General features: G+C 35.2%; 4 protein-coding genes and 3 long non-coding RNA genes across 7 annotated transcripts in view; 2 read left to right on the top strand and 5 right to left on the bottom strand.

The window, feature by feature from the left end:
* LOC113349086 overlaps positions 1 to 1,699 on the bottom strand; it is a 2,982-nt gene extending 1,283 nt beyond the window's left edge. The window contains exon 1 of the long non-coding RNA XR_003359940.1: positions 1,311 to 1,699. This is a non-coding gene — a long non-coding RNA (uncharacterized LOC113349086). The remainder of the gene's footprint in view (positions 1 to 1,310) is intronic.
* A 30,399-nt stretch (positions 1,700 to 32,098) lies between these two features.
* Positions 32,099 to 32,956, bottom strand: LOC113353931 (dynein light chain LC6, flagellar outer arm-like). Its single transcript, XM_026597405.1, has 2 exons — positions 32,685 to 32,956; positions 32,099 to 32,590 (listed from the first exon to the last, which is right to left on the bottom strand). The coding sequence occupies exons 1-2, from the start codon at positions 32,820 to 32,822 to the stop codon at positions 32,450 to 32,452; spliced, it is 279 nt and encodes a 92-aa protein (XP_026453190.1). The 5' UTR covers positions 32,823 to 32,956; the 3' UTR covers positions 32,099 to 32,449.
* Positions 32,957 to 33,648: 692 nt separating this feature from the next.
* On the bottom strand, positions 33,649 to 38,635 carry LOC113349085 (la protein 1-like). The gene is made up of 10 exons (XM_026593004.1): positions 38,452 to 38,635; positions 38,273 to 38,351; positions 38,029 to 38,181; positions 37,800 to 37,942; positions 37,318 to 37,466; positions 36,715 to 36,813; positions 36,273 to 36,591; positions 36,009 to 36,156; positions 34,966 to 35,044; positions 33,649 to 33,992 (listed from the first exon to the last, which is right to left on the bottom strand). The coding sequence occupies exons 1-10, from the start codon at positions 38,500 to 38,502 to the stop codon at positions 33,887 to 33,889; spliced, it is 1,326 nt and encodes a 441-aa protein (XP_026448789.1). The 5' UTR covers positions 38,503 to 38,635; the 3' UTR covers positions 33,649 to 33,886.
* Positions 38,636 to 41,024: 2,389 nt separating this feature from the next.
* LOC113353930 lies at positions 41,025 to 41,971 on the top strand. Its single transcript, XR_003361614.1, has 3 exons — positions 41,025 to 41,084; positions 41,428 to 41,545; positions 41,918 to 41,971. It is a non-coding gene; the product is annotated as an uncharacterized LOC113353930 (long non-coding RNA).
* Positions 41,972 to 43,469: 1,498 nt separating this feature from the next.
* On the top strand, positions 43,470 to 45,112 carry LOC113353929. Its single transcript, XR_003361613.1, has 3 exons — positions 43,470 to 43,577; positions 44,569 to 44,820; positions 45,007 to 45,112. It is a non-coding gene; the product is annotated as an uncharacterized LOC113353929 (long non-coding RNA).
* A 16,909-nt stretch (positions 45,113 to 62,021) lies between these two features.
* LOC113349083 (probable 6-phosphogluconolactonase 4, chloroplastic) lies at positions 62,022 to 66,397 on the bottom strand. The gene is made up of 3 exons (XM_026593002.1): positions 65,994 to 66,397; positions 64,431 to 64,566; positions 62,022 to 62,742 (listed from the first exon to the last, which is right to left on the bottom strand). Exons 1-3 carry the CDS (start codon positions 66,371 to 66,373, stop codon positions 62,278 to 62,280), a joined length of 981 nt encoding a protein of 326 aa, XP_026448787.1. The 5' UTR covers positions 66,374 to 66,397; the 3' UTR covers positions 62,022 to 62,277.
* A 269-nt stretch (positions 66,398 to 66,666) lies between these two features.
* LOC113349084 (coiled-coil domain-containing protein 25-like) lies at positions 66,667 to 71,248 on the bottom strand. The gene is made up of 6 exons (XM_026593003.1): positions 70,988 to 71,248; positions 69,555 to 69,682; positions 68,542 to 68,645; positions 68,090 to 68,177; positions 67,750 to 67,811; positions 66,667 to 67,125 (listed from the first exon to the last, which is right to left on the bottom strand). Exons 1-6 carry the CDS (start codon positions 71,098 to 71,100, stop codon positions 66,973 to 66,975), a joined length of 648 nt encoding a protein of 215 aa, XP_026448788.1. The 5' UTR covers positions 71,101 to 71,248; the 3' UTR covers positions 66,667 to 66,972.
* Positions 71,249 to 72,089: the final 841 nt, after the last annotated feature.

The following is a 72,089-nucleotide window of genomic DNA, read 5'->3' as shown; positions in this document are numbered from 1 at the left end:
AAGTTGAGAATGACAGCTTAACTAATTTGGAGTTCGAGTGTCATGAAAGTCTGGATGGTATCTTGCATTCAGCCTACTTAATCAGCTGCTAATCACTTTAAATATTTATAGGGTTATCATAAAGCCAAATAAGAATTTCCAAAAGACGTGACTTGTTAGCATCTAAGAATCGACAAAATTAGTTCTCAAATACTTGGATAGCAGACAACAAAGAATTTACATTGAAATGCACCTTCAGATCTTGTATGTGGCTTGGGTTGGATCTCAATTTTTTTGTGCGAATTTTATTTATTGTCTAGTGTCTTTTTACATATTTCTTCAGTTTAGGCTTCTCACGGATACCGAAGGAAGTTCAGCCAGGACATACTATAGTCTGAGAAGCAAAGTACACCAGCATAGTTTAATTTTATACTATAATATAAAGTTACGATTCTCAAGCCTACATGCACTTAAGAACCAAAGTTAGGGCACATTCACACTATTCATACTTAGTCATTCTGGTGGGACACAGTTCAGGCTTGCACCATTCCAGCGCAAGGCTCAACCTAAAATCTCAATGTAATACCATAACAGTGCCACAACCTAATTACAGTTCTATTTCTGCATCAATAGACTACTACCATACTTTTGAAACTTTCTTGCCATATGTTGATCTCAACTTCATCCACTATGCAACAACCTCCACCACTATACCTAAATTATAAGTTCACTAACACAATCTGCATCAACCACCATTTATCCATTCTCTACACATCAGCTTCAACATGAATTACACTATAACTACACTTCAACATTAGCTGAGTTAAGCTCAACGGAGCACACCCATCATTATAGTATCTGTAAACACCACAATGCACAATCTATTTTACTTCTTTAGAGATTCTTCCCTGTAATAGCCTAACATTCATCTAAACTGAATCCACTTTAAGATTCAACAATAATTTCCATCTTTTCCCCCTCCATGTGATTAAACACAAACCTAAACTACAATCACAGCTTCCTTCTATACCCAATTAATCACAGTTTCATTCACAAACAAACAAACTCAACAATTCAAGAATTTCAACTATAAATACTGAAAATTAAACAACATAGGGACTTACCCAAACATTAACCTTCTCTGAATTTTCATTCACAATCATATAAACTCAACAGTTCAAGAATTTTAACTTCAAATACTGAAAATTAAACAACATAGGGACTTACCCAAACATTAAGCTTCTCTGAATTGTTAATTCACAAACATATAAACTCAACAGTTCAAGAATTTCAACTTCAAATACTGAAAATTAAACAACATAGGGGCTTACCCAAACATTAAGCTTCTCTGAATTGTTAATTCACCAACCGCTGCTGCTGAAACTCTAATTCAATTTCCAAATCAATATTCATGCGTCTCGCTTCATGTTGTTCTTCGAGAAACCCAAAATTTAAAACCTAGGTTTTTTTCAAGTTGCAGGAGAACATTTGTATATGGCCTTTTCAAGTTGCAAAGAATAAAGAGGGTGAGGAGAAAAATTGTTGGAGATTCTTTGATCACAAATCACAATTTTTTCTAGTATAGGATTTTTTTTCAGAATTCAAGCTTAGGTTTCCATTGCTTTCTACGAAAAGAAACAGTGAACGAAGAGGATGAGAAGTTGGGAACTAAAGTCGAAGGAGAGAGAAGAAAAAAAGAAAATTGAAATCGCAGAATTGCGTTCAGTGGGGTTCGATGCTGGATCCTTTAGTTGCCTATTTTCCAGATATAGCCTTCATAACCTTTACATGCTAGTATAACTATTTGAGGGACAATTTAGATATTTCCACGGTATGACACCAAACCCACCCAAAAAAGAATCTTTTCTTTATATTAGTAAGATGATACATACTAAACTAAAGCAACTTGGACATCTATATTAGGCCGAATAGACTTGGCCAACTTAACTTCCTATCCATAGAATTTCAAACAGAACTTCAAAATAACGAAGCTTTGAGCATTTCCAGCTATATATTATCTCTTTCAATTCTGCTTTACTCATATATCTATATTATAAAAAGAAGTGGTGTGTGTAGTCTTACAAATCCGACCATCGATTTCGTCATCCAACGGCTCAGATCGATTCGTTATATGTTCTATATAGAAGTTCGTCCAATCTCGTCTTTAACATATAATTTTGAACGGCGCGGATCATGCCCGGCCCAACCAAAATTCCCTAATTTTACTTTGACCAACTTTTAGGTTTCATGAACCGCACCCTAACCTTACCGTGACCAATTAAATTCGTGGTCTACTCGATTTGATTAGCCAGGATGCATGCATACACATTTGAGAACCCATTACTAAATGTTGTAATGGGCTAGACAGCTATTACTAATATCTATGTACATGGGCTCCACAACTCTCCCAAATTTTGTATGGACGCATGTATAGGGGTGAGCATTTGACCCATAATCCGTGGATTTAACCGGGACCAACCGTTCATTTGCGGATGGGTGTCCGGACCGTTCGTTAATGGGTTGGATGCGGATGGAATTTTTGAAATCCAACGGATAAAGGATCGGGCCCGGATGCAACCTTGAAAATCCGTTGGACATCCATATCCGTTAAATTAAGGACATTTATATAGTTCTAGAAAATGTTATGGATCATTTAGGAATTTTTAAGATGTTTGCTTGGGGTGACGTACATCGCATTTTTATATTTGCATACATATATAAGATATATAGGTTTTATAAGGAGTCATTTGTGTTAGTTTTATTTTCTTTACTATAAATTTTAACTAAAACAAATCTATTGGATTATCCGCATCCAATCCGTCCATCCGTGCATCCATTGGATATAGATTGGATGCAGATGCAAAATTTGAAATCCGTAGTGCAATGGATTGGATGCGGATGAGGTGAAAATCAGTCCATACCGGCCCATGCTCACCCCAGCATGCATACAGAGTTGCTAGACCTGCTTGCTAAAAGAACATCTGCTTATCAAGTCAATAACTTCATTCCTCATGTCGGTATTGGTGCATGCGGAGGACGACACGTTAATCATATTTAATATTAGTAAAGGAGATTCAATAAGCTAAGGTTCACGACAAACTTAGAGTATTACTACCCCATTACGGCAGTATCCTGTGCTAGATTTAATTAGCTGATTTACCTCAGTTATATTTTTCGTATAAGATATGTATTAGAATTCTATTTACATAATGGTTTCTAAATTAACTACGTTTAGAATATAGGAAACACGAAAAGAAAAAGAAAAGGAAAAAAAATATAAATTTTAGGAAGTTAGGAATATAGGAAATCAGTAAATCAAATCTTAATTTTCAATCCACGGCCCCGGCTGTTATGGCCCGACTGACTAAACACGACCCGATCATTATATGTTGACTAAATTTTAATGTGGGGATTATATTTGACTCTAGATTTTCTAATCCACGGCCGGGATCGTAGGCCCCGGCTGCTATGACCCGACTGATCAAACACGAAACGATCATTACATGCTGACTAAAATTTTATGTGAGGATATTGACCGGACGGCCGAACAGTAAACAAAACTCGAAAAAGGTTGAACCCCGGCCATAGGCCGGGGTGATACCTAGTATATATATAAAACTTAGCTTGATAATAATAAGATGAAGACTACTAAGGTCAATGTCAGTCATTTCTTATCAGCATTGTCATTCTCATCTCTACTCTTATCAGTTTCTGTTGGAACAGTTACCGATCCGGAAAATGGGTCATTTGTCCAAATATTTTTAAAACATGGTTTAAATGGACGACTAAAAATTATTACGGGTGGAATGGACACCAGAAAAATACCAAGGATGAAACTGGATTCATCCTGACTTAAACTTAGAAAATAGCAAAGATGAAAATGAAACTGGATGCATCCTGATGTAAATTAAAAATAAGAAAAATTATTTGAAAATGGGTAAGATGAAACTGTTTACATCCTGACTATTTTTACATTTTTGTCCATTTAAACAGTATCAAAATCTAAATGTCCTTTTCACCCAGGAATTGTTGATTTTGGTCTTTTTAACCAATTTTGTGTTACCGATTTCACACCTGCAAAACAAGGGTTAAACAAAAAAATAAGTTACCGGCTGAGTCACGACCAGGTCGCTCTCTTTAAGACGTTTCGTGGCTCTGCCTTGAGTTTTGTGCAAGCAGTTCTTTCTTCGTCACAACGCCCCCAGGATAAAACAGCCGAGATAAAAACTCTCTTCAATCCCTCACGCACAGAATAAGAGATTGATCAGTTTCACTCTTTCTAATCTTGCTCAGAAAACTGGTCTCTTGATTCTCAGAAAAACAATGGTAAAAACTTATATTTTTATGTTCTCAAAAACTGCCTTATAGAGCCCAAATATATAACACGAAATTAATAGAGAATAAATTAAATTTATTGCTGCCATAAAAATTCCATTCAAAAACGGACAAATAAATTATGTCATAATTATCACAATTTAAAACGTAATTAAGGACAGAAAACGTTTCGAATTTTTTTTCTTCAAAAAACAGCAAAAAAAATATTTTCCAAATTCAAGAGACCTCTCAAGACCCCCAAGGCCCCGCTCCCGGACTAATGTTATATATATACTACCTCCGTCCCTAATTAGATGACCTAGTTAAAATTTACTAGTAAATTTAGAAATGATTTATCTCTCAAAGTATACAACGGATTTTCGTAAACTTTGTATCATCGGAAAGCATTTTAAAACACCTATCTAATGAATATAAATATGACTATCAAATTTTATATATTTCTTATAATAATACTAATCTATCACTCCACTTATTTATGGTATAGGTCATCTAATAAGAGACGGAGGGAGTATAATATATATGCACAATCAGTAAGGGGAAGGATTTGATCCTAAGACCTAACCCTCCGGACCCAAAATGCTTAACCACTGGGCCAAGCTCGAATTATTGATACAAATGTACAAAAGAATTATTTTAAAACATATATCCCAACAGTTTGGGCACTAACGAATGCAAATGATGGTATGACTTTTGAATCTCATATTAGTTACTAGCTTCTTGTATCGCCTTCGAGTTACGGTTTGTTTTTTTTTTTAATCTGGTTCCTATTTCATTGTGGATGGCATCTCTTTTAAGTTCTTTTCAAGCTTTTAATTGTCATTAGGTTTGCTACAAACAACTTTTCCTACGCTAGGAGCAGTGACAAAAACTTCCCCAGGAATACGACGAACACTGGGAGTAGTAATAAGAGCTGCACCGGGAACAGGAATAAGAACTTCCCAAGGATTAACTGGTTTTACTCAAACTCCAAGCTCAACAGAAAATTTTAAGAAAATTCTAACAATTGAACTGGCAATTGGAATTTCAATTTTTGTAATATTCTGGGCTATTGTTCTAACTCACGATCATAAAAATAGAAAGGCAGCAGCAGCATCAGGTTTGACGCTCACAACTTTAATCTATATATTATTAGTCTAATTGTTTTCTAATTCAAAATGTTATCTCAAGTTAAGTCTAACATGCCGCATGTTACATGCGTGTAGGGCATACAAATGAGATCTCTGGGGTGGCAATGCCCGTGAACGGAGGGCATACAAATGAGATCTCTGGGTTGGCAGTTCCCGTTAACATGTAGGTACCGAGGAACAGATGCACCCTACAAAAATTATGCTGGATATTTTCAGGATTAAGAAATCCATTTCTTATATTTTTTATGACCATTTCTTAAGTACTTTTTACGATTTGGATTTTGTTATCTTGTGCATCCATGCACAAAATAACACCCAATCATTACATCGGGAAGGTGCAAAAACAAATGAAAAAATAAGAAAGATGTTGTAAACTTACATTGGAGAATGCAAGTTAACATAGATTTATTAAATGTGCATTTATTAAGAGTGAAGTTTTGCAATCACCAATGCAAGATAACACATCTCTCTTTATTTTTTATTTGTTTTTGCACCTTCCCGGTGCAATGATTGGGTGTTATCTTGTGCATGGATGCACAAGATAACAAAACCCTTATGATTTTGATGAGTAGAAATCACATTGATAGGTAATAAAATTTGAGCCGTCTGACGCTCATATTAAATTAATGTGCATTCATCATGTTGGTGAAAAAATTATTGCACTCTTTCTTTATCTCTCCTACAAAAGAAAAGGAAAAAAATTCCTAGCTATTTTTCCTGCTTAGACCGTATCTTGTGGTGATATCCAACCTTTTCCCAATTGCCTTTCCACGTAAGCTTGGGAAGAGCCTAGCCTTTATGGTTATTCCCAGTTTTAAGAGAAAAATGGAGTATGATTATCCGTTTTCTAATTAGTTGGTCCACCAAATCTTAAAACCCCACTTATTTCTCTGTTGGTCCTACAAAATTTCTCCCACAACAGATGATGATTATCCGGTTTATATAAGTTACTCGGTTTCTAAGCTAAAATTTCTCTTAGTCCCACCAAGTTGCGATGGTTTTAAGACTGAAACCATTGATGGCTATCCGTTTTTCACTTTTTGAGAACGGCTAATCATTGTCCGTCTTCGGAGTCTTCCCGCTGGGATTTCCAAACACCAGGGAAGGCTAGCGGGAAGAGGGGTTTTAGCCACGGTTTTTTTCTTTGGGAAGAGCTTGGGCATCTCCATAAGACCTAGTATTCGGATTTGATCTCGAGCTATTACTTTAGTGACTTTCCATCGTAATTCTATTTTTAAACCATAGTCGATTTAGAGATCTGAATCTCATAGCAGCTTGAAATGTTGCAATGGGATTTCTTTTTCTTTGATCATTAATCCATCTGTTTCATCAATATGTGTATCTGATGCCATTCAATACAATCGGTTGGTGGCGACAGCGACTCATGTTTAGGTTTTATTATATAAACAAATATAATTGCGGAAAACAAAGTAAATCACAAAGCAAGATTTTGTTAACGAGGAAACTGCAAATGCAGAAAAACCCCCGGGACCTAGTCCAGAATTGAATACTCTCAGAATTAAACCGATATACAAATTTACACCAACTTCGTATAGTTGACACCAAGAAACTACCCCTAGTTCACTTAATTTCCTAAGTATCCATGCGCTTCCGACTTCGATGAGTCACGCACTGGTACAATTCCTTTTGATCGTATTCCAAACAGCAAAGGAACACGAATCTGTTTGGTAACAACTCTATTGATTCTTTAAGATGAAGATATCTTAAGTCATACGCAAAGGCTCTTCCGTTTAATCTAATACACTCATTTGCGTGGTTAGATCAATCTATCCAATAGCTACCCAATGAATCATTATAGATCTCAAAAAGAAGCTATAAAGCGATGTCGATCTCACGCAACTAATCAATCGAATAAATCTGATTCTAGTTGGATCCCAGCCGATCAAGATTTGTTCACAACACCACTTTAATCACACACAGAATGGAGTCTGTTAACAATGGATTATCACAAGATGTCTTTAGGTCTAACAGCAGTTCTAAATATCCCGTCGATATTTCGATCTAGTTTGAATGAATCTTATATCAGAGGAGAAGATTCTCAAGAATAAAAAACTAGGTGCAATCAAAGTTTCAACAACCATTAGTCAATCAAATCAATTTAAAACTAGTAACACTAAAATTATCTAGTTTAACCATTAGTCAATCAAATCAATTTAAAACTAATAACACTAAAATTATCTAGTTTCCCACCAACGGTACTCGTAGAGCTTCTTGATCCCACAGAAGTCTTTAAACTAATGGTTGTAAGAGATTTCACCTAATTAGGATACTTTCCTCTAAGAATAGACGGCTCCACAAGAAACAACAAGAAATGAAGTTTCCCTGGCTCTTAGAATAGTTTGCTAAAAATGCAAACTTAGGTATTTATAGACCAAGGATGTTTGGACATCAAGGAATTTCCAAAACCGGAAATATTCTCAAGAAATGCAATGAATGGCAAAATTCGGTTTTCTTGATTCCAATAAATGCTTGTCCAATATTTTCGAAATCTCCTAATATAAAATCTTCAATTAGTAAATGCACATTACTAATTTTTATTCTCTAGAGATAAGCATTTAATTGCTGGTAACTAAAGCATATAAAACCAAAAACCTTAATTAAAAGATTTTTATCTCGGCACAGGATCTCCTTGAGTACTAAGGAATATCTTTGAGCAATAAATGATAAGAGTTATTGTACGTGTTCTAAGTATGTTGATATTTCTTCACTGTAAGTCCTTATTCATATTCATATGGATTTACATTCTTGGAATCGTTTAAACCACACTTCCAAACAAGTTTAGAATTGGTTGACCTGTATTCCAAGATAACTATGTGATTGATCAAATACCAAATCACATACATGGGTTAAATCGGTTCTACCAATCACTATTGGTTATACCTTATTATGGAAATACTTGTGATCAGTCACACCAGTCACTAGGATCGGTTTCATATTCCCATGGTATTGCTTGTGATCGGTTATGAAAAAGTGGGGGGTCTACCAACCACACTCAATATTACGCTTAGTAATGTATATGGACTAACTCCAATATACTTTCAAGACAATCAACTAGACAGTCAGACTCAATCTTAAGAAAAATATATCAAAGTGTTATATCTCTATTTCTCAATTCAATCCGCAATCAAACAAATAGGAATTCACGAGCCCGATTGAATATAAAAAATAACTTGGAGGGTATCAAAAACCAATATCCAAGTGTCAATCAATTTAATCAACAACAAAAGGTTGGATTCACAATTATTGAACTTACACACAACCTGTGATATTTCAATTATATAAACAAATATAATGAGGAAAAGAAATAACACAAACACCAGAAGTTTTGTTAACAAGGAAACTGCAAATGCAAAGAAAACTCGGGACCTAGTCCATATTTGAACACCACACTGCATTAAGCCGCCACAGACACTGGCCTACTCCAAGTTAACTTCGGACTGGAATGTAGTTGAGCCCTAACCAATCTCACACTGATCAAGGTACAGCTGCGCTCCTTACGTCTCTGAATCCCAGCAGGACTCTACGCACTTGATTCCCTTAGCTGATCTTACCCACAACTAAGAGTTTCTACGAACCAAAGTTGAAGACTTGATAAACCAATCTGTCTCACACAGAAAAGTCTACTAAATAGATAAATCTGTCTCCCACAGATATACCTATGAGTTTTGTTCCGTCGTTTGATAAGTCAAGGTGAACAGGAACCAATTGATATACCTGACTTATATTCCCGAAGAACATCCTATAAATATCAATCACCTCACAATAATCTTAATCGTATGGTAGCGAAACAAGATATTGTGGAATCACAAACGAAGATACGAAGATGTTTGTGACTACTTTTTATCTTTCCTATCGGAGATTAAATCTCAAGAAAATCTTAGAGAAGATAGTAATCAATCACGATAGAAAACAGAAAGATCGGAACACGCAACTACAGAGAAAATAGTTGGGTCTGACTTCACAATCCCAATGAAGTCTTTAAGTCGTTAACCTACAGGGTTTTGGGGAAACCTAAGGTAAAGGAGAATCGACTCTAGTCACAACTAGTATCACACATGAGGTGTGGGGATTAGGTTTCCCAGTTGCTAGAGTTCTCCCTTATATAGTCTTCAAATCAGGGTTTGCAATCAATGTTACCTTGGTAACAAAGCATTCAATATTGACCGTTAGATGAAAACCTGATTAGATTCAAGCTAATATTTTTCAACCGTTAGATCGAACTTATCTTGTTACGCACAAATGAAAATTGACTTCATTTAGATATGAGTAACTATACCTACACGTGTGCACCTTTGTTGGCTCAAAAATAGTTAACCGAAGTTAGCAATATGAACACTTTCATATCAACCTTATTCATCTTAACCATAACTAGTTCAAATGACTCAAATGAAACTAGTTCTAGAGTTGTTCAATTGTTTATATTCTCATAGAAGTATATAAGACACAATTGAAGCAAAATCGATTTTGATTCACTAGAATCAATTCATGAATATTATAGCCACGGTTTTCAAAAGATTGCATTCCTTATTATATAAAAGTATTAGTTCATGAATAAACCGATTTTAGAACATAACCCACTCAAGTATGCAAACGGGTACGCATACCTAAGTGGTCGGACTAAGTTTGGATTCACGGGTACGTGAACGGGTACACATACCACCAAACTCAGTAAAGTCCCGGAACTTGAACCTCACGCCAGTACGCGTACCGGTATGCGTACTTAGTTCTCGGACCTCTACTAAACCAATCAGTACGCATACGGGTATGCATATCATGGTTCCCAAACTTGGAATAACTTGCAACAGTTAGCATATAAGTACGCGTACTGTGTTATATCCAATCATGGTTATTTGTTCTAAACTCTCATTTCAATCATTGAAACATTCTCGGAAGACGACAATAGCTTTCTCACACAAACTATTAGCTTCAAAGAAATTTTCAAGTGATCGAATGATCAATACGAAACATTCCGAGTCTACATCAAATGACTGTCTCACACAAATCATGTAAGATGTTACCAGGTGATTTTCACATGATCATCTTTTGACTTTCGTCAAGAATATAATATGAACTTGGTTAAAGCAAAATCTTACCAACACATATTTCAAGAAATATGTAAGCGAGTTAAACTCAGCTCGAAATATCAAATGTGTATAATCGAAGTCTATGTAGCTATACAACTTTTGTCTCAAATAGGAGATAGATTAGATAGACTTTTGAGTTATAGATGAGTTCAAGTATCCGCATACCTTTTGTTGATGAAGTTCCACAAGATCCCCTTAGTAGTTCTTCGTCTTTGATCGATGAACGCCGTGAAGTATAAAGCTCAACTATAGTTTCTATCCTAATCTGAGACTTATCTATAAGTAGACTAGAAATCAAGACTTATAGTTTTGGAAACTAAACTTGACAATAATCTTGAGATAACAAATCTTCGGAATTCGACTGAGCAGTGCTCTGACAGGTTACACCAGTTACCAGGGCCGGTTAACAATTACAAGGATCGATTACACAACACTTGTGATCGGTCACACCAATTACTAGGATCGATCACACCAATTACAAAGATCGATCATACCATCACATGGTGATTACTTAGGATCGGTTACACCAATTAATAAAAAACAGTCATACCAAATCATAAGTCCGGAATTGTGATTAGTTATACTAAGATACATAACCAAGGTTAAGATCGGTTCTACCATCTCACACATATTGGTCATCCAAATATTTGCAATGAATAGCAGAACCAATAAGCCTAATGATTTCCCTTTTGGTTCACGAAACAAGTTCATGAATGTACTTCCTTTAAAAAAATGTAAAACATTATTTCCTAGGATGAAATCTTCACCATAACCCATTCACATAATCATAAAAGTATATACAAGATTATGTTGATGTCATATCTACGAAGTTCAAAAGATAAGCGTTATACTTCGTAGTATAATTCCCTAACTCTATGATCATGCAATTATGACCATGCCACATTACTAGAGTATTATACACTATGTACAATATATACAGCTTCGCAGTTATATTTTCAATATAGCACGACTTGAAACATACGTTAGGAATGAAACAGTTCTTACTAACCTTAAGAGGAAGGATGATGTCGCCGTTGTAGTTCGCTACTTCTTCATATTCTTCAGGTCTTCAGAGTAATATACCTGTATGTCTCAACATTCCTAGACTTTCTAGTCTAACCTAAACGAAGTTGACTCTAGTATATAATCAAGCGACTTTAGATGAGTTTTGACACACTAAAATATGATAACAAACTTGACATATGTCATGTACCTAGATGTACATAACAGGATTGGATAGATAAATTGAGGATAAACCTCTTTTAATTCTCACGAATCAAGCCTATTGGTTCCGAAGAACACAACCTTAATCGAATAAACTATTCATTTTATTGATAATTTTCATCAGCGTTCCATTACAGACTCACCAGCATATAAATCTTTACTCAGGACCTAGAATCGACGGCTAGTATTCACCCAGATAGTAACATCTAAACCACTCATTACAACTCAATTAAACATTAATTAACTAATTATTAATACTAATGATAGTTAATAACTACTAACAAGGTTATGATGTGGGACACCCTCTTCTAACCATAACAAGTACATGACATTCCGCACTCCTTGGAAACATCCTTGTCCTCAAGGATGAGAATTGAGTTTCTCACCCTCTTCTAACCATAGAAGGTACATCTTGGTAGCCACATGTGGTTACATCTTCAAAGTAGTGAAAGATGAAAATGTCAGGATTATGGCCCAAAGAACAAACCTTGCCACATTGTTGAAGTCATTGTCCTTGCTAATATTCCGATTAGCAATCTATATGGAAAAACTCCAATACACTTTCAAGAGAATCAACTAGACTCAATCTTAATAATGTATATCAAAGAGTTATATCTCTCTTTCTTGATTCAATTCTTTCTCAAGCAAATAGAAATCTGTGAGTCTAATTGAATACAAGAGAAAACACTTGAACGGTACCAAAGACCAATGTTCAAGGATCAATCAATTTCCAATCAACAACCAAAGGTCGGATTTCCAATTGATTGATTCAAACGCACAACCTGTGATATTTCAATTATATAACAAAATATAATGCGGAATAGAAATAACACAGACACCAAAATTTTGTTAAAGAGGAAACCACAAATGCATAAAAACCTGGGGACCTAGTCCAGATTGAAAAAACATTGTATTAATCCGCTACAGACATTAGCCTAATACAAACTAACTTCGGCCTGGACTGTAGTTGAACCCCAATCAATCTCACACTGATTCAAGGTACAGTTGCGCTCCTTACGTCTCTGATCCCAGTAGGATACTACGCGCTTGATTCCCTTAGCTGATCTCACCCACAACTAAGAGTTGCTACGACCCAAAGTCGAAGACTTTAATAAACAAATCTGTATCACACAGAAAAGTCTACAGTAATAGATAAATCTTTTTCCCACAGAAATACCTACAAGTTTTGTTCCGTCTTTTTATAAATCAAGGTGGACAAGAACCAATTGATAACCCGGACTTATATTCTCGAAAAACAACCTAGTATTATCAATCACCTCAGAATAATCTTAATCGACGCGGCGAAAGAAGATATTGTGGAATCACAAACGATGAGACGAAGATGTTTGTGACTACTTTTATATCTTGCCTATCGGAGATATTAATCTCAAGCCAATCGTTACGATTGTACTCAACACGATAGAATCAACAAAATCAGATCACACAACTACGAGAAAGTAGTATCAGTATGGATTCACAATCCCAATGAAGTCTTTAAGTAGTTAACCTAGTTTTCAAGAAGAAACCTAAGGTTAAAGGAGAATCGACTCTAGCTAATACAACTAGTATCACACACGAGGTGTGGGGATTAGGTTTCCCAGTTGCTAAAGTTCTCCCTTATATAGTCTTTCAAATCATGGTTTGCAAGCTTGGTAACAAAGCATTCGATATTCACCGTTAGATGAAAACCTGATTAGATTCAAGCTAATATATGTCAACCGATGGATCGAAAACTTAGCTTGTTACACATAAATAATATGCACGATTTTAGGTTTGTGTAACCGTACCCAAACATGTACATTTGTTGGTTCAACAATAGTTAACCAAATGGTTAGCCATATGAGCACTTTCATATCAACCATATTCTTCTTCACCATAACTAGTTCAAATGACTCAAATGAACTAGTTAGAGAGTTGTTCAATTGTATAAATCTTATGTAACTACACAAGACACAATCAAAGCAAAAACGATTTGACTCACTTGAATCGGTTCATCAACTTTATAGCCACGGTTTGCAATTTGTGTTCCTTAGTTTTTATAAATATAAGTTCACAAAGAAATCGTCTTTAGATATAACCAACTCAAGTTCGCAAACTTAGTTCGCGGACTTAAGTTCCCGGAAGGAGTTCTCAAACTCCAGCAGAATTTCTCTGAAAGAGAACTTCCGCCAGTTCGCGGACTGAGTTCGCGGACTTGGCTCGCAGCACTTATTCCGGTTTTCCTGATCAACAAAGTACGCATACTTAGGTTCAAGGAAAAAGGACTTATACATATACGTGTTGCCACACAATGTTTATAACCAACAATGGTTATATAATCTAAACTCTCATTTCAATCATTGAAATATTCTTAGAGGATGTTATTATATAGTTGTAATTCACAAACTATTTTTCGTCAAAGTAAGCAATTTTCAAAGTGATTGAAGCATAAAATGACTTTCTTCACTAGGTAAAGATGAACTTGGTCAAAGCAAAAGCTTACCAACACATATTTCGAGAAATAGATAGGCGAGATAAACTCGGCTCGAAATAGCAATGTGTATAATCAAAGTTTATATAGAAAAACGACTTTTGTCTCAAAATAGGAGATAAAGTAGATAGACTTTTGAGTGATAGATAAGTTCAAGTCTCCACATACCTTTTAGTCGATGAAGTTCCACCAGTTCCTTGAGTATTTCTTCGTCTTGTATGATAATTGCCATGGAGTTCTTGAGATCAACTACATTTTCTATCCTAGTACGAGACTTATCTATAGTAGACTAGAAATCAAGACTTATATTTTTTATCACTAACATTGACAAACATGCTTGAGATAACAACGCATGCGAGTTCGACCGAGCAATGCTCTAACACATAGCAGGCGGTAGAAGACAATAGACTGTCATGCTAATTAATGACCAAGTGAAGCCTTGAAACTCTTCCACTCCATGTCTAGCCATCCACTGACCCCTTATCTGCAAAGTAGAATAACCACACAAGAAAGCAATTCCACTAGTAAAATCGACCATTAAATTGAACTTTCTTGCACTCGTCTGCCAACAGTGAACATGTCCATAATACCCAATGAAATGACGAAGTTGGTTCACCATTCCGTCCACTGTAAAAGCATAGGTTTCATCCCTTCACTGCACAAACACTGTCATAAAGTTCTGCACCACAAATGGGAGTACTATGAAAAAAGGTACATCAGAAATAGTAGTGGGAAATGGTCTTGGTGCAGTCCTATGTAATCGTCCACCCTAACCAGGAAACTTATCTTTAAGAGTTGTAAGAGAAACTAGCACCATTGCCACCAGAATGAATTATGCCCATCCATCATCCTTATACCACATCAAAATGAATTCTGGCCACAGATGACAGTCAAAGTTTCCCTCGCTTCCAAGAATCAGTGAACTATATAACGCCAAACCCACTTTTAATTGCTCATAGACAACCATATAAGTCTTTACTGCACCTGTGGGTACTATAAGAAAAGTATGAGCAAAAATTTCCTTGAGAACACATTTCGAAACCTCAAGTGAACCATACTTCCGCAGTAAGAAAAAGAATTTTGATCCATCCTTTGCTAACATATAAACAAGTGAAGCACTAAACAACCAATCTGACCAGTACCCAATTTTATAAACCATCTCAGGAACAAAACTTCTATGGCATTTATCTACTAAATTCAAACCCACATCGAAGACAAACCCAAATCTAAACTTTCATTTCAGAAAACAAGAATCCCACATACTGAGTTTGAATGTCTTCCCACGATCAAATAATGTACGAGTATAAGCAAAAGAAAGATAAAAACATCCAATACCAAGAAACTTGTTGTTGAATAATAACTTGGAGCTTACAAAGTGTTCTGTAAGAGAAGTTAGAAGGCGCAAATGGCAGGAACTATGAGAAAGACTGGCGGAAGTATTTATCGGATGTGGTTGTTCATATTTATTGTTGAGGATGAAAAATGCTTACCAACTGTAACAGATAAATTGGTCTTGCCCTGCTCCTCTCTTCGACAATCCACCAAATGTGTCTCCTGTAGCGTAAATCAAACCATGATGAAGGTGCAGAAGAGTATCAGATTATTAACCCATCCAACTCCACACTACACTTCTAAGTTTTCTACCAAACAGAGAGGTTACAGTACTATCGTATATATTTTTTCTCTGTGCCTTTTTCACAGACAGATAACCATTACCACCACAGTTACCAGTTATAAAAAATATCAGCAGATATGAGTTCATAAACAACAGTTCAGATTGATACATATACATAAGAGTTGACCGTTGAACAAGCACTCTATTCAGAAGAATGAGAGAATAAGTATATTTCTGGTAATCAGAAGCATTTACAGCAACCCAAAAGCAAACCCACGATTGTTCAAATTCTTCTCCACGGTCATGTACTAATCGAGTATAAACAAAACACAAGGTAAAACACCTCCGGAGAACAAACTGCATTATCCAATTAAACCAGGAGACGTGGTCCTGCAACAACATTTTATCAAATAATGCATGTATTTTCCAAATAGCATCCATTCCAGTCAGCAAACCTAGTACAAATCTATTTCTATCTGGTGTATTAGCAATGAGCTTCATCTCATCAGTATATTCAAAATTATTAGAGCTAACAGGAGAAATCAAATGATTACCCATAATATATGATTCATACCCAAAGATAAGAATCAATCGTAAAATCTTACCTCGATCAAAAATTGTACGAGCAGAAACAAAGATAAGGAAGAGATATTGTCTCCTCAGCTGAAGTGGCTAGAGAAAAGCATCTCCAATTTCAGTACCGTTAACACATACATGAATCACTGAATGTATAGACGAAAATTCAGATTGGTACGCTAAGCTTGTAATCAATAGAGAAATCAATTCCCCATTATAAGTAAGCATTAGAATTGATCTATCAAGACCCTTCCCACGGTCGAATAAGGAACAGGTATAAACAAAATAAATATATAAACAAACAGCACCAACATTCCATCTCCACAAAACAGTCTCAAGCACCCTCTTCTCACCATGAGTATCGACAGATTCAACACATACAAGAGCAATCGAATTGATAAACCGCAAATCTGAATTATACCCCATACTAAGAATTAGATGAACAATGAATTTACCATAAGAAATTGATGAAACAACAGCGCCCTTACCACGATCGAATAACAAGCGAGGATCAACAAGTTGGACTATATGTTTATAAATTTTGTGCTCCCAACATACATTATCCAGTAGAAGCATTTAAAAAAATAGCTGCCATGTGATACTCGAAATACTACCATTAGCCAACATACCAACACTTTGATCTCTTAACCATGAATCTAGCCCGTACTCATTCTTAGAAATCAGCTCACATACAGAATTTCTGCCAAAATCATCCATGAAAATTGAACAAACATAGAGTGCGAAAGAAAATGAACTTTCAAAGTGTTTCAAGTATAAACACAAGATGAGACATGTCAAGAGACTTCAACGAAGAGCAAATCTCCTAGCAGACAAGCTCAAACTTGTGCAAAAAACCGCTGAGGTATGTAAGATTTTATCCTCTTCAAAGAAGTTGGTTTCCAAAGATAGGACAAGACCACCAGAGAAAAAAGTATGGTCTAAACACTTTGATAGACATGGATCTATGAATTCCTTTCAAAAGGGTCATGGTGGACAAATTGTTGTTCACCACAGCACAACTTAATTTTGTTATTTTTGTGCATCTTGTCTCATGTGCCTGATTAAAAGAGACAAGAACTTGCACACCTTAGGCTTAAAAAGAAAAGAAAAAAAATCTTTCTGTTTTTCTTTTCTTAGATTTACTGTATGGTTTGGAATTTTTTCATATCTAATTGATATTGGATGAACCTCCATGTTTATCAAAAGAGGGTTATTTACGAATATTCCACTCTCTTTAGGGTCGTGCATCGTGCGTGTGTGAACCTGTGTTAAAAGGTTCCATAACCTTACATTCCTTTTTCCTTCTGTGAAACTCTTTTCATCTTAAGACTTCATGTTGAGTTTATATTTTTATTTACTCTCACAAACCCATACACGTATGGAGACTCCAAGCATCATGAGTTCTGACGGAATAGATGTTAATATGATTGTTAAGCCATCAATCATAAAGGAAAAAAATAAAACTTTGTTTCCTCCGACTTTGAAAAGAAAAAGAAGGAATGTGAGGAAGCCAAGATCTTTTCCTTCAAATTCTCAGAAGTTTTCTGATGTTCTTGAAGAGTTGAAAGAAGCAAGGAAGGAGATTAAGCAAACAAAAACTTTTGTTATGAGAACTCTTAAAGTTCAGAAGGCCCTGGTTCGACATCATTAGCCTAGAAGGTTTGTTGGAATTGACTCCTTTCTCCATGAACCCTATATGTACCTATGGTTGTTGACGACAAGGAGTTCGGGGACGATAAAGAATTCTTCAGAGGTCTCAATGTCTAGTAAATCTTCTTATTATGTTTTTAGAATAATAACTAGAGTTTGGAATAGCCATTATTGTGAGTAGACATAGCTATGTCCAACGATTTTCATCTTCATTGTTTTTAGATTTATTTATTTAAATTCTAAAGTATTTTTGGAAGATGATTTTTGTAATTTTTAATCTTTATAATTTTATATATTGCAAATTGTTATGGGATATGTTTTTTACGTCCGTGAACCTGTGACTGTCACATACTTGTTCAAAAGTTATCTCTATTATGTCGATATGGATGTATTGATGGAAGATAGAATGAACTTTTGACATTACAAAAGTTAAAGCCTTTTATGTCATGTTTTTGTTAAAAAGAAAGGATAAAACTTTTGTTTACAAGGATTAAGTCTATTATATGTCATTGTGCAAATAGTGATGAAAGATAGAATGAATCTTTGTCTATTCCGCAGTATTTGGTCGATCTTCGATTCACAATTTTTGTGCATATACTGTGTTGTTCCATAAGGTTTCTTATGTCGAGCACAATCGACTGAGTTGATTATTTTCTTACGATTAACTTAGTTGTTGCTCCGTGAGGTTCCCTATGTCGAACATGATCAACTAAATTAATCATTTTCTTTTGGTTATGTAGTTGTTGCTCCGTAAGTTTGCTTATGTCGAGCATGACAAATTAAATTGATCATTTCTTGTGGTTAATTTGGTTGTTATTTTTCGATTGAACTAACTATGGGTTCTCTTGTGGTTATTCCAATTGAATTTTGTGGATACAAATTCATGTTTTCATGTGATTTGTTTGTCCAAAAGAAATCCTTCTTTCTTGTGAAAGTAAGGTCGCCTTTGTTGTTCCTTCGGGGATGACATTTTATGGGGGAGAGTTCATTTTGAACTTGTACTTAATTTTCAAATCTTAATGGGGAGTGCGGCTGTGGAACTTTTAGGGGTTATCTTGTATCTTCATTAACTCCTTTATGAATGCATTTAGCTTCGGCTTTATGATTGCATATAAATTTGTTGGTATGTTAATACACCTTTTGGTCATGATGTATCTCCGTGGAAATTTCATTAGGATCCCATTAATTTTCGTACCTTTTCGAATTTTGTTTACAAAGAGGGGGAGAATTAATGTGTAGTTCACACTACAAATACATATGGTTTACAGATCATTATGTAAGGGGGAGTGGTTTTCATGTTGAGATATTTATTGACTAAGGGGGAGTGATGCATATCGTGTTATTTCCAAAGTTGTGATACAATTGAACTTTGATGATGTGTAATAATACTATAACATTGTATAACAATGATCGAGAATATTTTGTTTTCTCATTTTTATAGCTACGATCTTCAACAACTGTGATGATGAACTTACAACCTTTAGGATCATGGAGTACTTGGAAGTAACGAAGATTTCGAGTCGCGTTGAAGATGCCAAGGAGATCAAGCATGTGGACAAGAAGCTACATCTTTTATCTTTTTTGTAATCCATATGTATTGATAGTTTTGTCACTAAATTGAAAAAGGGGGAGATTGTTAGAGCATTGCTCGGTCAAAATCGCATGCGTTGTTATCTCAAGCATGTTTGTCCATGTTAGTGATCAAAACTATAAGTATTGATTTCTAGACTATTTGTAGATGTCTCAGACTAGGACATAGATAGTGTAGTTGAGCTTAAATCTCTCGACGTTCATCTCTTGAAGAAGAAGAAGAACTACTAAGGGGAGATTTTGGAACTTCTTCGACAAAAGATATGTGGAGACTTGAACTTATCTATCACTTGGAAAGTCTATTTCTACTATCTCCTATATTGAGGCATAAGTCGTGTTACGATATAGTTTTCTCTATACACATTTGAGATTTTGAACTGAGTATATCTCGCTTACATATTTCTCGAAATATGTGTTGGTAAACTTTCGCTTCGACCAAGTTCATCTTTTATCATGAGAAAATTGTCGAGTAACATCTTACATGGTTTGTGTGATACAATCATTTGGTGTAATACTTGGAAGGTTTCAATAATGATTATTTCAATATCTTGAAAATTGCTTTGATGTTGATAGTGTGTGAAAACAGCTATTAACATTATAGAAGAATGTTTCAATGATTGAAATAAAGAGTTGATGATGTAACCATCTTTGGATATAAGCATATATAGTGTGTTCGCACATTAGTGTATAAGTCCATAAACCGGAAGCCAAGAGTATGCATAAGTGTGCATACGGATTTGGTGAACGAGACAGGTTAAGTATGGTACTCGTACGCATACTGGCGGAAGTTTTTAAACAGAAAATTTCTGCTGAGTTTGGAAACTTTACAAACTCAAAACCGGTTGCTTAAGTACGCACCCGTACGCATAATTAAGCTGGTTACTTTGTCAAATCGGTCAAATCCATGAACTTAAACATTTTAATCGTAAGGAATGCAATCTAGCAAACGTGGCTATAATGTTCATGATTGATTCAAGTGAATCCAAAAAATTTGATTTCAATTGTGTTTTTCTGAACAATTGAACAACTCTTTAACTAGTTTCTGTCATGAACCTTAGTCTGATGACAATTAGACCAGCTGATTATTTTAGTAGTTTCTTATTAGTTTAGGGGTAGCTTAGGTATTTCTGTTTATGAGTTGATTTACAACAATATAAGCTGTGTTTGTTGTAATAATGGGTATCTATGAATTAGTAAAATGAAATGTTCTTCTCTTCCAAATATCGTATGCCTTCTCTTCCCCTCCTAAAATTCGTCTAGTTCTTCTTCTAACCCTTTAATTCCTTCCCCTTTCTTCAATTATCTCTATCCTTAGAGATTTATCCTGTTTCTGAGCTAACTTGTAACGTAGATCGTTACAATTGGTATTCAAAGCTGTTTCGATTCTGTGAGTTCTTCAATGGAGGTTGCAGATTTGGACGAGTTTGATCCAACCGAATTTACAGAACTTGAATTATTATCTCAGAAGATTTATAGTTTGGGAAGATTTCAAGCTGCAGTATCAGAGAAGCTGGAGGGTGAACTTATTCGACCTCCTAAGCAGGTAGAAGGAGGATGAGCTTCTTTTCAGCAGAAATAAAGGATATCCTGGCGATGGAGTGTAGGTTGTGTGCGGAGAATTCAGCTGAAAGTCTTGGATTACTCCAATCGGTGGTTAAACAATTGAAGATGATGAAGACATATATTGATGATAACACAAAATTAACCCCTATTGTTGTAGATTCAGTAAAGAATTTCACTCGGAGCTCTTCAATTCCATTAGAAGGAGAAGAAGAAGATGATGAATTGCTCATCCCTTCGTTTTTCTTCTATGAAGAGGGAGATTTGTCTGTTGAGGTGAATTTTCAACCTAAAGAAGTTATAAATTCTGCGGTTAATTGTGAGAAACTCCAAAGCTTCAAGGAGCTGGTCATTAGTCACAACAATCTGATGGGTAAAGAATTTTTACCTCTTCTCTTTGATTATAGTCGGACGCTATTTGATCATGGGAAGAAATTTAATAGTATGAATGATTTTTCTGATTTTGTTGGTAAATTTTGTTTTGATACTTCTTATGCAATTGTTCTTCATGGGTTGATTTCACTCGATAAGTTCGATGAGAATTTGGTTTGTGAGCTAATTACAGGGCTTGGTTATCAAGCTGACTTTCGATTTTTGGATTCACTTGTTCTTATGTGTCTAAAGGAGGCTGAAATTAGTGGTAACAGGAAATTGTTTGTTACAATGCCTGAGAGTGTATCCTGTAATTTGGGCAGTGACAAAGATATTTTTATTGTGCTACATAAAAGAAGTAAGATGAGCAACAAGTTACTAATAGATGAATGTCTCTTCATGGATATGAATTTTGCTTGGCGGATATATGATCGTGGCAAAGTGTTTGATGTTCTTAAAGGGTATCTTTCTTTTGCTGTCACTTATAAATTTGGTGTTGATACAGTTACATCTCGTGAGCTAAAACATGGTTCCCAAGTGGAATTGTTGGTGGGTACCTGATTATATTTGTGTTCATAATTGTTTCAAATGGTATGCCTACTTCTGTTGTGGTAGTTCTTAATCGATTGATGTTATTGCTTAAAACCTATACATATTTTGTTTACCTGCTGATTATAAAACTGGGGTATGGATTAGAATTGGTGTTTGAGACGTGGAATGCATTTTTGCTGGTTAAAAGTGGTGACATTCTCGATGCTTGCGAAGTGTTTGAGAAAATATGGGCAGCATATTACCATTCTGTGGACTAATGTGATTCTTACAAAGACAAGGAAAATTGGGTTTGGTAATGCACCTGAACTGTCGTCTCAGTTGTTTGCTAGAGATATTAGACTTTCTAGACAAATAAATGAGGCTGGAGTTGGATTCATGGAGATGGGAATATCCTTAGAAGGCAGTGCTAGGCTACTGACGTTAAAGCCTATTTTTCTAATAAAATCTAGCATTTTGATTTTCTTCTTCGTGTTTGAATTCAACTTGGTCTTCTATGGATTATGGAGTACGGGAAATGTTTGTGTTTATCCATTGGATTTCATGGAGCAGGAAATAAACTCATTCAACCACACTATGCTAATAGTGTGGATGTTAAACTTTCTAGAGCTCAATCTCTGGGTATTCTTATCAGAAATAAAATTATTTATATTGTTTCTACTAAATGGGTATGAGAAGAAAATCCATGACAGTGGTGTGGAGTTTAAGTAAAGATGCAGATTTCTTACTTCTGGGGATTTCAAATGGATTACCTACAGGTATTAAGCTCCTCCATGTTAGTTCAACGAAGACTAATATTAACACGGGAGAGAAAAGTGATATATCGAAGATTCTTGTGCTGAGTTTAGGTGGCAACATTGGTTTTCTTTCACAAAAGACTGTAGTTACAGTCTGTGATGAATTCTCTACAGGGAGGCCTAGAAGTATTCTTCAGTGGAAAATGTTATTTACTGTATCAAATGTGCCAGCTGGTAAATTGTTCTCACGAAATTGGCTGGGGGTGTTAACTTCAAAAGGTCATGTTGGACTCCATGACTATTCTCTTATGGTGACCATGTTAGTTATTCAGAGTTATTGTCAGCTCTTGGGGGATACTAGGAAAATTGTTTGGTTCAATATGGGTTATAGAGGAATGGAGTGCTATGAAAGAAGAAGGGAAATCAAGAGAATACTCGCTAAGGCTAGTGCTGGTGCAATCAGTGGACATGAATGGGTGGAAGAAATGCTAATGAGATTAATTGTTGTTGTACTCAGCCTGGAGTTGCGGTTTCGAAGTTAACTGTCATGCTAACTCAAACATGCAGTCTTTTAGAAGATAATGGAGTTGTTTGCGGTGTTCTACTTAGTGTGAACAGATCAGAAAACAACATTCAGTTAAATGAGATTGTGCATGATATTACAAAGGCTGTATCTATTGTGGTACCGATAGGACCAGACTTTTTCTCTTCAATTCTCAAATCCAGATGGGAATTTGAAATTGGTTCGTGGGAGTTATCTCTGCATATTGCACTTTCAACTCCTGATTCGGCCAAGTCTCGCATCACCGGGGTTATTATGCAAAGTTTTAAATGGGTAAGTCCACTTCTTGTTATGGCATTACATAGCTTGCTGATATACAATTTCTGCATCCAAGAGTATACAATTCTTAGAAGACTTTGGCATGAGATTTTCACCATACTAGCTACTTCTCTAAGAGTCAGCACAAGTCATCACTGTTGTACAGATGGTCCAAGGGAAGAAATGAATATATCTATGTCACACAATGGCATGGTGGGATGCTTCTTAGACAAGATTTTGTTAGCTTCCTGCAAGAGTGAATATGGAGAGTTGGTTTTGAAGCCAAAGTCCTCGTCAGTACAATTAATCGGTACCAACATGGGACTGGCTTACTACACCATTTTTGAAATTGAGGTTTTCACTGCAAAGAGAAAGGGATACTGTGCATCTCAAAATATCCTAATACTGGTTGAGTTGTTGTTCCATGGAGTTTTCTAGAGTTCGATTGTACTTACACAAGTACTAACGGCACCAGCTTTACAAGATGGGCTCTGCGAGTACAGTACCTTCTTATATACGACAAACGAGAATACGCAGATTCAAGTACTTGCTTACTACATTATTCTTCAAGGTATTATGAACCTTAGTCTCATGACAATTAGACCAGTTGGTTATTTTAGTAGTTTCTTATTAGTTAAGGGGTATCGTAGGTATTTCTGTTTATGAGTTGATTTACAACAATATAAGTTGTTTGTTGTAATAATGGGTATCTATGAATTAGTAAAATGAAATGTTCTTCTCTTCCAAATATCGTTTGCCTTCTCTTCCCCTCCTCAAATTCGTCTAGTTCTTCTTCTACCCTCTAATTCCTCCCCCTTTCTTCAATTATCTCTATCCTTAGAGATTTATCATGTTTCTGAGCTAACTTGTAACGTAGATCGTTACAGTTTCATTTAAATCATTTGAAATAGTTATGGCTAAGATGAATAAGGTTGATATAAGAGTAATCATATGGCTAATCTTAGTTAACTATTTGTGAACCAATATGGTGTACACGTTTAGGTACGGCTACATAAACCTAAATTAGGGTAGATTTCATTTGTGTGTAATAAGTTAAGTTCGATCTAAGGGTTGAAAGATATTAGCTTGGTTGAATCAGGTTTTTCATCTAACGATGAATATTGAATGCTTTGTTACCAAGGTAACTTGGATTGCAAACCCTGATTTGAAAACTATATAAAGGAGAACTCTAGCAACTGGGAAACCTAATCCCCACACCTCCTGTGTGTTATTAGTTGCATAACTAGAGTCGATTCTCCTTTAACCTTAGGTTTCTTCTCGAGACTCTGTAGTTTAACGACTTGAAGACTTCGTTGCAATTGTGAAGCCAGGCCCAACTATTATCTTTGTAGTTGTGTGATCTGATCTTACCGTTTGTATCGTGTTGAGTGGAATTGAAATAATTGGCTCGAGATTTTATATCTCCGATAGGCAAGATAGAAAACTAATCACAAACAAACTTCGTCTCATCGTTTGTGTTTCCCCAATAACTTGTTTCGCTAGTCGATTAAGTTTATTGTGAGGTGATTGATAATACTAGGCTGTTCTTCGGGAATATAAGTCCGGTTTATCAATTGGTTCATGTTCACCTTGATTTATCAAAAGACGGAATAAAAAACTCTTGGGTATTTTTGTGGGAGACAGATTTATTCAATCCTATAGACTTTTCTATGTGTGATAGATTTGTCTATCAAGTCTTCGACTTTGGGTCATAGCAACTCTTAGTTGTGGGTGAGATCAACTAAGGGAATCAAGTGCGTAGTATCCTGCTGGGATCAGAGACGTAGGGAGCGCAACTGTACCTTGAATCAGTGTGAGATTGATTAGGGTTCAACTACAGTCCAGTCTGAAGTTAATTGGCAGTAGGCTAGTGTATGTAGCGGCTTAATACAATGTGGTGTTCAATATGGCCTAAGTCTCGGGGTTTTTCTGCATTTGCGGTTTCCTCGTTAACAAAATTCTAGTGTCTGTTTTATTTCTTTTTCGCATTATATTTTGTTATATAATTGAAATATCACAGGTTGAGCGTTAAGATCAATCAATTAGAATATCCAACCTTTGGTTGTTGATTTACATTGATTGACACTTGAACATTGGTATTTGGTACCATTCAAGTAATTCCTCTTATATTCAATCAGGCTCGCAGATTTCTATTTGCTGATTGCGGATTGAATTAAGAGTTAGAGATATTAAACTCTTTGGTATACTTTAATCTAGATTGAGTCTGACTGTCTAGTTGATTATCTAGAAAGTGTATTGGAGTAAGTCCTCTCAGATTTCCAAACGAATTGTTGGGTGTGGTTGTTGTACCCCCCACATTTTCACAAATGATCTCGTATTTTGTTAAGCCATAAACAAATGATCTCGTATTTTGAAGTCCGGGAACTATAGTATGCATACCCGTATGCGTACTGATTTCAACTGAGTTCGGTCGTGAACGACAGTATGCGTACCCGTTTGCATACTTGAGTGGGTTAAGTTCTAAAATTGGTTTGTTCATGAACAAATACATTTATATATTAAGGAATTCAATCTATTGCAAACTGTAGCTATAATATTCATGAATTGATTCGAGTGAATCAAAATCGATTTTTTTTCAATTGTGTCTTGTATACTTCTATGAGAATATAAACAATTGAACAACTCTATAACTAGTTTCGTTTGAGTCATTTGAACTAGTTATGATTAAGATGAACAAGGTTGATATGAAAGTGTTCATATGGCTAACTTCGGTTAACTATTGTTGAGCCAACTAAGTGAACACGTTTAGGTACGGTTACCCATATTTAAATATAGGTATATTTCATTTGTGTGTAACAAGCTAAGACAATCTAATGGTTGAAAGATATTAGCTTGAATCTAATCAGGTTTTCATCTACCGGTGAATATTGAATGCTTTGTTACCAAGGTAACATTGATTGCAAACCCTGATTTGAAGACTATATATGGGAGAACTCTAGTAACTGGAAAACCTAATCCCCACACCTCTTGTGTGATACTAGTTGCGACTAGAGTCGATATCCTTTAACCTAGGTTTTTCTAAAACCATTATAGGTTAACGACTTAAAAACTTCATTGGGATTCTCAATCCAGACTCAACTATGTTCTCTATAGTTGTGTGATCTGATCTTACTTTGTTTTATCGTATTGAGTATTATCTTCTCTACGATTTGTTCGAGATTTAATCTTCGATAGGTAAGATACAAAATAATAACAAAGCTCTCCGTCTCATTCTTTGTGATTCCAAAATATCTTGTTCCGCTACCATACGGTTAAGATTATTGTAAGGTGGTTGATATTACTAGGATGTTCTTTGGGAATATAAGTCTGGTGTATCAATTGGTTCATGTTCACCTTGATTTATCAAAAGACGGAACTAAAACTCGTATTTCTGTGGGAGACATATTTATCTATTCAATAGACTTTTCTGTGTGAGACAGATTTGTTTATTAAGTCTTCGAATTTGGGTCGTAGCAACTCTTAATTGGGGTTAGATCAGCTAAGGGAATCAAGTGCGTAGAGTCCTATTTGGATTCAGAGGCATAAGGAACGCGACTGTACCTTAATCAGTGTGATATTGGTTAGAGTTCAACTACATTCCAGTCCGAAGTTAACTTGTAGTAGGTTAGAGTCTGTAGCGGCTTAATACAGTGTGGTTTTCAAATCGGGACTAGGTCCCGGGATTTTTCTGCATTTGCGGTTTCCTCGTTAACAAAACTTTTGGTATCTGTGTTATTTCTTTTCCGCACCATAATTTTTTATATAATTAAAATATCACAGGTTGTGCATAGTTCAATCAATTAGATTATCCAACCTTTGGTTTTTTATATAAATTGATTTACACTTGAACATTGGTCTTTGGTTCCGTTCAAGTTGTTTCTCATAATAATCACGCTCGCGGATTTCTATGTTTTTCATTTCTTGGTTCATTGAGAATCAAAGATACAACTCTTGGATGTATTTTCCTTGATTGAGTCTGACTGTCTAGTTGATTCTCTTGGAAAATATATTGGAGTTAGTCCATACAGATTGCCTAAACAAAATATTGGTTGTGGTTGTTAGACCCCCGCTTTTTCACTTTGATGATTTTTATCTATCTTGATCAAGTGAGCAACTCAATAATCGATCAAGATCATGATACTCGAGTTATCAAGGAAAGATAACTGGACAAATGTTCATTAAGCTTAGTCATTATATCTTGAGAAGTCTTTTAACTTGATAATTAGTTATGCGACATCGTCCCAATGATAGAAAAGTGAATATAACTTGAGAAATAGGTGGTTTAGTCTTCACTTACCTTTTGTTGATGAAGTTCTCCGAAAGGTTCGGTTGATCTTCGACTTCAAACGCTAGAATGCAATGATGATTGCTGTGATCCACTGTTTCTCAACTGCATTTTTATCTTAGCCCGACACTTAACTTATTGTAGACTAGAAATCAAGATATAGTTTTAACAACTAAATTTGAGAACAAGTTTGAGATAGCGACACTTGTGATTTCGACCGAGCAATGCTCTAATAATTTTAGGTTGGTTTTTCCAGCCGAAAAAGTTTTTTTGATTTTTTTTTTTGGTTTTCAGATACACTAATGTTGTTACGACTTGGAAAACCTAGCGGTAACTGGTTCTGAAAAACAAAAAACAAAACAAAAAAGAAAACTTTTCGACTGGGAGTTCATTATTTCCCGGACGTAAATAACAAATACGGCTTGGAATACCTCAGTTCTCAACCGTTTTTGCGTTCTACGGTAGGGTCTACAAATTATCCTAGCCGTGTAACATACAAAAAAGCCCAGAATCTCCCCCGATTTTTTACGGATTTGAATTGATCAAATTGTTGTCGGGAGTTACAGATTTGAATTGACCAAATTGTTGTTGGGAGTTCCCCGATTTTTTACGGATTTGAATTGACCAAATTGTTGTTGGGGGTTGATTGTAAGATTTTCCTGAGTATATTAACTAAGAGTTTGATCCATATTTTTCAAAGTGCTTTAAGAAAAGTTCATCAAAATCATCCTTCTCCTTCAAAATCAAGGAAATCAAAACAAAGAATTTTTTATTTTCAATAGGTTAATCATTAGATTAGTCTAACTCAATCACTAATTATAATTCGGTTAGTTAAACATCATAATTAATACTTATACACAAAGGGTATATTAGACATTAGGAAATATAATATGACAGGGGATAACTTCATTCACTACTTCGTGACACTCTGAAGCCCCAAATTTCCCACCCATTTTACATCTCCAATAATAGGATTCAAAAATAAAGATTACACTCACTACTGGGCATTTGAACCAGAAAAGTAAATAGCAACAATAGATTTCATTATGAACAAAGTTTCCATAGAAATCTGAAGAAACTAACTAAAGATACCAGTACATAGCTAAAGACACAACAACCACCCAACTTTTAAAGAGTAAAGACTCTTATTTACAAAGGAAAAGGCCAAAGAGGGAAATATAAGAAAAACCCCATAAAATTAGCCAATAGGAATCTTCTACAGCAACAGTAAAATTTGCTTGGTAGTTGTCTTGAATTTCCTATTTTATAACATATCAAGACCACACCAAATGATTATATCACACAAACCATGTAAGATGTTACTCGACAATTTTCACATGATATAAGATGAACTTGGTCGAAGCAAAAGCTTGACAACACATATTTCGATAAATATGTAAGCGAGATAAACTCAGCTCGAAATCTCTAATGTGTATATAGAAAACTATATTGTAATACGACTTATGTCTCAATATAGGAGATAGAGTAGAAATAGACTTTCCAAGTGATAGATGAGTTTTAGTCTCCACATACCTTTTTTCGATGAAGTTCCACAAGCTCTCCTTAGTAGTTCTTCGTCTTCAAATGATGAACGTCGTGAATCTAAGCTCAACCACACAATCTATGTCCTCGTCCGAGACATCTATAAATAGGTTAGAAATCAAGACGTATAGTTTTGATCACTAACATTGACAAACATGCTTGAGATAGCAACGCATGCGAGTTCAACCGAGCACTGCTCTAACAAATCTGCCTCCCACAGATTAATCATATATATGATTTCCTTTTACAATCAAATAGTTTGATAAAAGATTATGGAAATCGATAGCAATAGACAAAGTCTAGCTAACCTCAAAATCCGGACTTGTGCATCCTACATTATTATTCACGTCACAAGTATAAAATTTGTGGAATAAACAAAGTTCGTGACGAAGAAAACTTCGATGATTTCTATCTATCTTGATCAAGTGGGAAGCTCAACAATCGATCAAGATCAGGATACTCGAGTTATCAAGAAAATATAACTGGACATGGCTTCATGAATTCCTATGAAATCTTTGTAGTCGCTAAACCCTAAAAGGATTAGGAAATTTACGACTCTAGATATAACTAGGATACACCAAAAAGTAGTGTCGGGATTCAAAGATTCCATTTGCTTGAAGTTCCTATATTATAGACATTCAAAGCATAGGTTGCTTTAGGTTTAAGCTAAGAAAACTTTGGAACCAAGAAATAAATATCCACCGTTAGATGAATCTTTGAATATGATTTATATAAACAAGATATACACTCTGGTTTGGGGAAACCGTAACCGAACAGTGTATAAAGACTATGTTCAACGTAGTTAGCCGAAACTAGCCGATTTGAACTTAAAAGCTTAATATTTATTTTCATGAACACATAATACCTTAACTCTGAGTCATAATCATGTGATCAAATAAGTCTAGTCTTTTTAGAGAAATAATCAAATGCTTATCTCATAGAAATAATTTAGTCGCACTTGAAAATGATCGACATGGTTAGTAGGTGTACAAGTTGAAAATACCATTACCGTTCGTGAGTCATTTCAGTCACATTACGTGTACCGGTTCGTAAGCTAATGCGCCAAACCAAGTTCCGGAGTTAACATAACTATTTAGGTATGTATACCGGTATGGATACCTTAAGACAATCATCGGTTTCGTAACCACTATTCCAAAGTGGTTTGCATACGAGTATGCGTATCGATCCGGTTCACGGGTTAAAACAGATTTTCACATGATGTGCATAAGAATATGTGTACTACAAATATGTAAGTCGATATGTAGCTACTCCGCTACGTGTACGAATACATGTAATACGGTTTCAGACTTATAAATTTTTCCCTGTTTGGAAGATTGATAACATTGCCTTGTATCGAATCTATACTAGTTCTATATTTCCCTCTAAATCGATTCGAAACATTCCCGAATAACATCAATGATACATATCACTGTTCCAGACTATTTTCGAATGATAAACCTTGAATCATGATTTTGATTCTGAACAATAAATTTTCCTTAACTGAAATTCATCAAGTATGAACAAATGTTTATTAAGCTTAATCATTATATTTCGAGAAGTCTCTTAACTTGATAATTAGTTCCTGGCTCGAAATTCTTGTATATGCATAATAGTCTGATTAGTTACGCGATATCGTCTTAATGATAGAAAAGTGAATATAACTTGAGAACTAGGTGGTTCAGTCTTTACTTACCTTTTGTTGATGAAGTTCTCCAAAAGTTTCAGTTGATCTTCGCCTTCAAATGGTAGAACCCAATGATGACTGCTGTGATCTACAGTTTCTCAACTACAATTCTATCCTAGTCCAAGACTTAACTCATTGTAGATTGGAAATCAAGATATAGTTTTGACAACTAAATTTGACAAGAAGTTTGAGATAGCAACACTTGTAAGTTCGACCGAGCAATGCTTTAACAGTTTCAGCTTGGTTTTTCTCGTCGAAATTTTTTTTCGATTTTTTTTTTTGTTTTCAGAACAAGTTACGGTTGGGAAAACCTAGCGGTAATTGGTTCTGAAAACCAAAATAAACGGAAAAAAAAACTTTTTCCGCTGGAAGTTTTTTATTTCCCAACCGTAATAACAAATACGGCTTGGAACACCTCAGTTCCCAACCGTTTTTGCATTCTACCATAGGGTCTACAAATTATCCTAGCCATAACATACAAAAAACCCAGAATTTTTCCCCGATTTTTTACGGATTTGAATTGACCAAATTGTTGTTGGGAGTTGATTATAAGGCTTTTCTGAGTATATTGACGAAGAGTTTGATCCATTTTTCTTCAAAGTTTTTCAAAAAAAAAAGTTCATCCAAATCATCCTTCCTCGTCAGAATCAAGGAAGAAAACAAAACAAAGATTTTTTTGTTTTTCAAAATAGTTAATCATTAGATTAGTCCAACTCAATCACTAATTATAATTAGGTTAGTTAAATATCATAATTAACAGTAATACACAAATAGGAGACGATTTCATTTACTATTTCGTGACCCTGTCAAGCCCCAAATTTCCCACCCCTTTTACAGCCCCAATTCAAAAATAAAGATTACACTCACTATTGGGCGTTTGAACCAGAACAGCAAACAGAAACAATAGATTTCATTATGAACAAAGTTTCCACAGATAGCTGAAGAAACTAGCTAGAGATACTACATAGCTAAAGTCACAACCACCACCAACTTTTAAAGAGTAAAGACTCTCATATTTACAAAGAAAAAAGCCAAAAACAATATAGGAAAAGCCCCATAAAATTAACCAATAAAAATCTTCTACAGCAGCAGTAAAAGTTGCTTGGTAAAAACAAAAAATCCAACAGACATCCTGTGGTTGTCTTGAATTTCCTTCTCTTCTTTGTTTAGGGTAATCTACCCAAAAGAGCTATTACAGTGCAGTGGCATGTCAATTGCAATAGTAGTGATCAAGAAGAACCTTTAAAAATGAGAAAATTGAGAGTCTCCAATGCAAAATATATGAAAGTCCCCTTAGAATGAGTGAAATAACAACCAAAGTTTGATCCAACTACACATTGCCATCCATCCCCATATATCTTGTCAAATTCCTGTTATTCACAAACAAAAACATCATAAAATACATAAAACCCCATAGAAGAATATATGATCAAGTAGAGAAAGAAGAATAGAGGGGTGTTGCACCTTTTTGATATGAGAGGCAATAGATTTGCAATCAAAGACATCATAAAGATCAAGTGCATGAGAAGCAGAAGTCATGGCTTGGATCTGCATCTTCACTGGCATGTCTGTGTCTTCTATATGTGCTTTTCCTTCCAACATCTTGTCTGTCAAATGAACCCTAAAGAAATCAAAAACTTTGTTTATACTTGATCTTTCTTTTTCTCTCAACTCTCTCAGGTCTTAACAACAATGAATCCAGAAACTTCTGTGTTGTTTTGCAAATGGGAGTGAGAGGTAGACATGTAAGGATGTAAATGCAAAGTAGGAGTATATAATGTTGGCACGTAGTCCAACCCTTTTTTTTCTTCTTCTGTCTCTCTCTAATTTAATATTTTGCTTCCTCATTGCAAGGATATGTATTTACTTTTCATTATCCACAAACAAATCTATTTCATTCATGATTTTCTGTGTCTTTTTAAGTCTTATGAGAATCTCTCTTTACTTTTGACAGATGAGAGTGATGACTCTTTCAAAACAGATACTCTCATTCTTCTGTCACCATTGACTCATTTTAGACAAGGACTTCTGAAGTTCCATCTTTATCCAAACTTGCTAGCATGCTCGTGACTTGGAGCCAGTTTGTTACACTGTCCAGAGGTGACCTCATGCATTACATTGCAGAGTTCTTTTGAGCAGGTTGATACCTCCACAACCACAAGACCAACCTACCAATCTAAAGACTAGTCGTCGAATTTCAAATGTACTATTTTCTTTGTCCCAGTAAAAGTGATATTTTCCCTTCTTTTTTTCCTTGTCAGATGGGCCAATTTGTAAACATAAATGAGAAAATGAAAATATCACTTTTCCTGAGACAGATGTGGTATTAGCGACAAGATAAGATTATCAAGATAGCCAAGTTATGGTTCTGGTTAGGGGATTTCAGTTTCCCTACTTCCTATCCTCAACTGTTTTCCACGTCTTTGGGTAGGGAACCCATGGAAACATGAGCCTTAGATGAGATTTAATTTAGTTCAGCAAATAATATTCAACAAATCATTCTAGCATTACAATAATTGACTTCTAACATTTTACCAACCATAAAGAATAACTTTCAAAACTGTGGAACAGAACTATTAGCTTCGTGGTAAAGAGACCTACGACAAGGAGGCGAACCAGGATTTGAAGGTGGTTTTAAAGGAACAGCAGTGCCACTTTGATGCCACTTACACCCTCTGAGCTTTATTTGAGCGTCCATCAGAAGAGTAGTTATCCCTGGAGCGATTGTGTTTGCCATTGTGTCTCCCTCCTCTGAAGCCTCCTCTACCACCCCTGTAGAGAAAATAAAAACATCTCTTATAAATATAATCAAAAACTAGCAACAGTGTTGACCAGGAAATTTCTGCAAACAGCTTTCACAGTCCATAACATAATGTTGAGCTAAGAAGTAAGAAGCGTGACTCAGACAAAACAATGCTTGAAACTTCAACCATCAGAGAGATAAACCTCAGTTAAGGAGTCCTGTATGTGTTAAAAATATTGTATGAGAGTTTGCTAAGATCAAATTTACAAAGTCGATGCTAGTATGAATGCACAATTCCACTTCAAATATGAATACTATGGCAAATGCCCATTCGAAGCAGATTGCAACTGCAAATCCAAGAGCCATGCCAATCCTATTTGGAATGTGAATCAATCAAGGTTCTAATATGACTCTCATATGTCACCACAATGATACAACGAGACTTTCAAAGCGGGCGGAAGCCATTAAAACAAACATACTCAAATTGCAACGTCGATCATTACTCACAAAAAAACATCCCCAACAAATTATCAAGGCTGTAACCAACCATAGTCTTCAATCCAGAAGACAACGACTATTGAACAAAACATGAATTTGGTGCCAGTAAGTACACAAACCACATCAATGTCAAATTACAAATACCAGATCCTGAATCCTAGTAAGCTAACATATTAAAATGCCTTTCTAAGTTTTTTTTTTTAAATGTCAAAACTCATCAGTAGAAAACAAATCCTTCATAAACGGAAGCAAATGCTTCAATCTTTAAACATAATAGAACTATTCAGCCAGCCTAATTCTTGACCAAGACATGAACTGAAAACAAATCTACAACAAAAACTAAACTTAAGCTATCCTAACCAATATACAAGTGTTGGACATTCTTTGAACACCTTTTACTGTTGATCTCAGTTCCCAAGTAAAAACTAAATGTAACTAAAAGCCTGGTAACCTCGTAGTGGTACAAACACCAAGAAATAAAGGGGAGTTGAGAGAGATATTCACCTTCCGCGGTTGCCTTTACTTTCCCAGCGCTTATCTTGACCCCCACGAAGTAAGCTCCAATACTCTTTTTCAGCATCACCTAAGCATAACAGAGGGAAGAGCAAAGATAAAGATAAAGGTATATGCTAACACCAAGTCTAATAAACATTTTGTTAGGAAATCAGTATTGAAAATAAACTTAGCATTGCATGAATTACCAGAGCCCTCCAACTATCACAAAGCAATAGAGACATGCACTCCAACAAGTCAGAGATGAGCTTCATCTACTTTTTTAAATATCATAGTACTACCATAGCAAATATTTGTGTTTAAAACTCATGTTATATCTTGACAAAGACCTACAAATTTGAACACTTGTTCAAATGCAAAACTACCAAACCTTGGTCCCAAATGGTGTGGCAGATTAAATGGAGCCGCACTGAAGACTTACTTTGACAAGTCTCTTTCAAACACATTATTCATATAGAGGTGGGTTCTACAACGTAATTTTGCTGCTTATGACATTACTATCTTGGCCATGAAAAGCTAACCTAAAATAGTCAATTTCTAAACAAGGACGAACACATCCGACAGTGGAGGGGGACCACTTACAAGGAACAACTCTCATTTACGCTTCCTTGAAGGATTAGAAAAACTTATCAACAAAGATGAAGGTATCATTTACAGTTTGCTGTGATCTTGAACTGACTCTATTGAAGTCCCACTAGGTAGTTTAGAACTTGTATTGTGTTTAAAATATCTGATGGAGTAGAGTGTTGAAATAGGTTTCACCAAAATCATTCATTTTCGATTCCGATAATAGATTAAATATCGTAAAGTATAACACAAGCAGATATCAGCATTATAAAACAACAAGGTGCTGCATAGACTAGGCTTCCATTGTGCAGGAAAATGGTTGCTGTAAGAATTGTGGACCAAGCAAAAAAGTTTACTAATACAAAACTCCTAGAAGTTTGAACCATCCATCTGGCACCCATTTAAAAATCTCGGGAATACAACATATTTGGCAATGATAATAAACAGAGAGGGACAAAGATACATACCGACAACAGCTTCGAAGAAAGCGATATAATTTTTCACTATCAGACCACCTTCTTCAGCGAGCACAGCTGCAGCACGAGCTTTCTGACCTGCTTCTGGCTCTTCAAAACGCACATATCCCGACTCGTCCCCCATTTTGAAGTCAATAAACTTCAGAGAAAAACAACCTTTTGTCAGATTAATTTGCCCAATCAGACATCAATACGAAAACATCTCACAATCGGCAGTATCATTCAAAACAACTAGAAGAAGAATTTGTGCAATACCCTAACAGTTCCAAATTGTTGAAGTAGATTCTTTATATCCTCACGCAACACGACATCTTTGTTGTCTTTGTTGAAAGCAGCTGACAATTTTTCTCTATCTGATGCGTTCTCTTTAGTTCCTTCACTGACATTTTCCGCACCTTTTCCTTCAGCTTCTTCCTTCTCAACATTCTCAGAGCTTTTCTCTTCACCCTGATTAGTGCCCTTGTCAGTGACATTATCTTCCTTTCCATTCTCACAAGCCTCTCCATTTTGGTCTGCAGTGTTTTCTCCTGATTTATGCTTCAACTTAAATGAAATCACTAAACCTTTTGGATAGCTGTAGCATAATGGATTCAACAACAAGAAAGTAATTTAGTAGGTTAATATATAAAAAAAAAAGAATCAAAAAGAAAAAAATGTAAAAATAATCTCAAAAGCAATAGATAATGGTGAGACCTACCCAGAGTTCTCTTCGGAGTCATTTTTATGTGAACCTCTAAGAAGCCGAGATTTCTCAACCTCTGCACTTAGTATTTCCCTTGCAGCGTCAAAATCTTTTCTGTATAATAAAATCTTACATAAGCGTAGTGTTTCAAGAAATAATAACTGATACAAAATAAAGTTGTGTACAAGTACAAAAAAATTTAACAATGCATCAAATCATATGTAGTGCGTGAGATAGTTGAAATTGAAAGAGACATAACAAGAGTCGGGACCCAACATATTCAGTTTACGTGTCCATAAAACTGCAATTTAATATTGTCAGAACACAGGGATACAAAAATTATGATAGAACATTATGAGAATGAATCTCTCAGCACTCAGCAATATCAATTCATGGTTATCAATGTTGAGGTCAATGCTTCATATTTCTAGACCATATTATATAGATTACACAGGTTTTCTGGTTTTTAATCCCACTTGGCCACTTGATGGACTTCAGAAATCACATGAACACCTCTTTTAACGCAATATTGAAATGGAAAAAAAAAATTATTATGTGAACACAGGACCTACCAAAATAGACATCTGTGATCTGTGGTAGCAAATAAGCATAACTTACTTTGGTGTTAGTTCTAACTCAGCACCCCCATAAAGCAAGCTTTTGGTCAAAACATTAGCAGCATCTTCCTCTGTTGAAAACTCAATCAGAGCAGTACCGCAAAAGAACCTTTTATCTCCAACATGACGAGGTAACCTTACGCTAGTTACCTGCAGTATGCATAAGTCAATAGCTATACACCAGAAACTATAATGTAAAGTTTATATGTTTTCACAGAGCTAGAAAAAGATGCCCAAATCCATGTTCGGCAATCAGGCATAACATAGAAACCAATAGTCACAAAATATCAATACAGATACACATGTAAGTAGCAGCCAATAAGACAATAGTCAACAGCAATATACTTGATTAGGATTGAAATTACAAAAAATACAAATTCATGCTTGAAAGTATGCAACTAAACAAATAATGCTTGAAAATATGCAACTAACCAAATAATGCTTGAAAGTATGCAACTAACCAAATAGACAGCTGAATATTACCTTGCCGTATTGAGTGAAGAACGATTCCACTTCCTCAAGTGTAACACCATGCTCAAAAGGTGACGCAGCAATTGTTCTTATGTCTAATTGCTCTACAACCTCTTCCAATCCAGAAAGCTCAGTACTTCTACCAACCTTGTTCCCTGATAATACAAAAAACCCAAAAAAATGAAACAACCATAAAATAATTATCTACAACAAATAAAACCCACAATATTGCAAAACCCACCATCTTCAGAAACCCTTAGGACAGTCGATTTTCTGAGTACTTCGGCTACAGACTTAACTGTATTTTCCGATACATCTTCGGATTTCACATCTCCAGCTAAACCCAAATGATTTCTCATTCGAGAGAAAGAACAAATCAGCGATAAGCTGATCACTAAAATTTACAGTCAAGGATCAAACGAAAGATTAAAGTGTAAAAAAATACAACTAATTAAAGAGACCTAAAAACGGTAATTAAAGGATACTTCCATCTTCACTCTCGGTGATTGAGTTTTTGAGAAACCCATCTCTGGGTAGATTACTGTTACTGAAATAAAATTCTACCTACAAATTAAAACCCAAAAAAAAAAACAAAATCAGCTTTATTTGAAATAAAATTGAAATACTAAACAATCAGGGCAAAAAAAAAGAGTAAGATTTTTACCTGACGAATGACTTTAGCTGCTGTTTCTTCATCTAATGAATAGGTTGCCATCTTTGGCGTCGTTCAAAGGTTTGTTTTCTGTTCTGTTTAAAGTTGAGTGAGAGGGGTGAGAAATTTTATGTATTTAGGGTTTTAGGTATTTTTGTTATGATTTCTGAGGGTTTTAGACTTTTAAGTGTACGGTTTTTGTTTTTTAACATCATTGTTATGGAAAGGTATGGAAACCCTAGGGCTATCAGACGGACGATATTGAACGGGGACCCTTATCCGGCGGTTGAGAAATACCGGATGGGCTTTTCAGTTAGACGGCTAGGAAACTTAGGAAATTGTTAGGTGGGTCGATGTGGGTGAACAAAATAGGGGATCGGTAAGAATTCGTCATGTTATTTTCTCCAGATTTCTCAAACACCTCTTCTCTTTCACCTCTTTGTCCGAATCTTGAAATAATTGCAGCAAATCCTTCTCATAAGGTAATTTAGAGGAACCATATAATTGTATTAATAACTAATTTTTCAATTTCTTGTATGATATCTAGGATTTTTGATTCATTATTGTTTTGAATTACTGGAGTTCCTCCTGTTTATGGGTCCTGATAAGATTTCGTAATATTGTTGCAATTTAGGTATTCGGTTTAGGCAAAATTAGTGTTTTTTATTCCTTCCAAATTGGGGGTTTCTGGGTTTAGCAAATTTAGGGTATTAGATTCGCGTCTCAGCCATCAACTGTTGCCAAAGATGATGTTACTCCTACTCCTTCACCCTCTGCACTGCTCTTCCCTTTTCTTTATATTCATCTCTTAATGTTAAACCCAAGTTTGACGTTGAAGGTAGTAGTAAAAGTTGTATGTATTTGGAATTTTTTGAGTACTACATGCTACACAGTCCCTAATGTAACTGTATTGACTCAATTGGCACATAATGTTTTGTAGATTGCTATGCAATTCTCTTGGTCTACTAAGGCACATACACGGCAGGTCTTTTTGCAGAATCAGGAAGACAGGGAATGCAAGGAGTTATCTATTGCGGCACTACTCATTGCCTGGAATCAAAGAAAGAATGGCGTGCTAAAATCAATGATATCTGCCCTGTTTTGTGGTACCTTCATTGGTGCAATTGTAGATGCTAATTGTTTGGTTAAAAAGCTTAAAGAAGGTATTTACCCTCTGTGGACTTATATACTGCTGTTTATAATAAGCGATTTACGGATTATATTACTTTTTTTTAGCGTACTAGGGTTTATAGTGCCTTCATTAGTTCCTTGCACATGCTACTAGATGCTTATTGTGCGCCTAAAACTGAGTTTCCATTTTAAAATTGACACAAAATAAATTAAGAGTCTCAATTTTTGGTATTAGCAGTGACAACATCAGGAATGATTACTGATGCATTGGCTAACAAGCTGGGTCGAAGTATACGAGTCATAGCAAATGGTAGCGCATCATATGTATTGAGAGGCCAATGGTAACCCCACACCTGATATATTGATATATTTGCAGGTTTGTAAGGTACATATATATTAATTTAGTATATTTTGGGTGCTAAGTTCATGTTAACGGTCTTCTTAGTATATTTCGGACGAAACTCTCTTGGTGGGGTACATTAGTCAAAACTCCTATAATAAGGGGGACTGCTCAGGCAGGCACCAATGCAACCTAAAGGCATGTGTATGTTTCAGGAATTGCACCCCATGTGATGCTTTAGTTGTCCTAGCTTTTAATGTTGAGAAAGGATGGAGAAAAAGAATTTGATAGCACTGCTACGTCAAACCATGTAATTTGTTGGAAAGTACTAAAAAATTTAGCACAAGCACTCGAATACGATATTTATATGATGTTCTTCACATGCTTAATAGGGGAATGCACAAAGCCCGGAACTACATATAGTCACATGGATTGATGAGTTTGCTAGATGATCATTGTAGGTAGATGTTATTGTTGTATCAGTATACTTCCCTCTGATAATTTTTGACCATAGAGTAAAAACTTGATTTGTTTGAATTTTATTCTAGGGTATTGATTTCATCTACTTTGGGTTTGTTTTGTTGTGAAGATTGTAGCAAGGTATTAAGGTTGTCAATTGCACAAGTTTTGACTGTGATTTCTTTAGAACAGAAATCTGCTCTAAGGGATTCTTACAACGGTGAGATTTCTAGCTTGATCAGTTAAGTTTTACTCGCAGTTTGGACATAAAGTGGCTTGATTAGTTGTTGGAAAATGAATAGGTTTAATTTCAGAGGTAGCCTGAATCGGCAATTCCATTTAGTTTATTGTATTACACAAAAGCTCACTGCACATTTTGGTGTTGTAGTTCTGGAAGTTTACCCTTGGGGTTCTCTTATTATGCCGTTGATTCTGATGGTTTGTTGTTTTGGGGTACTATAGCAGGTCCAGCAATCCGAGGTTATGGAAGTCATGAAGGTTGAGAGAAAATTGTATGTTCTAATGATCGTGAACAAGATAAATGTTTAGAGTGAAAGAAAAACATATTTAGAACTATGTGCTGATTCAGAGCCTCCGTCTCAATATCCAAGCGAAGACAACGCTGAAGTGGATGAAAGAGATTCTAAGACGCTTGAGAATCTCCAAAGCAAACAAAGGGAATGTTTCAGAATCAAAAGAAGGAAGCACAGTGCAGGTGAATCTTTCGAAATTTACTTTTTTTACTTTCCCCGTTTGCAAGTTGTATGTATTAGCAGTTTTCCTTTCACTGCCTCAACAATCTCCCAATGTGAAAATCCATGAGTTTAAGTTATCATGTATAAGTGTATAATTCTATAATTGCCGAAATAGCGATTAAAAGAGTATAGCCTTTCCTGCTAACTTTAAAGAGTATAGCCTCTCCTGCTAAAATTTGGTAAACAACCCAGACAACATGACACTTTAGGATATTTTGTTTTATTACGCGGTTCAGGTATATGATGACTACCACTAATCAGCTGAGATGAATTTGAGGTTTGATCTCCTACTTTGATACACAGATGGATTAGTGCGAACCCACACGTCGGATTATGGATTATAACAGCCAGCAGTGAGTTCCTTTCTGGTGGCCTTCAGAAACAAGTGCTCACTTCCCATGCAGACCCTTTAAGTATCGCTGTAAGCATCTCCCCCATCTTAATCATACATCTCTGTCTAGCTAGCCACTCTAAGAAAAGTATATTTTGAGGTGAACTTCTTTTTTAGGTCTTTGAAAGTTCGAACATTGTAGAAAATACTCAATGTTTTTTCTATAGTTCTATAGTTCAAACAAAACGACTTCCTATTAGGGACGAGTGCCTATGCCTAAGTTCTGTAGTTCAGAAAATACTCAATATGGTCCACATAAAACGATTGGTAGCAAACTTTCAACGGAACGTAACTAACTGATATTTGAGTTTCCTTTTGGATTTTTCTCATTTTTTTTTCCATCTTTGTGAGTATAACATAACGATTACTAATTCATGTTAGTGATTGTTCTTTACCCAATAGATTATGTGATATTGGATGGATTATTTGACCAAGCCGGAGTTATTGAGATTTCTAAGGTAAAACTTTTTCCTTTTTCCTTCGTTTTTAATTTTTTTTATGGCTGAGTGGTATTACAGTATTACTCACTAATTTTAATGTTGGATATTTGTACATTATCGGTTTTTTTCTGAAATCCAGGATGTTTCCGTCGTTTGACGTGTTCAATTTAAATGTTTGGTAGAGATCAATCTTTGGTTGTATAATGGCTTCAATGAGACAATAAGGTTATGACTTATATAGTGCGACTGTAGCAAGTGCAATGTTTTATTTTAAGTCAGGAAACACTTAACACTAGCTCAAACAGTAGCTCCTTCCAAGAATTGAAATGAAAAACACACTTCAGTTGTTAATCAGAAACCACTTCTACAGTAACTAAATTTTCCCTATAGCTCCTTAGGTATGTAAATCCACTGTAACATAACTGCAATGGCGTTCCCGGCTGACATTACCACTGCTCCTGCCGGCAGTAACTGAAGCCGCAGGGGGAATTCCTGATCTTCTCTAGCGGGTTTGAGTTGTACTCGACAAGGTAGAGTTTAACTGTAACTATATATTTCAATCTCAAATTGTGAAACAGTTGTTTCGATTAATAAGGAGAGCTTTCGCTAACTAGAATAATTGCTGTGACTATATTTGGTTGCCTGTGTGATCTAAAAGCAGAGAGATCTCCAGTTCCAGCTGTACCTATCTGGGACCTTAGGATCCATCTCTACTTCGTGGAAGTTGCGATACAACTTGGATTTTCACCTAAACCCAGTAGGTAAGCACACTTCCCCCCTCTCACTATGAAATGTTTACGTGACACTGGCAGAGTTTCGTTCTTACTTATTTTATAGGGTGGGTGCATTTTATTTGTGTGTTTCGTTCTTACTTAAAGGTACATGTTCGATGTATGAGTTTGAAATCTGTTTTTGTGTAATCCATCCAAGATCACCTTACTTGATACCATGTATCTTATCTGCCATCTTGCGTATACCCTTGGCGCTTCCCGCGCCTTGGGTTCGTTCTTCGGCACCGAGCTGTGGGGAAAGGACTTATTTTTTGTCACTACCTCCCCGTGTAAAGACAGTCTAGCTAAGTCCAACCGAAATGAAATATATTTCATGTAAGCTGATAGCTATATTAAACAAAATATTAGAATGAGCAAATCAAAGTGTTGCAAGTGTAAATAATTAATTCATTCGAGAAATTGACTAAGCAAACAAGTTAAGATTGTTTTGTGTAATTTCGTATCTTTTCATGTGCCAAAATATGTGATTGTGAAGGTAGTTGACTGTGGATTGTTCGAGTTAAGGAATAATTATAGACTTTGGTGGAAGTAATTTTGTGTTTTTTCAGTTTCTTAAGTATTCTGAACTAATTATGTTGTGATTTTCTTTTTGGACTGGAACGCAAACTTCTAAAAGTTTCAGAATCATGAAATGGTGTTCAAAAACTGAAAGGCACCTGAAAGTACACAACCTTTGGAACCACCACCTAAACGAGGCTATATCCATATGTGAGCAAGGAAAGCTCAGATTGTTCTGCATACACTGAGATAAGGCTCTTTCAATGAGTGCTTGATGACTGCAAGCGTTGACGTGGGTGATACGTGCTCCTACATTTAAGTTTCTAGGTTTTGGTGAGTACTTGACCTTATCCTCTTTTAGGTGTCACCGCTGTCATATACTTTGACTTATTACTTTTTGATTTGTCTTGATTGATTGAACATCATCCTCACTGAATCAATCATACATAAATGCGTCCTGATGAAGCTTTAGACACTAGGGTCTGCAATGCTATAAAAGTCCTAACTAGCAAGGTTGTACATCAGTAGTACTTCAGTTAACTAGGGTTCCGATTCAAATCCACAGTTTGTTTCTACTTTAGTAATGCACTTATGTTTTTGTATATATATAGCTTCTCCAAGTAAATTATTTTCTCCATCTTGCAAACTCCGGCTATTACATTACTCTAATTACCTCATTCAGCTTTTATGACAGAAAGTGTTTAGTGTATTTGATACTAAACAATAGCAAATTAGCGTTATTATTACACAATTTAATATTCTATATTGCTTTATAAGGACTTTAGCAGAGAATGTCGCTAGTAAAGTTATTGATCTAGAAGAAGCTTGAGTACTGTAACTTGGTTTTATGTATCTGATCTTGGAACGTCTGTTTTATGTATCTCCCACTACTCATTCCTCAGGTATAGCTCGCCCTCGCCATTATTAGTAATCTCAATTAAACTCTCTGTAACATGAATAAATTCATAAATACTATGAGAAACAGTACAGACACGTATATAAACTTCTATATTCAGATAGCCATGATAGAAGCAGAGACCAATGCCGCACTAAACTATCTACAAAGTCAATTTTAGAACTTCAGTTCTGTAAGTTAGCTGTAGAATTGATCGTTTATCTTCATACTGACACCCAGTTTGGTATATTTAGCTCTTTATGCTTATTATCTGTCAGCATTAATGAACCCCTTTTACACCATTAGTTTGCTTAATTATGCTTGGACAAGACTTCTATTGATAAAGAAATCGAGTCGGTGAATGGTGTCATATAATACTATAATAGTTGTTGGACTCATAGGTGTTGCTACATGTTGTAATATCCACAGAAACAGCTGATGTGGTTGTATCTTGGGCTGTTTAAGCAGAAAACTCCCATACATATCAAGTTTGGGAAGGCTGATATCTTTCCTACAAATAGTACTCAGTTCTTACGCATGGTGGAAATTGTTCGAGGAGGCTGTAAATTGTAAAGAAAGCAAATGAAAAACTTGGTACGCCTGTGGGTTCTCCCTGAAGCAGCAGAGCCTATTACGACATAATGGTGAAATGCAGCATGGATGGGGTTGTCGTAAACAAAGGTATTCTTGTTTATTACCATTTTATTTTGATAATGACCATGGCTGAATCTCCATAAACTAAATTTTATTTGTGCATCCTTAGTAACAGTGTGAACTTAGTTGCTAACATCAATGGACTTTGGCTAGATTCTTCAGTTAGTCAGATGTTGTTTTGATTTTCTGATTACAAGGTTGTCCCTCTTTCAGGAAGAAGAAACATGATCTTCACAACAATCCATTAAGTAAGTGCTTTTATAAAGTGAAGCTCATTCCTTAGGTATAGCTCACCATTGTTAGTGATTTCAATAAAAATATAATTTATGTACCATGAACAAATTCATAAGAACTATGAGAAACAATGTACACACGTAAAATAAACTTATATGCTCAGGTAGCATTGATAGAAGCAAAGACCACACTGCAGTAAACTGTCTACAAAAACAGTGGTACAACTTCAACTATGCAAGTTAGTGGTGGAATTGATAATCTGTCTTATAATGCACACACAATTTGGTGTACACCTTTTAGCTTTTTGAGATTATTTATCTATCTGCATTAATGGACAACTTTATTAGGTTCGTGATGGGATTGTAACTTCGGAATTAGAATAGAAATTGTATGCTCTCTGATTGGCTATATAGTACATCAACAAAGAACGTGAAGTGACTTAATGGTAAAAGGATGAGGCCCATGTTCAGCTTCCTTTTATATGCCCGCAAGCTCCAGATTATTCCCAAATCGTGCCTTTTTTTAGATAGGCATGCATGCACAAAAGGGCTTTTTGTATTCTTGCTTCTTTGATTTGTGACAGGATTCAATATATGCATCTGCCGACACTGTTAAACCCATCGACATGGCCAAAAGTACTGCACCCGTTTGCTTTGTATGCTGGGTCTGGACTACAATTGAAGAAATCTAAAACAGTTATTTTTTTCGTGATGACAATGAGGTAACCTACTCATCTTCTACGGTTCTTGTTGTCCCCTTTCCATCCTTTTCTCTTTTGGAAGTTCCTGCACACTCTTTCTCAAATTACTTTTTCACTTATAAGTGTGTCTGGGTTAGCTGCAAAGCATCTTATCAGGGGCCAATCTCAAGCATGTGCAAATAGCTTAATCCCTGGATATTTGTCTTTGTTGTAAGTCAGTGAGTTACACAGCTTTTGCTAAGTATGTTGATATTTGGATAAGACGGTCCAGATTGTTAACGTTTTCTTGGCTACAAGCCCTTACAAGGTTGTTGAATCAACTTTGAGGAGTTCCACATTCTACTTTGTAAAGGTTTCCTTGCTATTCAGGATTTTGTTCCTTGAGATGACTGCTTACATGTTAACAAATAAGCTGAAGGTAAATCCTCCGCTAGATATCCCTTTATGCATGTGAACCATTTACATCGAGTGTCATTATCTTAAATTAAGATATGGTATTTGCTATCTTAGCTCAAATGGCAGAGCGCATGGTTCTCAACCATGTAGTTGTGGGTTCAACTCCCATGGATGGCACAGTTCGTTTGAGTACAATGAGTAGGCTAGAACCTTACATTCTGATGGCAATATTAGCTCTGCAATACACATACTTAAACTCAAAAAGCATGTCATATATCATCTTGGTACCCGTAGCAAAAGAACTCCAACAATCCTAAAATTATCAAACATGGAATCGTTGCTTCTAATTTTTAACAATGAACTGCGAATAGAATAATCCCATCCCACTATTGTCCAATAACCCTTGCGAATAGAATAATCCCATCCCACTATTGTCCAATAACCCTTTCATGTTGCATTAAGGTAAAATTGGTAATTTTAGCATTTCCTGAAACTGAATAGCGAGATTGCTTCTGTAGAATACGTATACTGTATACCAATATATTGTGTTCTGTTCTCGAGCGGTAACAAGGGCATATATCATCCCTTAATTACAAATATTGAATGGAATAAAAACAGCAAACTACAATCATATCTTGATCCCTTATGCATTCGAAAAAAACATGATAGGGTATTAGTGAGATAGGTTGGTTGTGATTTTATACTTCTTTTTTTATTTTATTTTCTTCTATTAATGGATGTAGGTCAAAGATAAGTGTTAAATCCTACTGACTTGATTCGGGGTTCATTTTGGTTACTCATTGTTTACATGGAAAAACGATGCAAATATAACAAGCATCAGACGTACTTTGAAACATCTTTGTTACATGTAATTCATGACCAATTATTTTTAATGTTAAGTATGCATAGAGTTTTTTTTTTTTTTTTGATGGGAGAATGAATTATATTAACTAGCAAATATAGTACATAAGATTTACAATTTCGTTTCTATCAAATACATTAGGCTAAAGTTAATGAAATGGAAGAGCAAGGTAGGGAGACGGGAAAAATGTGGTTTCTATAGATTTCGTGTTGCAATACATGGAGTTGTTGGTACATCAAAGAAGCTTCTAGGACGAGTTGAGCTTTTCCTTGCCACTTAGGAAACGATTTATTCCCATTAGGTAAGAGGGAAGTTAATTCAGAAACTATAAGCTGCTTTGTAGGAACTTAAATTTATGCTCCTGACGAGGTTAGTTGCAGTACATTGTTCATGTAAGGGAGATGGTGTAAATAGGTACTGAAGCTTTTGGTGGGATGAAGAAACCTAGAATATAATTATTAGAGGAGTTTGCAAAATGGGAAGATTGAACACGCAATGACTAGATCAAATTTTTAGAGTAGATTGCTTTTTGATAAAATTACATTGATTCTATTGATTTTGGGTCATACATGATATGTGATTTCGAAAAGGCATTCCAGCTTCAAAAATGATTGCTCAGTCGTCTATGCTTGAATTGTCGACCCTCCTATAGCCGGGATAACAGTCTTTTCCAAATGTGGAACATGAGGTGGCATAATCTTAATGGTTGAGAGGGAATAGCATAGGGATTAATAGCGGGCTGGAGAGGAGAGTGATTAAGGGTCTAGATTTATTGTCCCATATCTAGACCATAACAGTTGTCCCACTTCAAGTGTTTTCGCTGATTTTACTACATTGTCAGTCTTTTTTACGAGAGTGTAAGCAAAGCAGATGTAAATATGGCAGCCAAGCTCCCTCACATTGGTCTTAAAAGAGAGATACCTTAGTCCCATTTTACAGAGCACCTGGACTAGGAGGCTAAACTGAAATTCAACATATCCTCAGAACTCCAAGTCCTGGCACAGATGGGGATCAAAAAAATTTCATAAACATATTTCCGTTAAAATTAAATTTGATATATATATAAGATAAAACAATGAAAACTTAATTAGCATTTCTATTTTAGCAAGTGAATAAGTTGCATGTCATGAAGGAACTATTTATAATTACTTAGATTTGGGATAACCTACTTGAGATTATACGAAACATTAATAATCGCTTTTAGAATTTATTCAGGTATTGTTCTACCTTTAAATTTTTAATTGGATGTCATTTTCTACATCTCTAGATTCACCACATTATTAAATGATTTTATAATGAAGTGATGATCTGGTTGGACTCATTAGAAGTTATCCATGATAGCCCTTTGAAAAAGGGAAAGTGGTACACTACTCTGTAAATCATGGTGATATTAGCGGATCCAGGGGATTAAAAACTCAAGTTAACTTGGACTAAGACATTAAAGGAGAAAAAATATTCTTAAAATTTAAAATTTAGGAAGTAGACATGAGGGCTTGACCTGGGTTTTAGCCCCAAGTTATCCCTCTTATAGGTCCGTCAATGGCATATAGATATAATACATTATTTGATTATTACAATCAAAGTGGATTAGAGTTATGTGATGCTTGGTCCAACAAATTAACTCTCTACGTATAACTTTATATTATATGTCCTAATTCATGTTCAAATATGAAGAATTGATATCCAGAAACTCATAAAACAAATTTTTGAGTTCCAATAAAATATTTGGATTAGATAGGGATTGAAAAACCCATGAAAAGTGAATGTGAAATAAAACAATAAAACCAACTGAGCACATGAAAAATGAACTGGAGCAACAAATGTTAAATTGTGAGAAATGATGTTACGGTTTCAATAAATTTCATAGCTATCCTGCTTAATGGGAGCCTTGGTGACTACTTTAAGCCTTCTAAAGGTCTCAGACAAGGAGACCCATTATCTCCTTTTTTTTATCATCTGTATGGAGATTTTCTGCAGTCTGCTTCTGTCTAATGAGAATGAAAAAACCATCCATGGGTCAAAATGACTCCAAAGAACAACCCAATCTCACGTTTATTCTTTGTTGATGATTGCATTTATTCATTAGAGCTGATCTGAAAGAATGTCACTCTATGCTTCAAATCATAAAAACTTTTAGCAAAGCCTCTTGACATCTTATTAATTTTGATAAATTATGGATGTTCTTTAGCAAAAAAAGTCAACCTAAACATCAAAGAATGTTGTCTAAGATGCTAATTTTTTTTAAATAGACTTAAAAGATTCCTACCTAGGTGCACCCCTGTTTGTTGACAAAGCAAAAATAAAATTATTGAAGGAATAGTTGAAAAAACGGAACACATAATTCAAGGATGGATAGGAAAGTACTTTCTCAAGCAAGTAAAATGATCCTTTCATGCAAGTAAAAAGATCCTCAATAAAGCAATCCTGGCCAGCATGGCAAGTTATCAGATGGGTTGTTTTATCACTCCTAAAAAATCAGTAACAAAATAGATGCGTTACAAAGGGACTTCTGGTGGGGTAAAGAATCCAACTACAAAGGATATTACCCTAAATCTTACTCATGTCTCTCTAAACCTATTAGTAAAGGGGGATTAGGATTCAGAATGCACAAAAGTTTAACCTTGCTCTTATAGCGAAACTAGGTTGGAGACTGCTAATGGAACTAAGGGCTAAAATCCCATCCACGAGTTCTTGGATTTGGAAATGTATAAGTAAAGGAATTAAGTTAGTTGAACAGAACAGTATATGGAAAGTTGGGGATGGGCTTAATATAAACATTTGGGAGGATATCGGATACCAAATCTGGTTGGTAACCTGAGTCAGTACAAAAACTCAATTAATTCTCATTTAACACTTCTGATGGATCTAATTGATCGCATCACAAAAAAGTGGAACAAAAATTTAATTTACATTTTTTTCCCAGTGCCTTAGCAAGATAAATTTTTTGAATCAGAATAGCTTTATGAAGAAATTTAGAGACCAAACCAGATATCCTTAGATGGCATCTAACATCATTGGGTAAACTCAAAGTCAATCAATGTACTCAAATTAAATGAAAGAACATTTAATAATTATAACTTAGGATTGCCAGTCACCTTCCGGAAAGGTATTTGGGCTTTAGATGTATCTCAAAGATTTAAAATCTTCACATGTAAGTGTCTTCAGAACGTTGTATCTACTAATCTCAAGTTATCTAGATTCACGAATGATATCACTCCTAAGTGCACTTTTGGTTGTGAGAGACATGAATCCATTGAACATCTTTTTTTTCCCCACTGTTACTATGCAAAATCTGTATGGGCTTCGGGTCCAATCCCGTAGAGTTAAACTTTGACATTTCCACCACACTTCTGGATACTTGTAAGGATTGGATAGGAAAGGACAATCTGGTTTTATGTATAGAAATTATTATGATTAAGATTTGGTTCATATGGAAAGAGAGATGTAACAGAGCTTTCGAAAATAAGCAACAATCACATCTCCAACTAGCTTTAGAAATTCAGAGACACTTAAATTTCTGGCATTAAGAGAAGTACAAAGTTACATACAACTCCAAAAATCTCTCAGAAAGAGCAAAGGAAATTTGGAAGGCTCCTAGGATTTTACAAAGTAAAATTAATTTGGATACATCCTGGACATCAACAAATGAACCTACATGTTTTTCCTTAATCTTCTGAAATGATGCAGGTACCTTTGAATAAGGCAGAGCAGGTCCCGTTTCAGCTTCCACTTCAGAAGAAGCAGAAGCTTTAGGAATTCTACAAGCGGCTAAATGGATAAGAGATAGCAGATTTTCAAATTTCAGTGTTGAAGGAGACCGCAAAAACCTTTTTGACTATCTGAATGGAGTTTATTCTTGGATATCTTGGCAAAATCAAACTATTATTACGGAAGAAACAAAAAAAAGAACTTAGCTTTTGTTGAAATTTTGAGGGTTTTTTTCTTTGTTCCAAGATCAGCTAATAGTGTGGCTGACATTTTAACCAAGGAAGCTAGAGATTTTAGAATTGTTATTAATTGGGTACACGAACCACCGTCTTTAGAAGTAGATAAATCTAATGTTAGGGAAGAATCTGATATCCCAACATTCGATGGCTCTACTTTTTTTGATGTAAGGGTTGCTAACTTCACAAGTTAGTTCATGGCTCTACTATTTTGATATAAGGGTTGCTAACTCCCCAAGTTAGTTCTTTTGAATGAATTCATAACTTACAAAAAAAAAAAAAATTTATTACGATGTAACTATCAGTGCAAGGTTTGGTTTCCGTCCACAGTAGTTTGCAGTTATACTGATTGTTTTTTTTTTGTTAGCATTTGGGTTGTTATTTTTAAGCTATATGTGATTTTTTTATTCGATCATATCCACCTGAACAACTCGAAAAAAAGTAAGACTAACTTATGCACATTAAAACAAAAAGAGAGGCATACAAACTTATGACCGATAACATTATACGTTGATTTCACAACAAGATGGGGTTAGTGATGTATCGCCATTTCTTGCAACTTCATTGTTTAAATGTGGTTGCATGTACGTAAGTCCCGTGTAGTTTAAGATAACTTAGGATATCCATTGTTGATTTTCTCTCCAATTAAGTTTTAATAACTAACTCTACCTTAACTTAAAGTCTTAATACATGTTATAATTTATGTTGACAGTTCTTCATTTCATTTTATACCAACGAGTGCATCACCAAAAAAATGTTTAACAACAAAAAGGTGCAATAAAGGTAAATCAAGGAATGCACAATTATATGTATTTTTATTTGTGTATTAAAGTTGGATGGTCGGCTTTGCTTGCATTACTTCTTAGCCAATATGTTATTGACAAAATTAATCTACAATTTTAGAGTTCTGAATTTAAATGAAATGAAACCAATTCTCTATATGTGTAAGACTTATTTATATTACTAACTAATAGACTTAATAATGGTTGTTTGATTGCAGTTCTATATGCCGAAGAATTTATGTAAAGCAGTGCATCTTATTACTATTTATAGAGAGCATGTCACGTATACTATACGTTCAAACTACTATTTATTACTATTAAGTTTACGTTATTTTATAAGATTTACTTATGTATCTACATGTGCTAGAGATCAATTGCATGCATATCTATTTCTATACAAATTAATCACTGACTAAGTTTTCACGTTGGACGATTCTATTTTTTTATTTGGAAAAATGATATCAATGCAAATACACTACAAATTGCGGACAACGACGAATAATCAAATAGTTAATTACTCTAAACATAAGTGTATGCGGATATTACATGTTCACATTGTGGAGAAATGGGGAGATTGATGAAAGACTGACTAAACAATAGAAAATTAGGTGTCAGTAGTATTTTTAGTAGTTGGCTGAAGTCAAATAAGATTTAACCAGGATTATATGCAGAAATAGGCCTGGTCTGGACCCTCACTTTCATTTCTAGGCCACTTTTTTTATTTCTTGCAAAACTAGGCAAGTTAAACGGATTCCATCCACTTTAACTATCTCGGTCGATTTATCGCTTTAACTTGTCAATATCTCGCCAAAATATCACATAGGAAGATCTCATACATGTGGTAAGATTACTGAAATGTCCTTCACACGTGTGTGTCAGTCACACTAGATAAGATGTCCACGTGTTGCTATCTGAGAGCCTAATCTAACTAAGACGACATCTCGAGGATTAATTGAACGACCATGATAGTGACGACATGAGTATCTGAAACCAGTCGAGATAAAATCGATCTCATTCATTCTTCTTCTTCTTTGTTTTCTTCTCCTTCCGTTTTCTATCTTCTGCAATATTTCTAGAGATAAATTCTTAGGTTTATTGAGTTGCTGATAGATGATGGGGTTGAGGAATTGAATAAAAAGAGGGTGATTTTCCAATAGATGATGGGGTTGAGGAATTGAACAAATTAGGGTTTACTAGAGAAGTCAGGGAAGGTGGAATCGAGGGTTTAGAAGGCTAATTGGAGGTGGGTTTGTCACTAATTAAGAGAAGGTTGAAGTTTTTATTAGAAGCTGGGGTTTTGAATTTTGAAGATGAGAATGATGTTCTTCCCCAAATTGGGAATTAGGGTTTCTGGATTTCAATTTGGGTTTGTGTGGAATTGATGATGATATTGAGTTGGTGATAACTGAAGAACGAAGGGGTTGATGTTGCGATGATTATGCAAACTTGTACTGATGAAAAATCAAAATGAAATGGTAATTTGGGGTTTCTTTGATTTAGATCCGACTACTTATGTGAATTTGGTTAAGAGTTGATGAATCTTATTTGGTTGTATGTGCTGGTCCTGCAAGCAAGGAACCAATGAAATGTATGAGATGAGTATTATGATTGGGATTTGAATCGTGCTTAGCTAGACACGGTTTTGGATCTGTGTAACAGGGTTGTCGAAGATTGGCAGGTGAACCTGTTATTAGATTGGCAGGACGAAGATGATGGTGATAACACTGTTGAAATCAGAAACGCAGATTGGATATGAGACAGAGTTTTAAGGGAATTGAATCTGGAGAATCGAAGATAAGGTGGTGTTGTTACTGCTTCATGGGTTCAAGGATTTGTATTGCAGGCTTAAAAGATGGTTGCAATGGAACTATGGGATTTGTATTTGGCAGAAAAGGGTGAAACTGGTGTTGATGAAGGAATATAGGCTTGCAGTGGCTTTGTTGCACAAGTATGGCTGGAAGAAGATCTGTTGCCTTTTGAAACAAAGATGGTTGAAATGGTTTGGTTAGATTGCAGCTGTGGGCTGAGTTGTTGCCATGATTAGATGTATGTCTAGGATACAGGGCTGGTACAACAGCTGTTTTTGTTGAAGCTGGTTTGCAATGGAGATTATGTTATTGTTGAAGCTGGTGTGCAGGTGTTTTTGTGGCTGTGGCAGAGTGCAGTTGGAAATGGCTGTGAAAGAAGTACAATTAAGAGCATGACAAGGAGTTGTTGCTGCTAAAATTGGCAGCTTTGTGCGATTAACTGGTGGTAATGAGAGGGCTCTCAACTGTAGAATCAGGTGGAGAGCAGGAGTAGTTGGTGGCAGCTGAGCTGCAAATGGTTTATGGAAATCTAAAATGGCAGCTCAGCTTAGTTGAATTTCTGGTGTAAATCTGAAATTGGGTTTTACATGGATTGATTTTGAATTGAAGGAGATTGAGCCAACTAATGGAACTGTGAATGATATGTACAAATTTTTCCTGTGACATGATTCCCACGTAATCAGTCCACATGGCATATCCGAGCCCACGTAAGCAATCCACATGGCATATCTGAGCCCACGTGTACAGTTTTCATGTTGATTTAACTGAGTTAAATCAATGATATAACATTAAATCAGTGATACAAAGGACTTTTAGGTCTTTTTAGTTACACCTAACGGTGCTAACTTTCCATCCATCACTTTTGGTCAAAACTTGCCTAGTCTAGCAATAAATAAAAAAAGTGGCCTAGATTTGAAAAGCACCAAAAAAACAGGCATATTTTTGTAAAAAGCCCATTTAACTATTACATATTTAACTTTAAGTAGTTGTTCTTGACTAAGTAGGTCATACTCACAATAGTGAAATTCCAAGTAAATAAGGTGATCTTTCGAATAATGTAATAGTATGACTTGCGCGGTTGTGGCTATGCTAACAAAAGACAAGGTTTACGTCCGCATATAAACATAACCAAGCTAAAAAATAATATTCTTATTGACTTAAAACTAGGGGTGTCAACGGGTCCGGGTCCTCCCGGGTATCACTAGACCCGGACCCTACTTATAAAGGTCGGATCCGGGTCCGGTTCCTACACTTGTGGACCCAGAACCGGACCCGTTTAAATACCCGGGTACCCGCCGTTCCCGGGTATCCATTGGGTCTTAAGAAAACTATTAAAAAAACCTCAAAAACTTAATATTTGTATCTTTTTGGCTTGGATTTAAATAACTTTTATAAAATTTATTATTATTTCTTATTAATGTACTAAATAAAGATTTAATGTAAGAGAAAAATTTAAAACGAGTAAATTATCAAAGCTAAAACTAGCAAAAACATGAATAAAAGTATGAATAAACGGGTACCCGATACCCGCGGATACCCAACGGGTAATTACCCGTCGGGTCCTAAGTTGCTAATGGGTCCAACTTTAGGACCCGGAACCGGACCCAAGTCTACCGGATCCGGTTCCGATTCCGGATAATGGGTACCCATTGACAGCCCTACTTAAAACACATAACAAACATTGAGCAAATGTAGATTTTAATTTTTTTTCTCTTCTAAATGTTAGATATTTAAGACGACGGTTTATAGTCAAAGAACATGATATGCAATGCATAAAATAAACAAACATTCACACTTAGTTAAACAAGAAAATAAAAAAGTAAGAAAATCAAGAAACATGAACTCTGATAGAAATAAAAGAGAATCGAGTTAAATGAGGCCAAAAACGTGCGACCAAGTTATAAGATATCAAAAAAAAAAAAGGCCAACCAAGTTAGAGGAAGCCAAAATATTGGTACATGAATTGGATTTGGAGGTCTTGGGGACTTCTTCAATCATGTAATGGCAAAACGTGATGAACTTACTTTGTGGAATCACTTGGGATTCTTTGAAAATAAGCAAAAAAAAGACAATATCAATGCCGAGAAAGATAAAAACAAGGCTATTGTTGTTACTCAAGATTCTCATGATATTATTGATTGATAGGCGTTGTTGAAATTAAGGAAAAGATTATTATATTTTTGTGAATGGGAATTTATCATCTGTTTGGTAGAAATATGGCAATTATAAATGAAAATGGGTATCTCAGTTCTTTATGTGTAAGTTGGTGAATTACTATAATTTTTTGTTTGTTTCTTCCTCTCTTTTTTTTTTATGTGTGTGTTAGTGTTAGACGATCTTTAACGTTAGGAATATAATTTGTTTTTTCAAGAGAAAACTTGAACGAGTAATGTAGGGTGGCTTTACTCTCGTATAATTTGAAATTTAATTCTATAATCTGAAAGCCATGGTATTTTTGAGCACCATAGAGAATGAACACACATGGAGAATGAACACATAATTTATAATTTCAGCATTTTTTTTAATCGAATCTTGTAATCATATGATCCAAACATGCATGTTAACTTACATTGAATGGGAATAAAACCTTAGAAACCTGCTACAACTGTTAATCTTTTTTTAACATATCAATGTGTAACTGCTTCAAAAAATCATGAGTAATCAAATTAGCTTCTTATACTAAATTAAGAAATTTGAAAACAAATAGTAATATGTTAGAAGCTTCTAGAAATTGATCTTCCTAAGAAAATAGTCTACGTATGAACTCAAATATTATTGAAAACATATAAGTAAACTTACGCACCATCCAATATTTGATTAACAAGTCATATGTTGAATATCCTTGACCAAAAAAGCAGTATACTGAGATGGAAAGTTGAATTAAAACAAAATGCATCCTTCCAATTGTAAAAAATTTAAGAAACATTTAATGGTGATATATGGATATTAACAAAGCACATTAATGATATTTTTAATCTATTTTCGCGGGACATATCAGGTGAAAAATCCCAATTTATATTTCAAAGACTTCGGGATGTATGATACTAGTCACAGGTTGAGTCGGGGCCTTAAAGCCCCTGTGTTACCTAGTAAAGAGAGAGAAAAATACTAGTAGATTCGTAGTTCATAAAGGAAGGAATTAAAAAGCCAAAAATATAGTCATTCAGAAAGTTTCCCTTCTTCTGGTCCTTGAGGTCAGAATCGGAGGACGTCTATGGGCTGGATATATAACCATAATAAGACTCACTATTAGGAGTAGGATGATTTGTCGTTTAGACACAATAAACCAAGCATTCTACGTAAATAAACTTTTGCATTTTGCAGTAGCAAAATCAACCATCAATAAAAAGGCCAAAAAAAACTCAATCAGTCTAGTTATGAACAAGTTTGAGCATTGTTTTCAAATTACTAGTGCCATTTTTTTGGATTAATGAGTAATCACCAATGTGTTTTTTCCAGTTATTTTTCTGCTGCTTACTTCACATGAAATCATCTTCCAGTTCCTACAAAGACTAGACTGCCTATTTCTAACATAATCTTAGGAATCCGAAGCATAAAATTCAAGCCTCAAACAACAGATACGAGGAGTCAATAATTCAGTAAGACTTCTACAACTCAAACTTTACTAAATCTTTATTTAATTCAGTTTAAATCATGAAAATCCTTGCTTGGAATGTGCAAGGATGTAGAAGTCCTTTAACCCAGAACCATTTAACTAATCTAATGAGTAAAGAAAAACCAGGAAAAAAATTTCTCTCTGAAACCAAAAATCAGAGACCTCTAGTAAAAAAAACTAGTATCCAATTTCCCAAATTACCATATTGTTGATCCAATAGGAACTCCAGGAGGATTAGTTGTAGCTTGGATAGATGGTTTCCATTTTGAGGTTGTCCAATGGAACATAAACATGATTAATATAATTGTCAACACCTCTTTTGATACTAAGATATGGGTTCTTACCTGCTTTTATGGGAGTCCTTATCCAACAAATAGGAACATAGCTTGTGACTTTTTAGAAGAAATTAGCATACAAGTCTCACAAAGACAGATGCCTTGGATAGTTATAGGTGACTTTCATATGATTTTTGATCAATATGAAAAAAGAGGAGGCTTACCTTTTTGTAAAACTAATAATGATTACTACTCTAATATATTAGAAAAATCTGGCCTTTATGACTTAGGATATACACGAAATGATTTTACTTGGGATAATCACAGAGAAGGGAAACATAATATTCAGGAAAGACTAGATAGAGCAGTTATTAATGTTGATTGGCACATCCAATTCCCAATGCTTCTTTGACTCACCTAGCAGCAGTAGGCTCAGATCACAGTCCTATCTTGCTCAGATTAGACACACAACTTACTAAGGCTGAATGGGTATTTAAATTCTATGATACATGGTTAAAAGAAAGGTCTTGCATTCAGGTAATTCAAGAATCTTGGAACTCTGAATCTACTGAAGCTGCTTCCAAGTGCTTAGTTCGAAACCTTAGTCAAGTAGGGAAGAATTTGTTAGATTGGGAAAAGAATGTTTTTGGTCTCCCCAATAAACAGATTAATAGACTTCTCATAGAGATTGAAAGACTTCAATCTGATAGGATTACTATACATCAACAGAAGAAACTAAAAGAAAAACTAAAAGAACTAGAAAACCTATATGACACTCAAGAAGCCATAATAAAACAACAATCTAGAGATAATTTCATCAAATTAGGAGAAAAGAACACAAAATATTTCCACACTATAACCTTGAGAAGAAGAAAATGGAATACAATTGAGAGACTAGTAAATGACCAGAACATGGTCATTAAATATAGGAAAGGAATTGATCTCATCTAAACCTCTTATTTAAGAATCTTTTTACTGAAACCTCAACTAAATCAATTTCTTCTGATTCTATCTTTTCTAATATTCTTTCTAGCATTTCAGCTACTGACAATGCTAGAATTTTAACTATCCCCTCTATGGAGGAAATCCATCTAGTCTTAAAAAATATGAAACCGAATAAATCTCAGGTACCAGATGGTTTCCCAGTTAGTTTCTTTTTGCACAAATGAAATGTTGTAGGAGCACAGGTGACAGATACAATTCAAAACTTTTTCAGAGAAAAGAAATTGAATCCAGACTTAAATAAAACACATTTATTTCTTATCCCTAAGCTCAAACAACCTAAGAATCCTAGTCAATTTATACTCATTGGCTTATGCAATACAGTTTACAAAGTTATAGCAAAATTATTAGCTAATAGAATAAAACCGTCCTTAGAAAAGATCATCTCACCCTTTCAATCAGCTTTTCTTTCATCTAGACAAATTTCAGACAATATCATAGTAGCCCATGAAATAATTCATTCTTTTAAAAAGAAAAAAGCGAGAACTGGAGGATTAGGAATTAAAATAGATATGTCAAAAAAAATTGATAGAGTTAACTGGAATTTCCTGTTAACTGCCCTCAAAACGTTTGGTTATAATGATGAAGTTTGTCAACTAATAGAACAATGTATTTCAACAACCTCTCTTTCAGTCCTTTTAAATGGTTCACCTGGTGAAGCTTTTAATTCTAGAGGGTTGCATCAGGGAGATCCCTCATCGCCTTATCTTTTTATCATATGTATGAAAATTTCTCTAGACTTCTTTTAACTCAGGAACAAGATAAAACCTTACATGGAGTCAAAATCACATCTAAAAGTGAACCAATCTCACATATCTTCTTCGCTGACGATTGTTTACTTTTCGTCAAAGCTGACCTGTTAGAGTGCATCAACTTATTAGATACTATTGCAATCTTTAGTAAAGCTTCAGGGAAATTGATTAATTTGAAAAGTCTTGGAGTTTTTTTTATTAGGAAAGTAGAACCAAAACACCAAAGGATTATGTCAAAAATGTTGAAGATAAAACACATAAACCTTAGAGATCCCTATTTAGGAGCCCCTCTCTTTATGGAAAGATCAAAAATAAAAACCTTTACCCCAATTCTAGAAAGAATGAAATCTAAGTCAAAAGGATGGAAAAGCTTAATTTTGGCCCAACCCTGCAGGGCAGTCCTAAATAGAGCAGTTTTAGCTAGTATACCTACTTATCTTATGGGATGCTTCCTTCTACCAAAGAAAATAACAAATAAAATAGATGATATTCAAAGAGATTTTTGGTGGGACAAAGGATACTACCCTAAGGCATGTCCATCTATTTGTAAACCAATTCTTAAAGGAGGATTAGGTTTTAAGGATGCTAGGAAACTCAATCTTGCTATGTTGGCCAAGTTAGCATGGAGAATGGTAAAAGAGCCTGATGCTCTGTGGGTAAAAACTACGGGTGCTAGATATTTCAGAAACAAATATCCACTGAGAACTAAATGTTCTGCTAAAAGCCCTTGGACTTGGAAATGCATTAGACAAGGATTAGATCTAGTGCAAAAATATAGTAATTGGGAAGTGGGAAATGGGCAGGATATCAACATTTGGAAGGATAATTGGATACCATGACTACAGGAAACCTTACAACAATTTAATACCCCTAGTAACAACCATCTGATTAGAGTCTCAGATTTAATTGATAGTATTGAAACTAACTCTTGGAATTTGCTCTTACTTTCCTTGATTTTCCCTAGTGACATAGTCAACAAAAGTAGCCAAATTTATATCTTCAAAGATAATACCATGAGCTTAAGAAGGACCAAATACACTGGTCTTTAAAAAATTCTGGTAATTTTACTGTTAAATCCATGTATGAGAAATTGAATGAAATAGGACAGGACGTGACGAGCCTGTCCTTACCAGAATCCTTCTGGAAATCACTATGGAAACTTCATATCTCTTAAATTGTTTATGTGGAAGTGTTTACAGAATGTTTTGCCTACTAATGCTAAACTTTTTGGTAAAGTTAATATGCTCAATTTGTATGGATTTCCTTTCCTAATCCTGTCACTCTTAATATAGATACTTCAGATTCTATGCTAGATTGCTGCAAAAAATGGATGTCTAACACCAGAAATGATATTTCTATTGAACTCTTACTACAATGTGGTTTATATGGAAAGAAAGGTGTGATAGAACCTTTGAGAATAATACTAAGAGTGCTAATACCTTAGCTATAGAAGTAGAAATAGGGCTGTCAACGGTAGCTATCGAAACGGATATGGCATCTACCATATCCATTACCGATAAGATTATCGGATATTCAAAAATATTTTCGTTATCCGTTCCGGTAATATCCGATAGTAATTCATTATAATAAAAGTAATTTAAGTTCTTTTTTAGTCTTTCTCTAATTTCATAAATTACAAAAAAAAAAATCAAAGGAATCCTAAGGAAATTCGACTAAACAGAACCAAATACCTTAAATGCACAAATTTGACTTTAAAATTATTATATTATACTCCCTTCGTTCTTTTTTAATAGGTTGGTTTTGTTTTTAGAGAAAATTAAGGAAATTAAGAGAACTAATCATTGAAAGTGGTCCTCATGACACTTATCAATAAAAGAAGTAAAGTGAAATGAACCTCATAACACTTGTCAGCAAAATAAGTAAAGTAAAATGGTCCACATGACACTTGTCATCAAAAGAAGTTAAGAGAAAAAATGATCCCAGAAAACTAAAGTAACATTTGACTTTCCCAATTAGGAAACCAGCCAATTTTTTTTTGAAACATTTAATTATAGAAACCAGCCTATTAAAAAGGAACGGAGGGAGTATTAAATTAGATTTAAACAAAACTCAAATCTACTCCATCAATATTGAAAAATTCTCTGCTTTTCTCACAACTAGTAAAACTAGTTGTGTTTTTGTTTTTCCATAATATTTTTATTTCTACCGCTCTTCACATACTACCAAGCTAACAACTAAATATATTACTCAAAGAAAATATTAAAAAATCTGCATATGCATTCCTATAGGATAATGCCTTTTCCGTATCCGTTTCGTAAAAATAAGAATATTCTATAAGGTATCCGTATCCGATACCTGTTATCCGAAATTTCGGATAATATGCTAACAATTCGGACGGATATCGAATATTCGGTTATCCATTGACAGCCCTAAGTACAAAGGCACATAGAATTTTGGTCCTCAGGAAAACAAAAAACACCTAAGAAAAAGTATGGTAGAAAGAAGAAACCAGCTCCTATTTGGAAAGCCCCGAATAAAGACTCTCTAAAAATCAATGTAGATGCTACTTGGATCTCTGATTCATTACCTGCCACATAGAGGGAGACTGAGAAAATCATCAACTACATAAATGACAAAAATGTAGACATTTCCTGGAAAGCTAAAACTTACATTTTGGAGACTAACAAAACAGCTCAATTTTGTGACAACTTTCTGGGATTTTATTTTATTCCTGGATTAGGTAACCAAGTAGCGGATATCTTGGCAAAACATGTTAGATCTTTAAATTCAAGTCTTGAATGGGGATTTCATCTCCAATTTGTAGTAGAAACCAAATTCTAGTAGATAAATCTAATATTGGGAACTCTCAACATCCCATATTAGATGGCTCTACTTCTTTTGTAACCATGACTCCTTTCGAGTCCTAATCGTTTTATGCAATATCTTACTTACAAACAAAAAAAAAAAAAAACAACTTTACTAAAACACAGTCTTTATTAAGTCATTTGACTACCACATGCATTATAGAATCACCTGGCATGTCAGGAATTTATTTTCATAAAGTTGCAGGCCTAGACGGAAGATTTGATGATAATCCATTCACTCGAGTCTTATACAGCTTACATTACAGTAGTCATACCTGATCACTCTCTTTACAGCTTTGATGCCGCTTCTTTGTCCATAAACCAGGTAAATTCATCTTCAGCTGTAACCATTTCAACAGGAAGCAAATCCGAGCTTTTATCTTTACCCCATGCTTTCGCGACTATGGCAGATTTACCAGCTCCAACCAGCACAATAGCATTATATGCGGACGAGTTTATCACAGGGAAAGTTAAAGTAATTCTCTCTGGTGGAGGTTTTGGCGAGTCCTTAATGAAGGTAACCCATCGTTCCTTCTCATAAAGAAGAGGATGTCCAGGAAATAGAGATGCTACATGACCATCTGGGCCCATCCCTAGCAACTGGAGATCAAATTTTGGGAACCCACTAGCAGCTGATACAGCCAAGATACCGGTATTAACCAAATGCTTCAGGCAGGTCTCATAATCATCAGCGGCGCCTTCAGCAGAGAGTGCATCGTTTATAGCATAAACTTGACCAGGAGGAATAGGAACCTGCCAAATTGCGGAAAAGAAAAATAAAGAAACATGTATACTGTCCAATAGTGTGGTGAAGACAATTATTTATGAAATGATCGAGCAACAGTTTTAGCTGTAAGATATGCCGTTTGACGAAAAGATAACTAAGCATTTAACTGAATATGTTAAAAGGAGTGGTAATTCTGAAAAGAGGAGTAATTGTGTTTGACAATCAGAAAAAGAATATACGGATACTTGTAATAAAAGTTGGATCTTTGAGTATTGAAAGGTTACAAAGACCATAAAGAGATTATAAAAAATGATGGCAAGAAGTAAGCATATTGTCAAAAAAGAGAAGTAAGATATATATTTTTTTGGACCATCACTATATATGCAAGGAATAAACAAGACAGTGAAAAGACTACTGATTAAGAGAATCGCAATCCATAAGCACTAATACTACACTTATTCCAATGACAAGGTTTGATGGATATTATTTGTCTGACTTATTGAAAGGCTCCGAATCTGGTTCTCTCAACAGTACTGCAAAGGTTAGCCATAAGTTGTGTTCTTTTAAATAGAAGAATATCTTAATATATTAGCCTAAAATTTATCACACACTTCAAGAAATTTTCACAATAACTTAATAGTTTTTGAAACTCCTCTAAACTAATAAAAGTTTTTATTGCTCGCATCAAATCTGTAACTAAACTAACACAAGTTCAGAGTCTTAGAGGTACCTTTGAACTGTATCTGCAACTTGTTCTCCAGTGTTAAACTACTGAGAAGTTTCTTGGGGTGGAAGAATAGGCATTAAGAATGTGTGATAAAATTATGCCTATAAATTTCTAAAACTAACTAGCGGAAACTTTAATATATGCTAATTATAAAGAGAACTAGTAGTACTATTTTACTGTACTTACCCACATGACGACACAACTGGCTTATTGAATAGAAAAAAATAAATAAATTAGGTCAAGCATCTCAGTTAAAAAATTTACAGAGACAACACTGTAAATACAACCCAAATATTAGGCCTGCTCTAAGATCTCATGGAAGAAGAATGCCGTCTTTTTTAGCTTAGAAAATCCTTTTTTAATAAATTTCCATATTGAGAATTGTTGCTCAACTGGCATACGGATATGAATCAAATTTAGACACATGAGAACTTTCTCAGTAATTTGAAGATCAATATCTACACGACAATGATGAAGATCCCCTCCGATCTCCATATAATACAGCCATGTTTCATGAATCACATTCCGTAGATGTGGGTTAGAATGGGAATCAACCAGCCATCATACTATTTCCAATGACCCTAGTTTCTAGGGAAGGCAATTTCATTCCTACCATCCAAACACGGCAGTTATGCAGAGCTATAAGCATGATGTAACTCGATACTTTCTCCGAGATACACAGTCTAGTCTGTTCACCTATGTTCTGAGATTGCTCTATGTTTCATCATTTTACATTTCACAGTCACCAAGCGACGTGGCAGTACACAGAACTAACAGGTTTGCCTACAAACTAAGAGAACCAATACCCCCGCAATTTATTAGAGTTTATCCATGATAATTTATTAGAGTTTATCCGCAAAAATACTTTTCAGGCATTAGTTGGGATTCCACAACCCAAAATAATTTACCTCAAGTTTTCAGTGAAAATAAAGAGTAAGGGTCTATTATTTTCTTTCTACACTAGTTTAGAAAATGAAGGTGACTCACCTTAGACAGAAGCCCATCATAAGCAAGCTTATAATTACTATCAGCGTGATCCTTAGGAACAACTCTCTCGTCTAGCCATAGGACATGCCATTTTGCCCAATCAATTGAATCAACATATGGTGCTTCCGCCAACTTCCTGAAGAATTTCATTCCATTAGTTCAAATCAATATATTATTTTCCAACAAAAGGATGAAAAATTTTGGAGCTTCAAATTGCAATATAATCAACTTTCTTTACTCAATCTTAAGAGCTCGCTTCCTCCATCTGGAAATAACTTTATATTGTATATCATTTATTTAAGAATTTTTGAATTTCTCCCTAAAGAATATGGTTTTAAGAGTTTGATCAATTTATAATAAATCAAAGGTTTGTCTTTTAAACAACTTTCAGTCCAAAATTAACAACATACATATTGACAAATCATTCAACATAAACTAATCTCTAGTAATATTCTACCAACAAAAAACCCCAACTTGTGAAATTCGACCTCACAAAAACAAAAATAAAAACATGATGAATGATAAGTATTGCATCTTGGTGTTTATGATACCTCCTCAAGCTAAACAGCACATGAGAGAAGACACAACAAGATTTTGGGAGCAAAATCAAAGTAAGGAAGTTAGTGAAAAAATGACAGAAGAACGAATTCTCTTAACAGGAATAGTATATGTTGTGGCATAAATGTTATACACGGAACCAAAAAATTTCTTTGGAGAGCCATTACTGATTGTTACCAGTAAAGGAAGACTGGGGAGGTTCTCTCCAATTGATAAATGTTGTCGTTACATGCTGAATCCACAGATCACGTTTGCACGAAATGCAGGTTTATTGAAGCTATCTGGTGGGGTGTCTCTATGACTCATGTGTTTTATAGAAATCATAATAGCAATTTCAAGGATTGGTTCGTAAGGCGGCTTGCTGATAAACTTAACAGAGATAAAATTGCATACATAATCTGGTATAGTTTATGAATATATAGGTGCAAAGTGGTTTTCCACCAGATCCAAAAGATGTAATTATTTCTATACAGGAACAGATTCCAGCTCTTTGCAAAATGTTGACTATATAAGTTAGAATAGAAACATTACTAAATGTGATGCTTATCATCCTGGTTGCAAGTTACACAACACTGATCACATTGAAGAAGAAAATTTCATGCTGGTGGATGCTGCCTTTTCTAAAAATGGATAAGAAATACTCAGTTGATTACTAAAGAAGGTGAAATTTGTGAAACTGGATGGTGATTGCCTGACTTCCTTGATCCAAACTGTGAAGCTATCTTGCTGGAGACTAAGAAATTCAAGAACTACTTTGCTGATAATTGTTGGGCAGAAAAATTAGCCAAATTACTCTCTAAGCTCAACATAGAGCAGATTATTTCTACATATTAATAGGAAAAATAGATGTTCTTGTAAATATTTTACCAATAAAAAACCCCAGATTATGAAATCCAACACAATCCATTAAAGAAAAATCAAGAATCCAAACAAAATTGGTTACCTAAATTTAGCAGATAAGAAACAATTAAATAAATCTGGATTAGTATGAAAATACCATTTTACCTGAGAGATTTGATGAGAGAACCACCAGAGAGAGTAACAGTAAAAGAACCTCTTTCTTTAACAAATTTCTCAGATAAATCAGCTATATATTTCGCTAAAGAAATCGATAAAAGTTCTTCATTCTCAAATATCTCTTTCTTATGATGTTCTTTACTAGATTTAACAGTACCCGCCATTGATGACTGTAGTTTCCACTTAGCAGGTCTTTGAATTCTACTACTGCTTGTTGAAATTAGGTTTACTTTGTTTGATCGAAGAAATGAAGAAATTATTCTGATTGGAATCAACCGTTGGATTGATGATGAAAATGAAAGATTCGACGATGATTGATGTTGAATTGAGAACGTGCGCAGGTTAGTAGCTAAAGAAGAAGAACCCATTTGATCTCTTTAGACTTAAAAGGTAGTGTTTTTAAACCTAAAAGAGAGAACTACTAGATTCGTTGGCATCGAGGTTCCTCTATCCCCACCAATCCATAGTCGACACGTGTCCCTCCTTTTACCTACTTCAGAAAATGGACTAGTCTCTCTCATGACAATGGGGAAGAAGACTGGAGAAGCAGCAGCCGCAACAGTAAGCAAAAAAATCCAGGAGATGTCAAAACAAAACTCTGGCACATATCACAATCCATTGTAACTAGTTCTAGAATGACTTTTCATTCAGACTCAATAAATGGATCACGCATGCTATGGCAAAAAAACTTGTGCAATATCATCAGAAAACATCTAATAGTCGCCATCAACATGAAGAAAAAGAAAAGAAAAAAAAAACAACTCATTCGGTCTAGTGATGAACAAGTTTGCGCCTTGCTTTCAAATTACTTCCTAGGTTGTGCATTTTTCTCTCCTTTTTTCTGAAGACATTTGTCTTCCTTTTCACTTTCTGATTCATTTCCTTCCCTCAATTACATGGCAGTGCCATTTTTTTTTTGGATTAATCACCAATGTGGTGTTTTCCAGTTATGTTTCTGCTGCTCACTTCACATGAAATCGTCTTCAAGCTCCTGCAAGGACTTGCTTGCCGACGCAATTTGTTTGTTAGATGTCATCTTTTCCGACACCATGAGACCCTTGTAGCTCCTTATCTCTGCTTGCCTCTCCTTATCGAGCCTTTCCATTTCCTCACGGCGTTTCTGTGGGACAAAAAGTTAAGAAGCTACCCATCAGAATCCTGGGCCTAATCCACAATTAAAATTATATTCATATATTAACACGAATGAGTAAAGCATTCAGCTTCTCCCCTCTAATTGCTTTAACTAATATTACATTCATATATGTTATGTTATCCTAATGATTCAAGGAAATCTCTAGAGTTATACACTATACTATGTTATACTGATGATTCAAGGAAATCTCTTATTCTAGAGTTGGGACAGTGTGTGCCAATAGCTACCATTTTCAACTCATAATTTAAATGCTAGTTACTCTTCCTTTCTTTATCGCCTGAATTTGATTACTTACTTTGCTATTCCTGTTCCTAGTGGAATCTTTATGTTTTCTATAGTGCAGAAATGAAAAGGAATGATTGAATGGTGCTATGACTACGCAAGATGACCCACATAGTAAGTATTAAGTGAATCTTCCCAAATGGAGATTATTAGCCTTGGATCATTTTCATGGAGGCCCCTCAAAAATGTCAACGAATGCGTCAACAGACAACATATGAAGTGTATAATCATGTCATTTCCTTCCAGGATTTCAGGAGTGCAGCCAATCTAAAGTTGCAAAGTTTTCAAGTTAATAGACATGAGACTTACCTTGTCTCTCAGCTGTAGTTTCCTCTCTGCCCTTTCAGCTGCATTAACTGCTTCTCGCTCAGCTACATGTTGAGAACAAAAAAGAGTCAATACAGCACCACTAGACAGACGAGGGACACTAAAACCCTATTTTCAGAATGAAAAAGCTGGTCAAGCATGAGATGAGCAATAAATGAAATTCTGTTTTAATCCCCGTTCGGCCGTTCGTAATAATAGAAGGGTATTACATTTAGCAAAATAAATAACTGAATATGAGGAGGAACATTGAGAGGGATTAAAAAAAATTAAGGAAATTATAGAGCATGTGGGTTAACAAAACTAATACCATATGTAACCATACCTTTTAAGTCTGGGGTCCTTTCCACCTTGGTCTTGTTCAATCTATTAACTACCTCATTTATGCGTTTTTCTACTCTTACAGTGCGAACCTACACCAAGCACCAAAATCAGCCAGATCAGGATCTATGCAACAATCGTATGAAGCCATAGAAACACTGAAACCAACAAATCTGATGTATTCACCTACATAAAACTTTTTCACATGTGATGACTGATATGAGAAAATTTATATATTATACTGCATATGAGGCGTAAGAGATAATGACCAGACATTTTCTGAGTACATAACATTGATAAAACTAGCTCGCTAACCTACATCTACTGTGGGTATGCAATGTTGCAAGGAAAATACTGGAGTAATTTTTATTAAAATACGAGATCAGAAATATCTGCATGCAACTTTTTGCCCAATTCAGAGTGTGAAGTGTTGGAAACTGGGAGAAAGAGATTCACCATCTTAGAATTATGAAAACCAATTTGGCCAACATCCATGGATGCAGTTTTCTTCAAATTGTACCAGGGGGTGTACACAACATCCACATTATTCACCTTGTTGCCTGCAAAGAAAAAAATCATGTCAGCTGAAACCACCATTCTGACCAGTACAACCATATTTTGAGTCGAAGGAAAAGAAGAACAACATTATACTAGTCTAACTAATGAGAAGTTCCCATTGTTTTTTTGCGAAAAACATGGCTTCTGATGGTTATATTGTCCATTACTTAAACATTTTTGCATTTTTAAGACTAATAGTACTCCAAGGTTACTTCAGTTGATCTTACAATTCAGTTGATCTTACAATTACATTTTATTGGGATAGTAAAAGGAAAACATCGTGGTATTGTTGCAGTGTTGCTACTTCTTTACCTTCAAGAAATTGTCATGTCAGGTATAATTACCATTTACTTATGGAAGACTAGCAACAGCAATAATGGACGTAGACTTACACCACCCAGTAGTCACACTTATAAGAATAAACTTTAATTTGAATTATACTTTAAAAAACACAACAGATAAAGATGTGGTTTGAATGTTAGTTGTTAGATATGCATGCCGCAAGTTTGATACCAAAAATTACGCAGCTGAGACTATAAAAAAGACCAAATGTGAAACAACTAACATTCTCTTTCAAACAATAGTTAAATAGTTAACCATGTAAAGGATGTGGTTTGATATGCTTTATGGACAGAACAATAAACGAACACATGCAACATTCTCTTATCACGCAGGTGAACTACAAATGTGAAACAACAACATTCTCTTTCAAAAATGTGATAATAATTCTGATTTCAAGCAATAAGAATTGGGTTCCTTAATACCCTTCCCGTGGGAATTTTGTGCTGATTAGCGAAAAAGAATGTCATTGCACAATTGGAGACTGCATATCCATTTTGGATTTCTCAACAAATAGAAGTTGCAACAAGCATAAGAAAATGCGAGAAAACAAAATATAGTAGAGAATTTGCCTTGGATGGAATTTGCTTTTACAAGCTGAGCACAGTCCTCAAGTAAACCTTCACTTATATCGTCTATTGTCTGACCCCTCTTCATTCTGACGTAAACATGGGCTGATGACATTTTATCCACATGGAACCTGGAATAGACAAGGACCATCAGAATAAGATCTTAAGGTAAAGACATGCATTAATAAAAAAAGGAGGAGCAAGCATATCTATCTCAACCAAAACTACGATCGAGCCATGATACTTGTCTCGCTCAAGAAAAGAAGACGATGAATGGCTGCAGCCATGTGGCAGGAGAATGCACGAGTTCCTTGTGCCCAAATTTGAATCTTTTTCCTATCCTGCAATTTTATATGTCCCATGCCTAAAGTTAATAGTAGTAATTTTAGTTGCCTATAAATCTAACCTTAGTGGCTACTGGACAAGTGAGCATTGGTGCATCACTTTATAAAGAGGGCCACCGAAGAAAAATCTGAAGCTTCGTTGATGCAAAGAAAGGATGTTAGCTTACAAGAAATAGAAGCTTCAGATACTAAATACATCTTAAGACACACAGATAATCTAAGTACTCCTTATGTTGGGATAGAAAGAAGAACAGACTCTCTTTTCTCAAGCCTAATATCCAAAATAAGTAATTTCGCAAAATTTTAAGCCTTGAGGTAACAGACTCATGGGTAGAAAGTAGAAACATACATCTATCCTTAAAACATATCATATAAACTTTGAAAAAATTATTACAAACTTTTCCTCGCTTATGCGAGCTAACTAAAATCACAATACTTTTAGACGAACCACAAAGCTGCTTATGTGAGCTAACCAAAATCACAATACTTTTAGACGAACCCCAAAGCTCCCCGTATATGCGAGCTAAGTAAAATGACAACAATTCCATATATTCAATAATAATTGAAGCTATAAACATGACTATTCTATCAAAAACTAGTAAAGAACTTAATTTCCATAGTAATTCCATTGATGGACAGGAGTAACAACATGCTCTAAGAAATTACACTAGCATTTACAAAACAAAAAGAAACAAGCATATTTTAGACATACCAGAGTGAAATAAACAGAAACAGGAAATGCTAACCACAGAATCGCATGTCAAGAACAATATCACTAGAAGGCATGTAAACCAAAACAAAAGAAAACCTAATTTAACCAAGAACATCAGCAACAAAAACAAGAAACAAAAACCCAAATCCACAGGAAGAAAAATTGCAAAATCAAGAAAAGGGTTTCTGAAATTGGGCATATAATTGCAGTAAACAACCATAAAAACCAAAACTTAACACTCATTGCATGCGAGAAAAAGGAATCAAGAAAGAACAATTAAAAGGAAAAACACAAGAAAACGACCAGAAAAGACCTCAAAATCATCATTAAATGAAAAAAATTAATGAGTTAGATATCAAAAACAATAAAAAGGGGGTTACCAAATATCTTCAGGGAATCCATATTTGATGAGCTCTTCGTTTTCGTGCTTATCTAAGCCCATAAAGATGGTGAAATCACCAACATCTGGTCGAGCTTTGAAGTAAAACACCATCTTTTTTCTCTCCTCTCAAAACCAAAAAAAATAACTAGGGTTTTGAGAATGAAGAACAAAAGTTTCAATGGGGGGAAGAAAGATTTGGTCTTTGATCAGGTTCTCTCATATAAAGTGTGTGTGAGAATCAAAGAGAATGGGAGGAGGAATTTAACCAGGAATAATAAAATACACGCACAGACTTTGGTTACTAACGTGCGCCGTGTGCGTATATTTTTGTGGAAATTTCTTAATTTAGAATTTTAAAGAGGGCTGCTTGGAGCCTTGGAAGGGACTTTGAATCTGACCCGGCTGAGTAGGTGCTGACATAACGTTTGATTTGAGTGCGAGTTGGTGGGATTGAAATTTTAATCAGAAAGAAAAAAAATGTTTTTATTTTGTTTTTGTTTTGTGTGGTAATTGCAGGAGTGAAATGACGGTTTGGCCGAGTGATCTAATGCTGGTTCCTGTGGGGGTGGTTAATCTCTTGATTGGCATGGCAAACTGGCCGCGCCATTATGGGAAAGAGTTAAGCGATCGAGACTACACCACTAGCAATCGAGATTCGACCGCTAGGACTTCAACTTGATCACCAGGTGTAGTTCGTACCGGTAGCGATCTAAACTCGACCTTTTGCGGTCGATGCTCTACCATATATAAATACCATCATTTACTTCAGTTTTCATTCCAAAAAAAAAAAAAATATATCTCTTGAGAGCAAACCAGTCTACCAGAGCGATTTTTTGCTTAAAAATGAGTTCCAAAACAAATAGACAAAGAAAAAGAAACAGGAAATACAAAGGAAAATCTACTGCAGATAGTGATATAGTCTAGGTCCAGGATAAAGAAAAAGAGTTCGCAAATGTTAGGCAACTAGTTGGACCTGGTGTATTACATACGCATTTATCTAACCATCCTGAGCGAGTAGGTTTACCTAAACTAAGAGGTGGGTGGTCTGAGATAACCGTAGTGTTTGGGTTCTTCCCCGAAGCTGTTTAACAATCCTTGCG

Source organism: Papaver somniferum, chromosome 2, assembly GCF_003573695.1.
Source record: "Papaver somniferum cultivar HN1 chromosome 2, ASM357369v1, whole genome shotgun sequence".
Lineage (NCBI taxonomy): Eukaryota > Viridiplantae > Streptophyta > Magnoliopsida > Ranunculales > Papaveraceae > Papaver > Papaver somniferum.
This window is presented reverse-complemented; position numbering and strand designations above follow the sequence as displayed.

Excerpts from the sequence above, each read along its gene's own strand:
- LOC113353931 (XM_026597405.1), bottom strand. The coding sequence starts at position 32,822 with ATGTTGGAAGGAAAAGCACATATAGAAGACACAGACATGCCAGTGAAG. Across the intron at positions 32,591-32,684 it reads TTGCCTCTCATATCAAAAAG|GAATTTGACAAGATATATGG; the intron begins GTGCAACACCCC and ends TGTGAATAACAG.
- LOC113349085 (XM_026593004.1), bottom strand. The coding sequence starts at position 38,502 with ATGGCAACCTATTCATTAGATGAAGAAACAGCAGCTAAAGTCATTCGT. Across the intron at positions 38,352-38,451 it reads CAGCTAAAGTCATTCGTCAG|GTAGAATTTTATTTCAGTAA; the intron begins GTAAAAATCTTA and ends TTTAATTTGTAG. Across the intron at positions 36,157-36,272 it reads AACAATTTGGAACTGTTAGG|TTTATTGACTTCAAAATGGG; the intron begins GTATTGCACAAA and ends TTTTCTCTGAAG.
- LOC113349083 (XM_026593002.1), bottom strand. The coding sequence starts at position 66,373 with ATGGGTTCTTCTTCTTTAGCTACTAACCTGCGCACGTTCTCAATTCAA. Across the intron at positions 64,567-65,993 it reads TCTCTCATCAAATCTCTCAG|GAAGTTGGCGGAAGCACCAT; the intron begins GTAAAATGGTAT and ends GAAATTCTTCAG. Across the intron at positions 62,743-64,430 it reads ATGATGGGCTTCTGTCTAAG|GTTCCTATTCCTCCTGGTCA; the intron begins GTGAGTCACCTT and ends GCAATTTGGCAG.
- LOC113349084 (XM_026593003.1), bottom strand. The coding sequence starts at position 71,100 with ATGGTGTTTTACTTCAAAGCTCGACCAGATGTTGGTGATTTCACCATC. Across the intron at positions 69,683-70,987 it reads GGATTCCCTGAAGATATTTG|GTTCCATGTGGATAAAATGT; the intron begins GTAACCCCCTTT and ends TGTCTATTCCAG. Across the intron at positions 68,178-68,541 it reads GTTTTCATAATTCTAAGATG|GTTCGCACTGTAAGAGTAGA; the intron begins GTGAATCTCTTT and ends TGCTTGGTGTAG.